At 42.4% G+C, this 62482-nt stretch overlaps 1 protein-coding gene across 1 annotated transcript; it reads left to right on the forward strand.

Annotated features, from left to right (window-relative positions):
* The first annotated feature begins 17433 nt into the window (after positions 1–17433).
* LOC114689579 (ADP-ribosylation factor-like protein 8B) lies at positions 17434–57081 on the forward strand. The gene is given in 8 exon segments (XM_028863866.1): positions 17434–17578; positions 47632–47659; positions 47662–47711; positions 49300–49373; positions 49788–49881; positions 53397–53464; positions 53725–53795; positions 56761–57081. Coding segments are annotated over 8 exon segments (558 nt in total). The 5' UTR covers positions 17434–17455; the 3' UTR covers positions 56811–57081.
* The last annotated feature ends 5401 nt before the right edge of the window (positions 57082–62482 follow it).

The following is a 62482-nucleotide window of genomic DNA, read 5'->3' on the forward strand; positions in this document are numbered from 1 at the left end:
TTTAGACCGTCTGCTGTCCTCAGTTCTAGGAAGGACCTCAAGAACTTGCCATGACAGCTTGAACAGATACAGGCAGTATGCTCCTGCAGCCATTCTGTCTGAAGTTTATGGCCCTTGAAGATATCCAGATAATCCTACTGAGCAGCCTAGATTAATTTCTACTCAGCAAGCCATGGTTCCCCACCAAAAGTCCCACCCAATAGTTTCAAATGTAGTTTCACGCCAAAAGTCTAGACCAATAGTTTCAGAAAATCACCTTGCTCCCATATCCCTTCTACCCAATCCAAGATGCCAAAGCATGTAATTCCGGTTTGTGGTTTTTCCCTGTAAAAACTCTCTACCCCTGGGCTCGCTGCCACTGCCGCATTTCCCTTCATCTGCCCTGCGGTGGCCAGGTTGGAACCTGACAGTAAAAGGACCCTTATGTGCTTGCATCGAATCTGGCTCTTTGGTGGTCTCTGCGGGTTCTGCTAAACGGGCACAACACTGACTTCTGTTTCCCCCCTTTCTCTCAGTCCTGGCCCTCTGCCACAGCATGGCGCCATACCTCCAAGGCAAGCCTTCTTCTTCAGCTAAGAGAAACACCCTCAAAGGTATGCTCAGGGACACATTGTGTCTCCAAATCCAATCGGATTGGTGAAGATCAGTCCTCAAGCCTGGTTTTGGCTTGTTTGTAACAGCAGTGCACAGGATCAAACCCGAGGCTTCCTGCTTCACGCTCTCTGCCAGGGAGCTATTTCTCCAGCTCTCCGACCCTCCAGAGATGATCCTGTTTCGCACATACAGCCTTTTCCATTTCTGAAGTTTTAATTTCATGTTCCTCACCTCCATCCCCTACCCTCCCACCCCCCACCCTGGCTTCCTCTTGAGAATATTTCCCCTCCTTGGTTGAGAGGGATATTGTTTTTCTCTCTCCATCCTCTCTGCTACCTGTCCCATTCATGCAGCTATGGGAGCTTCTGGATTTACCTGCATGCCCTTAAACTTGTTAGAAAGAAATCTGGAGGAAAAGGAGAGCAAGAAGAGCAAGAGAAGGAGATGCTAGGGCCATCACCAACCAGCCACGGGTAAGAGTCAAAGTAAGATATACAGAAGTAAGAAAAGGAAAAAGCACAGAAGCAAAGGTAGATGGATAATTTAAAGTTAAGAAAAGCTGTCAAGAAGCAAGTCAAGCTAAGGCTGGTCCTTTATAATTAAGAATAAGCCTCCACGTGTGATTTTATTTGGGAGCTGAGTGCGGACCCCCAAGAGAGTAAAGAGCAAAAACAAACAACAATAGGAACTGTGAGCCTTTCTGTTCACGGACCTCCTTCCTGGATCATATGTTCCCATCAGGATTCAGGCCACGTCTTAGCAGAGAGAGCCTTAAGATAGATACCAGACTCCTCCTAATCATGATATATAGGCTATGAGCCAGTTCTAATTTAGATTATGAAGATAAACCATCAGTCTGCTACAGACCCAGTGATCATGAGGCAATTCATACAAGTTAGAGAGACACAAGGAATGACACTTTCATTAAAACATTACTAAGTATGCCATAGAAAAGTGTTTTGTTGCTGAAAACAGGTCATCTAGGTTTTCCTGGACCATTTTGTAGTTGAAAAATGCAAATGCCTAGGATAGTCTCTGGCACATAGTAGGTGGTCAATGTTTGTTGAATGAAATCACAACCTCAAAAAAAAAAACTAAGTTTGTTGTTTCAGTATAGCCAAGAAGAAATTAGCAGAAGATATAAAATATCTTTTTTACATGGAATTCCTGCCCCTGGCAATGCTGGGGAACTCAGTGAGAACTTAAAATTATTGGCTTCAACTAGGCATGGTAGTGCAGACCTGTAATCCTAGCCATGAAGGAGGCTGAAGCAGTAGGATTACAAGGTCAGGGTCCTCAAGGACTACAGAATTATTTCAAGTTACATTCCATGAGCAGGCTCAGCAGGTAAAGGCACCTATGAACAAGCTGATGACCGGAGATCAATCCCAACCCCCAAGGGTGGAAGGACAGAACTAACTCCTGAAACCTATGGCATCCATACACACATACACACAACCGCAATAAAATGAACAGTAAAGAGAATTAAAATAAAAAGTGAAAGAAGACTGGGAGTGTGTCTAAGTGGGAGAGCCCTTGCCTAGCCATATGTGGAGGCCTAAGATGAATCCTCAGTAGCACAAAGAAAAATAATGGTTTCAACTTGTAATATTTACCTTTGGAACTAAATGTAATCCACGGATTTGGTAAGCAGTAGTACCCAAAAGATGGAACCAAAAATTAGTATTCCATATTCTCCCAGGTTGGTAATGAGTACTGTTGGGGAATCTTCTCATTGCCTAGCATATGGGAGTACTGAGCTCACCTCTGATATAGTTCTGGATGGCAAGGGATCAGTGGATGAGACAAAGGCCTCATTGGCTTCCTATTGTCAGATTTAGTCTTGGAATTGTGCTAGTTTTGTATTTTCTAGTTCCTTTTCTGAGACTTGGAGAAATTTCCTTAAACATCCATTTCCAGCTGCCTGTGTCTTCTTCTCTCTTTGAAACTATAACAGACAAACTCTCAAAGCAGAACACCTGGGAGAAGCTGGGAGATTCCAGTGCAAGTGTCCAGTTTCATTAAATACTCATACTAAATTCAAAACAAACACCAACATCATCCCCTCTCACCCACACAGTATGGGTGCTGAACCTCAAACCTGCTAGGCAAGTGCTTTACCACTGAGTTACATCACACCCCTTTTAAAATTTCCTTTGAGTCAAGGTCCAAGTGTTAGGGTCCTGGAGAAGTTCCACAAAAGACCACCATCCTTGTATGCAATCAGTAAGAACACTTATTATCTTGAGAAAGCTCCAGCATGCTAGGCCTGCCATCCCACAAGGCAAGATGGCTAAGACCCACTCCCCCTCCCAGAGGAAGTGCGGGCTCCTTTTTAAGTCTAACTAAGGAGAGTGTCCAAGAAGTTAGATTCATCTTATATGATTGGCTTATGCAAATGACAGTCATGTTAGTAACTTCTAATTGGCTAGGGTTAGTTGGGGTTTAGTCAGGGCTACAATTTCCATATTTGAGCACGCCTGGACAAGTCCAGACTTTGTCTTTATTTGGTTATTACCTTAAGCTGTTGATTATGGGGCTGGCTCAGTGGCCAGGGCCTGTTACTTCCTATCTCCCTTTGTCCTGTGTCAGAGACACCAGTGATTGATTGCCCTTTGTTCGTGGTTCTTCTTTAGAAACTGCTTGTTTGGTTCCAAAATCATGGACCAAGTCTTTGTTCTTAATTGAGTGATTAGGACAGGCTGTCATGATATTGCCTGGCCTCTCACTGAGAAGTTGACCACATATCTTTGACCTTGTTCTATAGTCTAGACAACCTTGAACTTTTCTTCCAGGCCTGCACTCAGTAGTAAGTCAATCCACAGACCTGTGCCAGCAGTCCTGACTGCTTTCAATGACTTGTTACCTGTACATTTACTGTAAGCACTATTATTGTTTTTAGAGACAAGATCTCAATATGTATCCCGGCTGGCCTGAAGCTCATATATAGACAAGGCTGGCCTCAAAAAGCACAGAGATTTGCCTGTCTCTGCCTCCCAAGTTCTGGGTTTTAAAGATGTCTTCCGCCATGCCCAGCTATTCTTTATTTGCTGTTGCTGGTTTTGCTTTTGCTAGGATTCGAATTCAAGACTTGCATTATGTGAGGCACCTGTTCGTTCCTAGTTACGTTTTAATGGTTGCATCTCTTTGAAGCTTAGAGACTCTTGTTTAGGGGATGAGCAGATCCTAAACCCTGACAGGAAGTTACTTAACTATTTTCAGTGCAAAACGGTGAGTTTTGATGGCAGACATTTACCTCATTTTAGAAAAAATCAGCACTCAGAAGCTAAGCAGGAGGGGTGTGAGTTTGAGGCCAGTTAGGGATGGCTACGTAGTAACACATAACCATTAAAGGCCTAGTTGTAGTGTGGTGTGTTTACACCTGTAATCCCAGCACTTGGAGGCAGAGGCAGGAGGAATGTCATAAGTTGAAGGCCAAGCCTTGCCCTACATAGTAAGTTCCTGGCCAGCCTGGGCTACCCAGCAAGATCCCCATCTTAAACAATAATCAGAAGTAAAATGAAGCCTGTGGCACATACCTGTAATCTTAGCATTTTGGGAGGTGGAGGCAGGAGGGTCAGGAGTTCAAGCTCATTTCTCTGCTAGTTTGAGGCAAACCTAGGCTTCATGAGACTCTGAAAAAAAAAAAAACAAAATAAATCAGTTAAACTAAATGTGAATAAAACAGGCACATGCAGCCATATACTTACTTATATGTGTATACTACAATGCATGTTTGAATGTATGGAAAAACTATACAGAAAACTGTGGGACCACAGGAAGTTACCTGTCTTCTGAAGGCTCCTGAGAAGCACGTGAAGGTGGCAGGGCATGGACTTAGCACCCACAAGGTCTCCAGCACCAAAAAGAAAAAAGAAAGAAAGGAAAAAGAAAGAAGTGATAGTTGTCAGAGCTACAACGAGTGTCCTGAGTCATACCTACAGCCCCAGAACTCCAACAATAAGGAGGCTGAGATAGGTGATTGCAAGTGTGGGGCCAGCCTGGGCTACCGAGATCCTGTTCAATAAAACTCATACCCCCAAAAGTCCTCTCACTGAAGTCTGTTTCCCCCAAACTCCGTAACTTCTACAAGCAGCCATCAAAATCACAATGAATTCCTTTTCTAAAAGCTGAAAGGCCTATCTCAAAGCTTGTGTTCCGTAACATATTTTTGGCCTAGTGCAACTCGAAGACCTGAAGTTATGAATAATTTCTTCTTTGGACTTTGTTTTTCCCCTGGCACACTTAAGGAACAGACCTCTTGCCGATGCTTGTCATGCCTTGTCAACGCTTTGGCCTTCTTGTGCTGAAAGCTTCCAGCCAGGCTTTGAACTTCACTGGCAGCGTATGAAAATCTCCCTGAGCAACCAACGGACCTTGCAGTGCTTAGATGTGGTCCTTCCTGCGGCCTCTTGGCAGCCTGCAGAAGCCGCTGCAGTGCGCCATGTGGCCACCAGGTGGAGCTAAGCACAGCGGTGCAGGCTGGAGACCTAGGAAGCCACCTCTGGGTTACCATCGTCCTTAGAAAGAAAGCCCCCCCCCCCCGCCCCCCGCCCCCCCGTTTGAAACTTTAACTAGACAATCTGGGAACTCTCTGGTGACATTTCTTCAGGAGCTGGGCCCAAGTACACACACAACTCACTTTTCTTGGCCTGTCTTCTCACTTATCATACGTTGCTTTGCGTTGAATAAAACAAACCGACGCAGGTGTGGGGGCGAACTTCTGTAACTGCAACACTAGGGAGGTGGAGGCGGAAGGATCAGATCATCCTCAGAGAAAGAGCTAGGTGAGTTTGCGGCCAGCCTGGTTACATGGGATCCTGCCCCGTACACTAAAACAAACGGAACCCAAAATACAGCGAATCAGACTGAACCAGGTGGTGCACGCCTTTGATCGCACCCCTGGAGAGAGAGGCAGAATGATGGATCTTAAATTCCTGGCGACCCTGGTTTAAACAATCAGTTCCGGGGTTACACAGCACTATCCTGTCACAGCAGAAAAAGGACAAATCAAAACAAAGGCCAGGGAGTTGCTCCACGGTTCACAGTACCCCATTATTACACAGGGCAGTGCCCCTAAGAGACAACTACAGAGTTCTTTGTCCTCGGGCGCTCATAGTGGGGAGGCTGAGGGAACTGAGGATTTCTCTTGCTGGGATAAAACACCATGACCAAAAGCAGCTTGGAGAGGAAAGGGTTTATTTAATTTACAGCACTGTAGTCCACCATCCAGAGAAGTCAAGGCAGGAAGTCAAGGCAGGGACATGGAGGCAGAGACTGATGGAGAGGCCACGGAGGAATGCTCCCCATGGCTTGCACAGCCTGTTTTTAACAGGACCATCTGCCAAGAGGTGGTATCACCCTCAGTGAGCTGGACCTCCTATATCCAGACACTACCCCACAGACTTGCCTACCGGCCCATCTGATGGAGGCGTTTTCTCAATTAAGATTCCTCTTCCCAGATATTTCTAGGTTTGTGTCAAGTTGATTTAATTAAAAAAAAAAAAACAAGCAAACAACCAGCAACAACAGAAAACACACATCCTAAACTGTCACTGAGAATTGCCCAGGGTGGCTCCCCAGGGACTGTGAAATGTAGGCTTCTTCTTAGAAGGAGGGGGTTACGCTGCTTGCTCATTTTCCTGCTAACAGGCTATTTAGGAGAGACATGGAAAAGGAAGTGCCCCCTATTAAAACCCCGTAGCCTCTGTGAGAACAGTGCCATCAGTGAGCAGCACTCTTAGAGGTGGAGCTGGACTGACTGAGAGTCTGTTGGCTGAGGCTGTCGCCCAGTGAAGGCACCTGCAGAGCATTCTAGAAGCTCTGGGTTGATCTCCAGCTCTGAAATAAAAGAAACCCAAGAACACATTTGACTTAGCTGTCTGTCAGTCCTGAGGGTTTCTAGCTGCTATTGAGGCTGGGAGAGTAAAGTGAGGGTAAAGCATTTAGTAAAGATCGGGAGCAGCAGCAGAACCGAGTTGCAAGCACACCTGCATGACACTGAGTACATGCTTTACCCACCAGACCATACCAGGACCAGTACTCAGATCCACCGAGAAGTAGTATGGGATGAAGAGAAGACTGTGTCCGGTGCCTCTGTGGCACCGTTCCTTCTTTTCTTTGTGTGTGTGTGTGTGTGTGTGATGACTGAACCCAGGACGTTACAGATGTAGGCAAGCATTCTGTCTTTGACCTGTACTCTTAGCTCTGTTTGGTTTTCTAGTGTATTATTTTGTTGTTATGGAGCACAGTCCTCCTGCCTCAGTCAAATCTATTTTTAGTTATATCCTTATGAGAGCAGCTGGTAGAAATTCAGATCCAACAGGGAGTGGAGAGAGAAGAGAGAGAGAGAGAGAGAGAGAGAGAGAGAGAGAGAGAGAGAGAGAGAGAGAGAGAGAGAGAGACTGTCTTAGGGTTTCTATTGCTGTGAAGAGACACCATGACCGTGGCAACTCTTATAAAGGAAAAACATTTAATTGGGGTTGGCTTACAGTTTGGAGATTTAGTCCGTTATTGTCATGCAGGGTAGCATGGCCACACGCAGGCAAGCATGTGCTGGAGAGGGGGCTGAGAGTTTGACATCTTGATCCTAAGGCAGCAGGAGCAATTTGGGCCATAGTGGGCATAGCTTGAGCAGGAGACCTCAAAGCCCACCCCCACAGTGACACGCTTCATCCAGCAAGGCCCACCCAACTCCACAAAGCCAGACTCCTAATAGTGCCACTCTTTATGGGGGCTATTTTTTTTCAAACGACCACCAAGAAAAGAGAGCGAAATTCAGAACAACTTCAGGTCTGGCTGTATTGAGGCATTGTAAAGACAACAGCTGCCGAAGCCGAAGTCCCCTGAACCCTTACCTTCTACAGGGTAATCTCTCAAGGGTTCTTAGTTATATGGATGATGCAATCCCAGCATTTAGTGCCATTAGCTGTTTCTTTACCCACATAAAGACTCAACATATCATAGACTATCAAATTAACATAGACTATCAAATTACATAGACTATCAGATTACACTAAAGTGTAATCTTAAGAGCCAGAGGCCCTTGCTTGAGTGTCTAGTTTGAGCTAGCATCTTTGGCTGCTAGCTGTCTAGTGACCGTCTTTGTCCCCACAGTCTTTAGGTTACAAGTACACCACTGTACAGCTTTAAGTTGGTGCCAGGAATCTGAACTCAGGTCCTTGTGGCTTGCAAAGCAAGCACTTGAGCCCTAAACCACCTCCCTAGCCCTGAAATCATAAGATTTTAGAATAAAAGATCCTTATTTAATCATCTACTCCTAGTGAAGCCTAGAGACAATAATTCACTAAGGTCACATGGCCACTGAGTCTTCCAATGCAAGCCAGGAACTTTGGTCTTTGTCTTACTGTTTGTAGACAGGCTCTCCCTATGCTCTGGCTGGTGTGGAACTCACTATGTAGACCAGGCTGACCTTAAACTTCTAGAGATCTTCTGCCTCTAGGGTTACAGGTGTGTGCCAACATGCACAGCCCAGGTTTAAAAACTTAAAAAAAAAAAAAAGTTTATTTATGTATTTGTGTGTAGGAACATTGCTCTAGTGTGTATGTGGGGGTCAGAGGCAGCTCTTTGGGGAGTCATTCCTCCTTCTACAGTGTGGATCTCGGCTTGCATTACTGGGTAGCAAGTACCTTCACTTGCTGAGCCATTCATTGGCCCAAGATAAGAACTTTTAGATTCAAGGCAAGGCTTTTCTTCCCAAGCAGCAAGCCCTTTGATGCTCTCCACATTCTGAACTGCATCGGGGGTGTGTTTTCTACCTTTTCCATTCTCACAGGAGTCCTCCCTTCCCTTCTCTCCCCTCCCTCTCTTTATCTCCTTCTTGGGCTCCTCTTCCTTTTTTTTTTTTTTTTTTTTTTTTTTTTTTTTTTCTTCAAGACAGGGTTTCTCTGTGTAGCTTTTCGTCTTTCCTGGAACTCACTCTGTAGCCCAGGCTGGCCTTGAACTCACAGAGATCCGCCCTGGCTCTGCCTCCTGAGTGTTGGGATTAAAGGCGTGCGCCACCACCGCCCGGCTCTCTTCCTCCTTCTTGAGACAGAGGATCTCTTCATAGCCCAGGCTGGCCTTGAACTTGTGGTGCTCATCCTGAATTCAGTCTCCTTAGTGCTGGGATGGATGGTTTTTCTTACAGAAAGGCTGACTAGCTCATGCTTCAGAATGATGAGGAACGTGTCTTCCGGGAGCAGTGTGCCCTCCCTGGTTCTTCCCCTTTGCTGAGTGGGAGCTAATGATCTCCCTTACCGAGTCAGTGAGTCAGTCGAGATCTGCTGTCTAGGTCACTCTGTGGCAGAGTGACTGACTTGGTCTAGGGCAGAGGTGTCCTGAGTTTACATGGTGTCACTACAGAGGTCACTAGGCTGCTAATCACACCAACCAGAACCTACATAGCATCTCTGACCCATTCTAGCACCTGGCCAGACGATGGATAATCCCTGAGAACAATGCAAAATGAATAAAAACATAGGTTTGAGAAGTGAGATTTCAGGACCCCACCAGACTGACTTATTTCATTCAAAATGGCCTTTCTTGTTTTGCTTTCTAAATTGTGTGTGTGTGTTTGGTGTATATACCAGTACTTTGTGCATGATTGTGTGTCCACATGTGGGAATATGTGTAGAGGGCAGAGATTGACACTGATTATCATTCTCAACTGCTCATTACTCTGTGTGTGTGTGTGTGTGTGTGTGTGTGTGTGTGTGTCTGTGTATGTATGTGTGTCTATCTGTCTGTCTGTCTCTTTTGGTTTGTTGTTGTGAGACAGGGGCTTTCTATGTAGCCCTGTCCTGGAACTCATTATGTAGACCAGGCTGGCTTTGAACTCACTTGCTGTGGGTGGCACCATCCCTGACAGGTGGGTCTGGGTTGTATAAGAAAGGTAGCTTGAAGGGACACCAGCCATTGGAGCACGTGGCTCTGGCAGGCCTTGCCCTTCTCCCCCATTCCCTCTGCCTTGCTGAAAACCCATTAGATTACATTCCTGAAGCTAGCCACCAAGGTCTAGTCCCTTATTTGTCCACTTCCTCTTCCTGAGGCTGACCACAAGTTCCGGCAATCAGAAACCCTCTTTGGTTCCCCTAACTAACATGTCCAGTTGAAATTAAACACCTCTTCCTAACACAGGGTTTCCCCCTTTACCTTTATAAACTGCCATTTGCCTGTGTGCCATGTCTGTCTCCCCTCTATCCAGAGGCAGTCATTTTTCCCTCTGGGACAAAGACCCCTTCCCCTTGCATTGTCCCTCCCCCTTCTCTCTAGTCTCCTATCTCCTTTACCTCCACATCCTAGCCATTCTAACACAGACTTCCTATTTTTCTCCTTTTAGAAATTACACCTGCAAGGTCATTTGCTGCTGTTTTCTGCCCGAGTCAGAAAGCAGCCACTTTAACTTTTCTTCCCACTTAATAAAGGATCTCTCCGTGAAAACAGGTGTTTGGGTGTGGCTTGTGCCTAGTGCGGTGTCCAGGAGGAAGCCCCCGCCTTTGGGGGGGTCTCCTCACAGCCGAGCAAGCCAGTAGGTTTGCTGCTTCAGTTCCTGCCTCCAGATTCCTGCCCTGAGCTATCGCCTGGCCTGCTACATGAAGGACTCTGTAAGTTTTATTGAAGCGACAGATAAAATAAAACACAAACTCGGACAAGCAAGCACTCTAGCACCGAGCCACAAACCCAGCGGCCACTTTCTCCTAGGAACACTGGCTCCATCTTCGGGATTTGTCTAGATCCAATGTCACAGAACTTCACTATTCTTACACAATGGCCATGTGGCCCTGTCCTTTGCCAGCCAAATCCTATGACCCTGGGAATTCCAGTCTCTGTCTCTAACCTGCCAGTCGGTCAAGGCTCTGAGCACATGACCCTGAATTCCCGTTCAGTCAGCGGCAATGGGGATATGGCTAGAGACACAGCTTCATACTGCTACCTGCAGCAGTCTGAGGAATTCATTTCTGAACCACCACTCAGACGAAACCAGGATTTTTTTTTTTTTTTTTGCTGTAGAAACTTCAGCATGGGATAGAGATGAGATAGTTAGCATAAAGTTAAGCATGTGGGATAAGAGAAGGAGGTGCATAGGAAAATTGTAAGGCACAACTACATGTCAGTGTGTAACAGGCCCCTAGACCTTAGCAGGACTGATGCCCTGTTAGAGGCACCATTCTGACCTTAAACCCCAGCACGTAGGCCCCCAACACCTGTCAAAACAGGAATAAGGACCCAGTCCATCGAAGACCTAGTCCATAGTTCCAGGGAAGTCCCTAAATCTACTAACCTCACTTTTAGGCTCCTGTAGTTCTGCTTTTTGCTAATTGATGTGTGACAACCAGGATGTGGGCTTTGTGCATTAAAGACAAGGGGCTAAGGGCTCAGAGCTGCATGATTCGGGCAAGTTGCCTGTGCAGCCACTGGCCGCAATAATGACTTTCTCTTCGATTTTCAGAGTGTCCATGTGATGGTCTGCTGCCCGACTATTGAACAGTCTTGAATGGAGGAGTGAGGACTAAGAAATAATAGGCATAAAAAAATAGAGACGTAGATGTAACCGAGAAATGGCAGAGACAGAGAATAGCATGGGGAGGGCTCTGAGTCAGTACCACAGCAGTCCTGAGTTTATTTCTCAGGGCCTTTTTACACCCAAAGCAAGGGGGGGGGTGGGGGGGGGCAAAAGACCTCCCCCTCTCAATGACATCATGGTTCAAAGTACAAATAAGTGTAAACACCTCCTTAATTCTCAAGACATCTGGTAACTACGCCTTTGGCAAAACATCCTGTTATTCATCCTTGAAGGGCAAAACAAGCCCAGACTCTCTGACCTTGAGTCAAGATGGAATAAGGTCACACTATGGAGCTTCTGGGGGCTCCACTATGGTCTCTGCTGGGCTTACCTCGAAGTAGTGTGGGCTTTTCAAAGGAAACTTGAAGTTGGGTGTCTGTGGCCCATGCTTATAATCTCAGCACTTGAATCATCTTTGATTACCTACAATTTGACATCATCCTGAGCTACATAAGATGCTGTCTCAAAACAAAACAACACAAAACAAAAACAAAACCTAAAAGTAATACGTTGATCACTTGAGAAAAGCAGTATTAAAATAGTTTAAATTATTTATTCATTTGTTTTTTATGCAGCCCTGGCTGTTTCCCGGAACTCGCTGTAGATGAGATGACTTTGAAATTTGCCTTAATCCCCACGTCTCTGCCTCCCCAGTGCCGAGAGAACAGCATAGTGGCCCGTCCCATTTATTTTTTTTTGTAGCCATCATTTTATCATAAAGATAAAGAGAATTTATGATATTTTTTTTCTTGTAGCCTAGGCTGACTTCATAGTTCAATATGTAGCCAAGCATGGTCTTGAATTTCTAATCTTCCTGTCTCCACTTCAAAAGTGCTGATGTTGCAGACCTTTGCCACCGTGCAGTGGTTGGGAGCAGACCCAGAGCTTAGTGAATGCTAGTCTGATGAGCTACACTTCAGCTCAATGTATTCTCTGTGTGTATGTATGTGTGGTTACATATTTGTGTGCGTGTGTGTGCAGAGGCTGATGGTGGGGTGTCTTCCTTCGTTTCTCTCCATCTTTATTTTGAGACATGGATGCCACTGAACCTGAAGCTTGCTTATTTGGCTAGGCTAGCTGCCCAGGGACCCCTGTTCTCTACCTCCCCAGTTCTGGGGTTACAGACATGTGCTGCAACACCTGGCTTTTATTCAGATGCCGGAACTGAACTCAGGTTCATACTTATCAACTAAGCCATCTCCCCAGACCTATGTTTACAGATAGATATATAAATACACACACATATATGATGCTAGATTCTCCAGTTGAGGAACATTTTTTTCCATTGACTAACAATTATAGAAGTGGAAAGAATTACAGTAAATGTAGATGAAGTATGTTCCTCATTTTAAAATTAGCTTGGAGCCCAGTGTGGTACATGTCTGTAGGCCAAGCTTCGGGAATGAAGGCCAGAGGATCAGAAGTTCAAGGCTGTTCTAGGCTACGGAGTAAGTTTTCAGGTACCTTGGGCTAGATTAGACCCTGTATTAAACGACAATAACAGCAACAACAACAACAACAACAGATTTTAGCTTGAGCTGGGGTGTAGTTATGAGGTAGAGCCATTGTCTACAAGCATGAGGACTTGTGCTTGATATCTAGCACCTCAATATACATAAATAAGAATAAGAGTGGGTTCATATTCTACGTAGTTTCCTAGAATGGAGGCTCCACGAAAGCCAACACACAATTCTTGCAAAGTTAGAGGGCAGGCTACCATTTTCACCACTCCTTAAGCTAATGAAAGAGGCTTCTGAGCCAGTGTGGCGGTTTGAAAGAAAATGGCACCCAAAGGGAGTGGCACTATTAGGAGGTGTGGCCTTGTTGGAGGAAGTGTGTCACTGTGGGGGTGTGCTGTGGAACAATCCCTTTCTACACTATGAATATGTATTACTCTCATTGGTTAATAAAAAGCTGACAGGCCAGTAGCTTGGCAGGAAGTTAGGCGGGAAAGCCAAAACTGAGAATGATGGGAAGAAGGAGAGTGGAGTCAGGAGACGCCAGCCAGTTGCCAAGTAAGCAGGACATGTAGAAAATGAGGTAACAAGCCATGAGCCACATGGCAAAACATAAATAGAAATATGGGTTAATTTAAATGTAAGAGTTAGCTAGTAACAAGCCTGAGCTATTGGCCAAGCATTTATAAATAATATTAAGTCTCTGTGTGGTCATTTGGAAGCAGCTACTGGGATGAGGAGCAGGCAGTCAGGATAGGAAAACTTCTGACTACAGGGGAGGACTTTGAGGTCTCTTTTGCTCAACCTTCCCTCAGTGTGACTGTCAGTTGACTTCCTGTTGTCTGCAAGATGTAGGACTCTCAGCTATTTCTCCAGCACCACTCTGCCTGCATGCTGCCATGCTCCCTGCCATGATGATAATGGACCGAACCTCTGAAACTATAAGTGAGCCCCCTCAATTAAATGTTTTCCTTGTAAGGGTTACTGTGGTCATGGTTATCTCTTCACAGCAATAAAATCCTAACTAAGACAAGCAGCTTCCAACACTGCTTCCATTCTGCCCTCTTGGGGTAGATTTTTAGAGCTGAAGTTCCAGTAGCTGGGTAGCTTAAAAATCACAGAAAGGCACCTCCTAACAGTTCTGGAGGTGAAAAGCCTCAACCAAAATGTCCTCTTTTAGAGGATCGAGGAAGGACATAATTCAACCCATAATGTTCTCCTACAGACGGTTCTCATAGGTCTGCTCCAGTGAACTTTAAAACAAACACATTCTTTTAATATTTGTTGATTGATTTATGCACAGGAGCCATGGTGTGCATATGGAGATGAGAGAACAATGTACTGTAGTCATTTCTTTTCTTCCACCATGTGGGGTCCTGGGACAGAAGCTCAGACTGATGGTTTGGCAGCAATACCCTTATCCACTCCCAGTAAACTTTTAAAATATAAATTGAGCCTGGCAAGATGGTTCGGCTTGTAATGGGCATTGTAGATGGATTTTTTTTTGGGCTATCAGCTCACAAAAAATGACACAGAGACATTATTAATTATGAAAGCTTGTCCTATAGCTTAGGCTTGTCCCACTAGCTCTTAGAACTTAAATTTTACCCATATTTGAAAATCTACACTCTTTCATGTGACTCAGTTACCTTTACTCTGAACTGTACTGCCCATCCTGTTTTTCCTCATCTGGCTGGCAACTCTGCTTTTCTTTTTCCCAGAGCTCTCTCTGTCCAGAGGTCCCTGCTGTACCTCCTGCCTAGCTATTGGCCATTTATCTTTTCATTAAACCAATCACAGTGACACACAGTCTTCACACAGTGTAAAGGAATATTCCACAACAGGCCACTTACTGCCAAGCCTGATGACCTGCGTTTCAACTCTGGAACCCACATGGTGGAAGGAGAGAACCAACTCTGCAACTTGTCCTTTGACCTCTACCTGTGTGCTATAAGTTGAATACACGCCCCACCTACTAAGTACTCTCTTCTCTCTTTCTACACACACACACACACACACACACACACACACACACACACATACACACACACAACACAGTCACTCTCTGGTGCTGCAGAGGTGCCTCAGCAGTTAAGAGCACTTGCACCTCTTCTAGAAGACCCAATGAAGGCCAACAACTGTCTGTAACTCCAGTTCCGGGGATCCACGTCCTCTTCTGGTTTTCTCAGGTACTGCACACACGCGTGTCCAAAGACACACACATGCTGGCAACCCACATGTACACATAAAATAAATATAAAAAATGGAATCGACAGTTACTCTCCTGGCTTCCCATCTTGTATAAAAAATCTAAAGTACGGCCATCATGGCCCTCCTCTGGTCCTTGAATTCTCTATCACCTCTCCGACTCCAGGCTGTACCAGTGTTCTGGACTGTCCAGAGAATAACCTACAGTAACTGCAGTTTTGGTTTTTAAATGAGTGAGTTTATTAAGTATATAGCAAGTAAAAGAATTAATAGCGGGCTGGAGAGATGGCTCAGAGGTTAAGAACAACTGGCTGCTCTCCAGAGGTCCTGAGTTCAATTCCCAGCAACCACATGGTGGCTCACAACCATCTGAAATGAGATCTGGCACCCTCTTCTGGCCTGCAGGCAGAATGCTGTATACATAATACATAAATCTTAAAAAAAAAAAAAAAGAATAAATAGCAAGTAGCAGATGGGTAGGTGACATATCCAATTTTCTGGAGTGGCTGATTGAAAGAGTTAAGAGAGGAAATATCATCAAGTCAGAGGCTCACAAACACAAGCAGAAATCAAATGGGAAGTTGAGGCAGTCAGTTGGAGTTTCTTTAAAAAATGTGTTTTAAATTAAACTATAATTGCATCATTTCTCCTTCCTTTTCTCCCTCTTTTCCATATCCCCTATCTAAAAACTGAAAATAATGTCTTCTTTCACACAACACACCCCAACCACAGTTTCCCCCTTCACTCCCTCCATCAGATGGACTTTCTAATTGAGCTTTCTCTCCACCAATGAGTTGAACTCCTAGCTTCCGGTTCCCCTGCAGGCATCTTTATGTCGTGGACTGGTGGAAATGCTTTCCCTCCTTCCTGACTGTTATGGGGCACGGTGCTTTTATTCTTGGACTGTCTTGCTGTTCTCTTTTCTCTTTGCCATCCCACTCCAGACAAGGGTCTTAAAGAGGACCCTGTGAGATGAACATACTTGGGTCTGGAATGGGGCAGGAGGACAATGCTTCCAGAGCCAGGTTCTCAGTGAGTTTAAGCAGCACATGATAACTCATCAATATAGTGTGGATTATAGCCCGCCATACTGTCTTTCAATGTCCAGACCACTTCACTATCCTTCCCCATTCAGAATCTTTGTTCTTTTTCTTTTCCTGGAATGTGCTTCCACCAAAGGTCAGCCTGGTTCTCTTTCTCACTTCCCTCAAGCCGTTCCACTCAGGGTCACCTGACTTTAAAGCAAGTGAGTCGGCTCCAGTTTCTTCTCTGTTCCTCATCAGTTTTCTTTACAATGTGAAGCATCACATGGTATTTTCTCTTTTGTTAACTGTACATGTTCCCCCCACAGGACTGCAAGCCCCAGGAGGGCAGTGATTTTGCTGTTACTGTTGTTTTGTTGTATTAGAAATGAGTCCTATCTATGTTTTGCACATGTTGGAAAAGAATTTTATCACTGATCTAGACTCACAGCTCAGGGACTCCCTGTCCCCAATTCATAATTCCTGCATTTTTCTTCACACACACACACACACACACACACACACACACACACACACACACACACACACATTTTAGACTAGGTTTCATGTATCCTAGGCTGGCCTCAAACTCAGTATGCAATCTAGGATAACCTTGTACTTCGGATCCCTTTGGCTTTACCTCTCAAGTTCTGGGATGATAGATGTGTGCCACTATACACACTTTATTCAGCCCAGGGAAGGGACCCAGTGTTTCATACATGCCAGGCAAGCACTCTACTACCAAGTGGCCTACATCGCCAACTCAAATTCTGATTTTTTTTTTTAAAGATTCTGTATTTAATTCCTCAGAATATTAACATTTTCCTTCAGAGTACATTGTCAATGAACAATTATAGAAAAATCCAATCAACAACCTAATGAGAACAACTTTTTTTTTTTTTTTTTTTTTTGATTTATCATTATGTGTCTCTGTGTTGTGTGTGTGCATGCAGGAGCCCACAAGGTCAGAAAGCCCTGGCTCAGGATCCCCTAAAGCTCAAGTGACAGGCTGTTGAGGGCGTCAGATGTGGGTGCTGGGTCCTGAACTCAGGCCCTCTGAAAGAGCAGCAGGCACTTTTACCCTGTAATCCGTCACCCCTGTAATCCCACATTTTTTTGCTTGTTGAACTCCTGATCCTCCTGACTTCACCTCCTAATACTGAAATTGACGGCATGCGTCTCGCTGAGGAGACCAATCAGGTGGGAGAGAGAGAGAGAGAAAAAAAAAAAAAAGGTGAATGAATCCACAACGGAAGAGAAAAAGGCACACTACAAAATGAATCGACACCAAAAGCGACCGAAGGCTGTGCCGCGGGGCCGCAACACCAGGGGGAGCTGTCGGCGGCGGGCGCTCGGGATCCAGCGGGCCGCGCCGCTCTTGCCGTGCGCTTCCGAGGCCGCGCTGGGCCAGGCGTGGGGGGGGGGTAGGGCGAGTCATATGACCCGCTGGGCTTCCTGGCTCTGGCCGTCGCAGCCGCCCGCCTGTGTCTGCCCGAGTCGCGCCGGGGGGACCCGCCGAGGAGCCGTTGGCGGGTTCGGGCCGAGAGCCGCTCGTGGGAAGCAGTGTCCGCCGTCGTCCGCACCGTGCCCGCTCGCTGCCGGCCGCCGCCATGCTGGCGCTCATCTCCCGCCTGCTGGACTGGTTCCGCTCGCTCTTCTGGAAGGAGGAGATGGAACTGACGCTCGTGGGGCTGCAGTACTCGGGCAAGACCACCTTCGTCAATGTCATCGCGGTGAGCAGTCGTCTGCGGGCGTCCCGGCCGCCCTCCCGGGCTTGTCACTCCCCGAGGCTTGGGCCGGGCCGGCCCGGGCCGGGCCGTGCGACCTGCCCCTGTGGGCCTCGGCGGTCGTAGCTTGGCGGTCAGCAGCCCGAGGGGCAATGCCACGCTGCGTTTTGGTGGGGGCTGTGGCTTTAACGCGCGGCTTGGAAAGGGTTAACCCGAGCCTGTCACAGTTGAGGCCTTTGGGGCCGTGGAGGCTGAAGGGTTAACTCCAACCTGTCACTTGCTCACCCGGACAGGCTGGTCCGGCCTTCTCCATCCAGAACGTCTGCGGGGGGGGGGGGGGGGAGCTGCTCTGAAGTCTCCACTTGGGACGAAGGAGCCCCATTGTGAAAGCAGGCGACCCGTGTGGGCGCCCCTGTGGAATGCCGGGGGGGAGCCTTGGCGCCTCCAGCCTTTTGTCACTTGTCCATGGAGAGTCGAAAAATCGAGCCGATGCCCAGCTCACTGGTGGAAGCTGTTGGAGAGACTATTCAGTTCCTAGTATTTATTAAGGCAAGGGGGGTAAGGGCGAGGCGAGTTTCTGTTTTCCCAGAGCTGATGGTGTTAAGCGAGTTGATAGATGGAACTGCACTCATCATAAAGTTAACTGTGCTGCAGGGTTTGCTCTTGAGAGAGATTTTTTTCCCTCCCTCCTCGAGAAGGAATTGGTTTGGATTGGGACTTCGGCAGACTGAGGGAAATTGCCTTGAGAACTTAAATATAATGCGGTGGTTAATTCAGGGGGGAGAGTGGTGGCTGAGTTTTCCTCTTTTGATTGGTTGGGAAAGGAATGGGCGTGAATGATTTCTTATTTGTATTTAGAGCCAAGGAGTCACTGCGCAGTCTTAGGGCCGTACTTACAGGGCTGAGCTTTACAATTGTTTCAAAGAGAAGTGGCGACAGTTCTCATGCCTTCGAGAGGATTGTTGCCGTCCTCTCATAGGAGACAGCTGAGCTGTCGGACTGGTTTGGCTACAGGAATAATTCACACATAGTGCCATGGGAGAAACTAGGCAACTTGTGACTCAGTTTGTGTAGCAATAGAGCAACAGGCATGAACAGGATCTGGAGAAAAGAGAGAAGCAGAAACCCAAACTTCTTTTGAAAAAGGCTGAATATAAGTATAAATAAAACTTGTCTGCTTCATGTTTGGCTCCTTCTTTATGTGTCCCCCCCCCACACACACACCATAGGTAGGTGTCTAATACCAAGAGAATACTGTGTCTAGAGAATAGGCGAACAGACTCTAGGGCTGTCTTTTATATTAGAACTTCTCTATTGCCTTCAAGGTGATCATTTTCTGTTAATTTGCCCGTGATAAGAATTGGAGTTTCGCCGGGCGGTGGTGGCGCATGCCTTTAATTCCAGCACTCGGAGGCAGAGGCAGGCGGATCTCTGTGAGTTCGAGGCCAGCCTGGTCTCCAAAGCGAGTTCGAGGAAAGGTGCAAAGCTACACAGAGAAACCCTGTCTCAAAAACCAAAAAAAAAAAAAAAAGTTTCCTTGGAAATCCTGTCTCTTAGACAAGACTGAGTTGGGTGCATGTGGGTGTGTCAGTATGGTCAGTTGTATTTGCTGTGGAGGAGTAGTTAATGCAAGAACCTGCACCAGTGAGTAGAAGTCAAGAGACATACTGCTTATATCATCACTAGACAGTGTAGCTTAATATAACCAGTCTGAACTTTAATGCCACCAAGCCTTGGTTTGAAATCTGGTTCTGCACTTAGCAGCCTTGGGTCCTCTTCAAGTTGACTGCAGTTATCTTATCTATTAATGCAGATAGCAATATATTTCTTAACCTAACTGTTCTAAGGGCTAACTAGGAGGCGTAGGGAAATAGTGGCTTGTTTAATATTTGCAGTGGCTGTACTATCTCATGCAGACAGAAGGAAATACCTTGAGAAAGGACTCAGCAAGACTCATTTCCTTTGATTCGCAGACCAGTGTGGTCTTCAGTTACAGATTTATGGCCTGTGGAATGAAGCACGTGATGCCAACCCTCCTTTTCCATTGGATTCTTTTAACAGTTGTCAAATGGCTGCTATTGAATTTAGTGACCTTCTGTTATTAATCAATATTAGAGTATTATTTTTGAATTATGGTATAGATAGCCTCTTAAAAAATTTCCACAAAAAAGAGAGGCTGTGTTTAACTTAATCATTCCAAATTCTCTCTATATATTAAACATTGCATAATGTCTTACATTATGTGTGTGTGTGTATACAAATATGTATACAAATATAATTATGATCTGTCAATTAAAATGCTAATGTTCTAGAAGCATGGTGATGCTTGTAATTCCAGCACTTAAGAGGCTGAGGTAGGATGATTGCTACAACTTTGAGGGCCAGCTTGGCCTATGTCTACATAACAGGTAACCAGACAGCCAGGGCTACACAGTAAGAACTCCCCCTGCTGGCCCCCTCCCAGAACAAAAATAATTTAGGAAAAGAAGAAAAAAATTTAGACTGTAAATTGGTGATGGGATTTAAAATGCTGAGAAGGGAGGCAGACTCCAGACACTAGCTTAACTTGTGTTTCTTCTTTCATCTGTTCTTGGTTCTTTTGAGGCAGGGTTGCACTTTGTGGCCTAGGCTGTCCTGAACTCACTCTTAAGTAGTCCAGACTGGGCTTGAACACTTGATGGCCCTCCTGCTCAACTCTCCCAGGTGGTGGGATTGTAAACATCTAATTTAAATTTCAGTACATCTAAGAATTTGAGGATGATTTAATTAATGTCACCTAGTTTACAAAGATTGTGAAGCTGAGTTTCTTGCATGCAGGTCTTAGTCCAATCCCAAAAGTTGGACTGTTCAAGAACAGAGATACTCAGTTTCTCTCCTGCTTTTAAATCTTATTAAGAGACACGAGATAAGGTACAGCATATTCTCATTTGTTTTAGATGTTATTGAAAGAAACAGCCCAGACTTTAATTTTCTGGTATGTGTTAGAGATGAAATATATGTCCAATTACTGTGTTAACAGTGGTGTAGTTATTACATAATCAGTCATATGTCCTATATGTGTAATGTAAGGCATTGTTGAGAAATCATTTACTGGGACACTTAGATGGGTCATAGCATAGGTACTAAGAAATATGTAATTGAATTTGCCAAAATATTATAGGGTAGACTTTTGTAAGTATTATGTATTTAAAAAATGGGTAGTTTTATTAAAAAAATTGGTTTATACTTCTACAAATTATGATTAATTGAAAAAGTTAATCCATGGATAAATTTATTACTGCTGAGAATTAAGAAAAGACACTTGGCAAGATTAAGGAAGCCTAAATCTAGTTTTGAGATTTGAGTGTTTTGTTTTGAGATAGGCTTTGGTTGAGGCTCAGGCTGGCCTCAAACTGGGGATCCTTCTCCTTCAGCCTCTGGTGTACTAGTACTACAGGCCTGTAACACTATGTCTTCCTTAGTTGTCTGAGAGTTTGTAGAAACTTTAAGTTGTCTGATTTTACCCCTGTTTTTCCAGTGTGGCTAGGAAAGCCACATAGGTCAAGGGTTCCAATGAAAAAGCTGACAGGTAACTGACATAGAATCAGGGCTCAGGCCAATGTATTTTCTACTTTTCTCATCTCCTCTTTAAATCTGCCTTAGATTAGGACCATGGAGTGGAGAACTGGGAGATCTTGATCCTTTACTAATCTTTTCTAAGGGTGGTGGTGGGGCAGGCCGTTAATCCCAGCACTCAGGAGGCTGAGGCGGTGGATCTCTGAGTTCAAGGCCAGCCTGGTCTGCAGAGTGAATTCAGGGCAGCCAGGACTGTTACATAGAGAAACCCTGCCTCAAAACAAAAAACAAACAAAACAAACAAAACAAAAAAAACAACAAACAAACCCACAACTTTTTTTTGGGACTGGAAAGATGTCTAAGCCATTGCTGCTCTTCCAGAGGACTTGAATACAGTCCAGTGCCCATATCAGGGACTTCACAACTGCCTATAAATCCATCTCCAGGGGACCCATTTCCCACTTCTGGCCTCTGAGAACACTGACTCACAAAACATTATATATTTTAAAAGTGGATAGTGTCATAAAAATTTGTGTATATTCTGCAAATTGTGGTTAATTGAGTTATGTGTGACTGTGACATTGGCACACAGACATACACTTACACACATAATTAAAAAAATCTTTCCCTATATATAAAGTATAGGAATATTTTGATTGCCTGTGCTGATTTCATTTATTGTTTATGTAGTGTTACTAGGGATTAAACCCAGGGGTTTGTACAGTGCTAGATATACTCATCAATCAACTATATCCCTAACCCCCAATCTAGTCATCTTATAGTGACATAAATTAGGAGAAAATGTTTATTTATGGAAGGTAGGGGCTGTGGAAAATCATGGATATTTATACCTAGGCTAGTTAATAATACACATTGCCATTGAGCTACCTTTAACATTTAAAAGCAGAAATAATTTTCGAGTTTTTATTTATAGACAAGGTGACACTGTATCCATGCTGACCTTGACTCCCCTCATAGCCCAGGCTGGCCTCAAACTTGTAATAACTCTTCTGCTTTCTGAGTCTTGGGGTACGAATATATATATTCATACTTGGTTTTAACCTTGAGTTTTGTAACATGGCTTATTTCATTAATTTGGCATAATAATGATAAAACCAGTTAAAAAATGTGCTGTGGCTTAAGTTTAGATGTTTAACAGATCTAAAACTCCACTGTAAGTGGCTAGTCTTCTGTGAGTATGTCTTAGGTTCATAATTAAGGAGCCTGGGGCATGCTGCCATGGAGGAGCTCTTCAGGGTTCTTTACCCCTGTCCATTCTCTCATTATTGTTCTTTGTTATCTAAGAATCTTGAAAACCCCGTGTTCTCATTAAAAATACATTTTAGATGACTGTATTTAGAGTCTGTTTCACCAGTTAATGAACTCCCAAGTTTCTCACAGATTGTCACTGAACACAGAGGCAGAGTGAACTGTGCCTATATATTATATAAATTTTAGTTTTGGAAGTCCTAGAGAGCTTCCGTGATCTTTTTTTTAAAGGAAAATTTATTTATTCATGTGTATGTCTCTGTGTTTGATTATATGCACATATGTGTTTGCTAGTGAGTTTGGGCACTGGGCTTGTTACTGGGGTGCTAGGATCTGAACTCTGTCCTCATGATTACATGCCAAAATACTCTTAGCACCACACCATCTCTTGCAGCCTTGTTCTTGAGGTTAATATAGGCCACTTGGAATTTGAAGGCAGTGTAGAGGTGATACAAAGAAACCACTTGTATTTCCATTATCTGAGATAACTTAAGCAGTGTTTCAAAGCATTTCTGTCTTATATTTTTCAAATGTGTGGTCCAAATCCCTTTTAGAAATTTTGTAGTGGGTAGGCAAGATTGCTCAGCCATCAAACTTGAGTTCCATCCCTGGGACCCATATAGTAGAAGGAGAGACCCAGTCTTAAGTTTCCCTTTGAATTCCACAAGGGACACTGGCACTTGCTCCTCATCTCTCAGTAGACAAAGTTTTATTGTGATAACTCTTAAAAACTGTTTAAAAACTGTACTGTTATTTTATAATGATGCTGATATTTTTCTGTATTTAAACTTTTTTTTTCAGTAGTAAGATAAGTATGATATATAAAAATCAAGCTATAGGGAATGAAGAGATGACTCAAATGTTAAGAGAGTGTACTGCTCTTGCAGAAGACCCAAGTTCAGTTCTCAGCATCAGGCAGTTCACAGCTGCTTGTAACTCTAGTTTAATCTGATGCCTCTTGCCTCCTGGGGCACTTTGACTCTTATGGTACATACCCACACACAGTGTATATACGTGAACAGAATTAAATTAAAAGAATTTTTAAAGCAGGCTATAGGGCTTGAATATGGTCCTATCATTGACTGTTGCTGAAATGCTCCAGGGCTACAGGGTCCATCACCAGCATTCACTAGAACCAGGCAAGAAAAGGCTAGTTTGTTACAGAATAATTTGACATTTTTAGCATGTAAAACCCACTTTTGCATTTGCTGCAGGAGGACAAGGAGTAGCATCTCTCATATCCTGGAGGCCACTGCCTACCTCACCACCTCCAGTGACTGCCACAAGTACACTCATGGCCCTGTGTACCTGTAGATGCTTTCACAAACACTGCACTGTTGATAAGATTGCATTGGGCACACTTCAGGCTTGCAGGAGGCCCACCATCAGGGAAAGGCACAGCAGTGATAGGAAGTGATTCTCCTGTACAGGAGGAGTGCAGGGCCAGAATGTAGCAGAGTAGCCCACTGTAGCTAAACTTTTTAAGGCTTCACAGTTTCTATATTTGATCATCTCCTCATCACTGGACATGCATGGTTTCTAGGGTTTTGCTATTTTACCTCGATCTGACCTGCATTTCTAAAGGAATGAGTTCCCTAGTTGGCACTGGATCAGAAGATTTGAACACACTTCCATTGTGTGGCCAAATTACATTCTAGAAAGTGTGTGCTAATGCTGAGCTCTTCTGAGTAGATGCACCTCTAGATAGAGATGGACATCAGCAGAACACTGCCTCCTTTGCTGTGTTGTGTGTAAGGCAAACAGCTCTTGCACTGGCAGCATTTAAAAACTGCTTTACCATTTCTTAGTGTTCTGTGCTGAGCACCTTTTAAGGAGTACCTTTTTATGTGTCAGTAGCTGCCAGCACTGGGACTCCGAGGCAGCTTTTTTTCTTCATCTTTTATTTGAATCTTACAGGCAGTCTGTGTAAGTACAGCCCGTACTCTTAGCTTTCTCATGGTTTGCTGTACAGTCCTTGTGTATCACATGTTCCAGGTTTCTGGTGTTTTCATGCATCCTTATTTAACTTTGTCCTGTTGTAGTAGTGGGATGCTGCTTGCCTCTGCCTTCTTCCTTACAATCATTTTTTTTCTGACTCAGAGTTCAAGGAAATTTTCTAGTTATATTGTCTTTTGACGCTATAGCACATGATTTTTATTTTTTAAATTGTAACTTGGGGCTGTTGAGATGGCTCAGCAGGCCAAGGTGCTTGCTGCTAAGCTGAACCTACCTGCATTCAGTCTTCAGGACTCACATGGTGGAGAGAGAACAAACCTGCAAGGTGTCCTCTGACTTCCACAATGCTCTCAATGTGGTTAAGAAATTGCTTGCACATCGTTTGTAATTGTAAGTTAATTTATATCCTTGAAGGTCACATTTAAGAAAAACTGGAGGAAAATATTAACCTATTTGCCTACTGTTCCAGATTAAAAAAAAATGAGGCATTTAATTTTTCTAAGAGGTGACAATTAGTGGCTTCAGAGTCCAAACCACAAGCCTTATGTTCCGAGTGGTGTGTGTGTGTGTGTGTGTGTGTGTGTGTGTGTGTGTGTATACATATATATGTATGTATATGTTACTCTGTTTTTTAAATTAGATACTGGCTCTTGTAGTTGAATCCATTTTCATAGTTTATCTAGTTTAATACACCAGTATGATTTTACTTTTTGTTATTATATTATTTCTTCTCTGTATATATTGTGTGCATGGTGTGGAGGTCAAAGGACAGCCTGTGGGAGCTAGTGATCTTCTCCTTTGACCTTGTGCATCCTGGGGGTCAGACTGGTCTTTAGGTTTAGTGGCAAATACTTTTACCTGCTGAGCCATTTTGCAGCCCTTGAATGATATTCGTATATCTGGAAAAAAAACTTTAAGTCGTAAAAATTAATAGAGCTTTAGGGGTTACTTAGCAATCACCAAGGACGTAGCTCATTGATAGAGCTTGACATGCTGGCTATACAGACTGTTTCAGTCCCCAGTACTGTGAAACAATGTGCCTATAAATATATTTCTAGAATAATACTGGCAAAATAATTGTGGGTTCCAGGTATCTAAGCAGTAACATTTTTGCTCAGAAATTGACTCTTCTAACTGGGTTAGAAAGGAAATCACGTGTTTGCAGAATGATGCTAAAAATACTTTTGTACCAATTTACTTAGTAATAGTAATGTTAATTTAGCATGCACAAAAATAGTGTTACTATGAGAATATCTTTTGAGGCTAAATTTATTAGCATATGAGTTTGATGTGGTTGAGTTCATTTGAACTATGTTTAAGTGACTGTAGGCCTTTAGAAGGATAGAGGTTAAGAACTGAGAGCCAGCTACACTCCCTAGAAGTCTTGATTTCTGCTGTGCTATTGTTTCAAGCAGTTTGTCCTCTTGTGCTTGTTTGCTTTCTATTGCTGTGATAAGCACCATGACCAAAAGCAACATGGGGGAAGGAAGGGTTTATTTACTCTTACACTTTGAGGTAACGGTTCGTCAGTCACTAAGGGAGTCAGGGCGGGAACTGAAGCAGAAGCTGTGGAAGAATGTGACTTACAGGTTGTTTCCCCTAGTTTGCTCAGCTTGCTTTCTTATAGCCAGGAGCACCTGCCCAGGGGTGACATCACCCACAGTGGGTATACATGTAGGTACAGAATAACAGGAAGAAAAGCCAAGTATAAGGGGATGAGGAAGGACTGAATGAAACAATGGATACAAGTTAAAAAAATACATATCTATATAGCTAATTATTTTCTAGTGTTAATTCTGTTGTGGATTTCTTTGGGAGTTGCTGGTAGGTAAATGAAAAAATATTCTATACTGAAAGTGTAAATTTTAATGTAAAGCTTCATTAGCGTCTGTTTTGAATGCCAATTCTAATTGTATATAAGTTTTATTAGGTTGTATAGACTTGGGGTCTGGTTAATTTTGGTGTGTGATGCTTTTGTTTATTTGCAATTTTTTTAAATAATAAAATTTATAAAAATAAGAAAGTGCCTTAGTCATACCCATAAGGCCATCCTGATGGGGATGATTCCTCAGTCGAGGTTCCCTGTTTGTGTTGTTGGCAAAAAACTAACCAGCACACCCCTGAGTACCTGCTTCCTCCAGAGTGTCAGAGTTAGTGTGTCTAAAACCCTTTGAGCAGTGGGCACGTGGAAAGAGTCTATTTTAGTTACTCCTGTGTCACTGTGGCTGCAATACCTCATCTTACAGGAATAGTTCTTTAATCTGGCTTATGACTTCAGGGGCTTCAGTCAGTGTTCACTCGTCCCCATGCTCTTTCGGCAGAACATCAAAGTGGCAAGACTATGTGGCTTAGCCTATTACTAACTTAAAAAAATCACATTTGTTTATGTACATATTGTGTGTGTGCATGATGCTTGTGTTCTTCCACCAATATATTTTTTCATTTATCTACCACTGATTCCCCAAAAAATCCATAACAGAATTAACATTAGAAAAACAATATAAAATATGGTATATATATGTATATATATATAGATATAAATCAAAACTGGACAGTAGTAAGGTTAGCTGACTTGTTTGTAATCTCACCTCTTGTATATATACACATAGCATACATGCATACATACATACTTGGGTCCGTCAAACTCAACTTGTCAAGCTTGGTGGTAATGCTTTTTATCCACTAAGCCATCTCACCTGCCCTATTACTAACTTCTTGGCATTGGAAGCAGAAAGATGAAACAGAAGGGGGTCAGGGATACTATATATATATCCCTTGAGGACTCGCCTGTCATGACTTTCCTCCAACCAGGTGCTCCCTCCTACTTTTGACCTGCTTTTCATAATACTGTCATACTATGAATTCATCCAGGGGAGTAGTCTCTCAGTGTGGTGGCTCATGCTTGAAGTCCAGCATTCAGGAGGCTGAGGAAGGAGTTACAGGCTGGCCTCAGCTACCTAGTTCTAGGTTAGTCTGGGTTATAGAATGAATCCCCCATCTTAAAAAACCTGAACTATGGCAGGGCAGGATGGAGCCAGGTAGGAAATTCAAGAAAGATAGAGAGATTATAACACGAATCTAAAAAGTTCTTATTAATAAAAAAAACAAAAACAAAAACCCGGAGCCAGATATTGGGGTGAAAGCTGAAAGATCAGAGAAACAGTTCAAGCCAGCCACATTCTTACCTCTATGAAATCCTCAGCCTCAAGAGCGAGACCTCCTGTTTACTCAAGCCTTACATACCTTTCTGGATCTTACTTCCTAGTGCTGGGATTAAAGGCGTGTTTGCTTCCCAAATACTTGGTAGCAAAGGCGCTGAGATCTCAAGTGTTGGGATTAAAGGTGTGTACCCCCGCCTGGCTCTGTCTCAGTGTGGCCTTGAACTCATAGAGATCCAAATGGATCTCTGCCTCCCTAGTGCTAGGAATAAAAGTGTGTGCCACCACTACGTGACTTCTATGTCTAATTTAGTAGCTGGCTCTGTCCTCTGATCATTTGGCAAGCTTTATTGGGTGCACAATATATCACCACAGAGAGAAGAAAGGTGGAGTCAAAGGAGATGCTCTGAGACGCTACCAGGAGAAGCAGGATGTGAGAGAACAGGTAATGGGCATGAAGCCATGTGGCAATACAAAGATTAATAGGAATGGATTGAGTTAAGTTGTAAGAGCTAGGTAATAATGAGCCTAAGCCATAGACCAAACGGTTTGTAATAAAAAACAAAACAAAACAACAACAAAAACCTGAACTAAACAAAATGAACCTGAAACATAGCCATCATAGCTGTGTGTATCCCAAGAGGTGTGCTTTACTGATCTTCTAGGTACTTCTCAGTCTAGTCAAGCTGACAAGATTAACCATACAGTCTATTACTACACTACTGTAATCTGCTCACCTCAAGAGCGAGGACTTTCTTTTACTGACACTACCTCTAAGTGCCCAGAACAGTGCTAATATGGTACATACTCGGGTGCTAAGCCATGTTCCCCACCCAGTAAACCAGTAGTATCCAAAATATAAAATTAAGCAAAAACTGTATTTATGAACTTACATTAGTATTCCAGTACTCAACGTATAAAATTGTTAAGAAGTACGAGTTTTATTTATGTCTGGTATACTGCTTACACCTTTAATCCAGTGCTCCTAGGCAGAGGTAGGCAGATTTCTGTGAGTTCTGGGTCTGTGTAGTGGGTTCTAGGCCAGCCAGGGCTACCAATGAAACCATGTGTCTTAGGATTTCTATTGCTGTGAAGAGACACTGTGACCGACAGCTACTCTTTTAAAGGGAAAACATTTTAATTGGGGTGGCTTCTGTTTTTCAGAGGTTCAGTCCATTATCATCATGGTGGGATATGGTGGCGTGAGGCAGATATGGTGCTGGAGAAGAAGCTGATAGTTCTGACATCTTGCAGGCAACAGGAACTGGTCTGAGACACTGGACGGTATCGTTGAGCATATATGAGGGCTCCAAAGCCTGCCTCTACAGTGACACACTTCCTTCAACAAGGACAGACCTCCTACCATTTTTCTTTTGAACACCACACAGTGCCTTAGAAAACAAAAAGAATGGGGGAAAGCATGAAAACGGGGTCTGGAGCCAGTAGTTTGGGATCTGAATATTACTGTGGCCAGATCTCATCCGAGGAAGTATATCTCTTGACTTTTCTTTTCTTCCTTCTGTGAAGTGAGATGAGTCTTTAAACTGTTTCATAGTCATGAGGATTAAATGAGCAACTGCTTAGCATACTGCTAGTTAGTGCATATTCAATAAATGGTCACTTCTTAAGGGTTGGTGGTTAGTGTTTAAGCTCAGTTCCTGTCCAAATTTCACTCGATTATATTTTAAGGATTGATAGCTTTTGTTTAGGGAAGCCTCTTTTTGCTTAGTTCTCGGGAAATTTTTGACTGTGTTAGAATTTAATCACTGAGACAGACAGATGAAAAGATCTTTAGCCCTAGATTAACCAGTAATCTTCCACCTCCTTACAAACGTGGAGAGCAAACTCAGGACCTTGTGTGTGCTAGGCAAGTACTCTTCCATTGAGCTAAATTCTCAGCCTCATTTTCGTTTTTTAACTAGATTGATATATGGAGTAGAGTGCATTTAAGCAGGCTTGGCAGTGCATGCTAAATAAATAGCTCTCCAGAAGCTGAGGCAGTAGGGTTGCAAGTTTGAAAAATGACTGTGCATACAAATATGAAAGCGACATTATATAGTCTTACTTGAAAGTCCATCTAGGCATACCTGTCCAGAGCTCTTGCATTCTGGAGGGAGGGACCATTGTGGGGCCAGGTTCTTTCCTTTCTATGGGCTTTGTCTCCTTTCATCTTGTGCCATAAAGTGCAAACCTCAAAAGACACTGTTTCCTCAAAGAGACACTGATGTTTCCTAGCCAGCATATAACAGTGGAACCCTTAGTGGTTAATTTTTGTTCTGAGCCTATGAGTTCTAAGGTAACGATTCATATCATATCATTCTTGAGTCTCAGTAAACATCAAAAACTGAACAGTAGTAAGGTTAGTTGACTTTTTATAATCCCACCTCTTGTAAACAGTAGGGCAAGGGACAGGACACCTGTATTTCCAACCCATGTTGAACAAGAATATGTGATGACCATCTTCACCATGTGAGAAGAGAACTGAGAGTAGCTTCATCAATGACTGCTCCCTAAACTGTCACATGTGTCTTTCAATGCCAGCAGCTGGAAGCTAAGACAAGAGGATTGTGAGTTTGATGCCAGTCTGAAGCAGTTTTTTATTTGTTTGCTTTGTGAGACAAGGTCCTATCAAATTGCATGTTTGTTGTATGCTTACTTTTAGTTTTCTTGTTACATACGAGGCCACTGTTATTGGCTCTTGACTATGTTAGCCTTCCTAGGAACACTTGCAGATTTGGATATTTCTTTTGGCAAGCTTTGGAAGAATGTCTAAGATTTGCAGGTGAAAATTATCAAGATGTATGTAAGGGAGAAAGACAGTAGAGTCTTTGTAAGTGTGACTGTGGTCCTGACAGAACAAGACACCAACGTACTGAGCCATTTTCTTTCCTGTTGGGTTGTTTATTTATTTGTTTATTTTCTTGTTGTTGTTTTTTTTTTTTTTTTTTCCGAGACAGGGTTTCTCTGTGTAGCTTTGCGCCTTTTCTGGAACTCACTCTGTAGACCAGATCTCGAACTCAGAGATCCGCCTGCTCGTGCTCCCAAGTGCTGGATTAAAGGCATGTGCACCACTGCCCGGCTCTATTTGCTTATTTTCATTGTGTTTATTTACTTTATGTGTATGGGGCTTTGTGTACATGTATGTCTGGGCACCATGTGCATACCTGGCATTCATGGAGGTCTGAAGAGGGCATTGAGTCACCTGGGACTGGAGTTATAGATGGTTGTGATCTCCCATGTGGATGCTAGGGATTAAGCCTAGGTCCTCTGGAGGAGCAGCTGGTATTCTTAACCACTGTGCCATCTCTCTAGCTATTATTTTTCTTTGCCTTCAGTACTTTGGTCTGTTTTTGCTCCTTTTTCTCGTAGATAACATTGCTTACACACCCAGGTCCTAGATCTGTGAAGCTTGCCTCAACTCTTCATATAGGCAAAGATAATTATGCCTTGCTTTGTTTTTATGTTACTTGTTCAAAATTGGAGTTATTTGTGGTAATTACCTGCACACCTGTCTCTGCTTGCACCTTATACTCTCTTGTATGTATGCCTTGAATATAACACTGGGCATGACTCTGTAGGTACATTGTAATTACTGACTTAATACAGTGAAGCAGTATAGGGTAATATGTAAATATTTATTTTTAATTTTTGGGTACCTTTTTGAGGCAGCTTCTCACTATATAGCCCAAGCTAGCCTGGAACTTGTTACGTAGCTCTGGCAGGCCTCATTTGTCACAGCATTATCCTTTTGCTTCTGCCTCCCAAGAGCAAGGATTACATGATCTACCATGCTGGCACTAGTTTCTGATTCTTGTTGAAAGTTTTTTTTTTGGTCATTGTCAGAGAGAAAAACTAAAGTATTGGTGAAATTATTAAGGCCACTCCACGTAGTTAAAAGGGAGGTTTATTTAGTGGTGTAACTTACAAATGAAGGGATAGGTAGGTCGCAGGGTCTGGGAAAGACGTAGCACAGTCTAGCGGTGTTTTCTGGAGAACTCTGCTCTGTCTACTTCCAGCATCCAGTGTCCAGGGTCCGGGAACCAAGAGAGGCGGTGCACCCGGATCTCAGGTCTTCAGGGTCTTCTCTTGGCCTGCCTTGTAGGAGTGACAGTTACTGAAGCCTCAATGGGGATTGGAGCTTCCAGATCAAAGCTGGAATGGCTACCACTACACTAAAGTGATGTTCCTTTGCCATAACTCACTATATATGTGTTAGGCCCTTCTGCTGAACAATTTGCTCATCTCTCTGGTTTGTTTTCTTGTTGACAAATTTTGGTTATCATTACTAGCTCAGGCTTTGTAGATGAAGTTGCAGTGGCTTTAAGTTGATGCTCTTTTGTCAATGTTGAATGTAGAATGCCAGCAGCTTCATCCCTTTACAACCTCAAATGGCTACCGAGTACACTTTGTTATTGTTCTGTAATAGTGTGTTTTAAATGTGCAATGGCTTCCTGGGCTCATGTATTTGAATACTTGGTCCCCAGCTGGTGGCACTGTGGGTTGAAGTTGTGAAACTTTTAGGAGATGGGGCCTCACTGGAGGAAGAGGATCACTGGTGGGGCAAGCCATTTCTGCTTCCTGATTTGTCCAGATGTGGGCAGGCTTTGGCCCTTACAATTGGCTTCTGCCACTATGCCAGCTGTCACCTACCTCCATCACCCTGTCTTCAAACCACGAGCCAATAAAACTCTGCTCATCTCTCCTAAGTTGCTTCTTGTCAGGCTTTTGTCATTTTGTCATGGTGATGACCGTCACTACTCCAGTAAGCTAACACTGACATGACTCTTCTTTGCATGGGAACAAATAACCTTGAAGTGTTTAAGGCATTATACTTAAGTGTAGCATAACTTTAAGGTTTCTAAAATTGAGATTTGCACTTAATGGTTGTATTTGTGACCTTGATATCAAATTTCCTTTTCTGTAAAATGAGGTCAATGAAATGAATGATATACTGGCATTATCATTACTATTACTATTATTGAGGTTACTATTATTAACATGTGCTACTGGGGATTGAACTCAGGGCCTCATGCATACTAAGCAAGCATGCTACCCTGAGCTGCATCCACAGCCCACCATCATTACTATTTTTTATGAATAGTATCCATCAACAATAAGTATTTGGCTAATTATAATGATGCTCCCTCCTTCCTTCCCTCCTCCCTCCTCCCTCCCTCCTCCTCCCTTCCTCCTCCTTCCTCTCCTTCCTTCCTCCTTCCTTCCTTTTCTTCCTTCTTCCTTCTCTGCCTGCCCGTCTGTCATCCGTCTGCCTGCCTGCCTACCTACCTACCCCTACTACCACACACACACACACACACACACACACACACACACACAACACACACACATATATATGTATGTTATTTTGAGGCAGGGATTCTCTGTGTAGCCCTGGCTGTCTTGGAACTCCCTCTGTAGACAAGCTGGCCTTGAACTCACAGAGATCCATCTGTTTCTGTCTCCCAAGTGCTAGGACTAAAGGTGTGTGCACACCTCACTGCCCAAGTATTTAATTTTGAAATTTTGGAGACAAGATTTTATCTTGGTAGCACAGGCTGGCCATAAACTGGTGATCTTCCTGGCTCCTCTTCCTGAGTGCTGAGACTGTAGTGTATGTGCTATCACTAACTTGAACAATGATACCATATATCTTGATAAAGAAATCAGATGTGTCCTAAGAACTTTCTATGTTTACTCCACATCACAATCTTCATGAATTGCTGGTCTTGCTTTGCCAGCACTATACTGCTTGATGATAGTAAATGGGTTATAGACAGCTACTGAATAAATAATGATGCTAGTATCTAGAAAGCACTCCTCTTTGGAATCTGTGCCACATGCTATGACTCAGTATTTCATTTAAGAGCAGAGTTTCACTGTAAAACAACGCTGATTGGACTGGCAGCTAGTACTTACTGTTTCTTTTTTTTTTTTTTTTTTTTTTTTGGTTTTTCGAGACAGGGGTTTCTCTGTGTAGCTTTGCGCCTTTTTCCTGGAACTCACTTGGTAGCCCAGGCTGGCCTCGAACTCACAGAGATCCTCCTGCCTCTGCCTCCCGAGTGCTGGATTAAAGGCGTGCGCCACCACCGCCCGGCAACTTACTGTTTCTTGAGGAACACCCAGAGATAGAGTGAAGAGAAGCTATTGAAAGAGAACCTGTGTCATCTGTGGTGGTTTCTGTGCCCTTGAGAGAGAGAGAGACTGATTGTGAGTATGGAAATGTCCTACTGATGCCTTAAACAAATAGCTGTGGTGGTTTGAATAAGAGTACCCCCTATAGGCTCATCTATTTGAATGCTTAGTTCCAGTTGGTGGAACTATTTGGGAAGGATTTGGAGATGTAGTCTTATTGGAGGAGGTGTGTCACTGGAGATGGCTTCGAGGTTTCAAGAGCCCATGCCATTCCCAGTTAGCTCTCTCTCTGCCTTGAGCTTATGGATCAGAGTGATCAGATGTAAGCTCTGAGCTATGGCACCTACTGTAGCATGCTCCTCACCGTAATGGTCATAGACTCACCCTCTAGCCATGAGCTCCAAATTAAATGCTTTCTTTTATAAGTTGCTTTAGGTCATGGTGTTTTGTCACAGCAATAGAAAAGTAATTAAGACAATAACTGAAAGGTTTGCAGTTTAAAGTACTTTTGGGGAATTAGAATGTGTTCAGTATTTTCAAAATAGTATCGTTAGTACTGGTGAGATAATTCAGCGGACAAACTTCCGAGTTTAATCCCACAACCAACATACAATGGAAGAGAACCCACTCCTCAAAGCTATCCTCTTACCTCCATTTGTGCACTGGGGCATGTATGTCCCCCAATAATAACAATAATTTAAAACCCTCAATTTTCACTAAATGATGCATGGTGGGTGCACACCCATGAGTCCCAGTACCATGGAAGTTGAGCAGAAGAACCAGGAGTCAAGGCTAAAACTACATGAAACCTGGTCTCAAAAAAACAGAAAGAGAAAAAAAATAAATTGGCAGAGTTCAGCTTGCATTTCAAGGTAAAACATTTAACATCAAATTGGTCTCATCCTGTTTCCAGGGAAATAAACTCTGCTGCTTGAAATTTGCGAACAACCCATTAGTGGCTATTTAGGTCTGCAATTAAGCAAATGTGAGAAACATGGGAAGTCACCCACAAACGGGTCTCCCCAGGTTACTGTTAATCCTCATTGATTCCTACTGTACTTGGGCATTTTACAGTTCAGGATGAGGGCTAAGATGGCTTCTGTACAGTAAAGTACTTTGCCACATAAGCCTGAGTTCAGATGTGAAGCATATGGAGAGATGGAGAGGAGGATCCCTGGAGCTTGCTGGGCTGCCAACCAGTCAAGCCAGGTATCTAGCTCCAGTGAGAGACCTGCCTCAAAAAAAAAAATAATAAGATGGAGAATGATTGAGGAAGACATCTAATGCCATCCACTGGCCTACAACTCTTAGGTTCCTTCTGTTTCTTAAGTGCTGGGATTATAGGCATCCATCACCATGCCTGACTGTCAAGCACCATGATCATGTGGACAGCTCTCTATTCTGTTCAATATGCCATTTGCATTTTTATTTTTATTTCTGGTGCTAGGTATCAGATCCAGGGGCTTCTTGAGGTTAAGGTAAGTCTGCCAGAGAACCACATCTGCGGCCTACCGTTAGCACTTTGAGTAACAGTCCTTCTGGCCTCTCGCATTGTACTCCTTTGGTATTGGGTATTAAGTGCATGCTAAGAAGGCGTTCTGTCTCTGGACTTCAACCCCTGAGTGATACTCTAAAGTATGACAAAAAAAATACGCTAATCCTAATCTGGGATGGATTACTTCCTTTTGCTGCTTCAGGATTCTGTGTCCTTGTCTTTTAGATGGTTTGATGGTATATATATCTTGGTGTAGGTTTCTTTGTGTTCACACTGCTTAGAGTTATCTGGAATTTCCATATTTTGTTGGTCAGCTTGTAGTGTGTCACACATCCATTGGATCTCATTCACTTTTTTGAACATTTTTTTGAGGATATAATATTATTACATATATTTATAAGATAATTATAAAACTTCTCCCTTCCTCTTACTCTCTCCAAACTTCCCATGTACCCTTTCTTGCTCTCTTTCAAATTCATGGCCTCTTTTTGTCATTAATTGTTACATGCATAAATGTATATATACATATATCTTCCTAAATATAGCCTGCTTAGTTTGTATAATGTTACTTTGTATATGTATTTTTCAGAACTGACTATTTGGTATTGAATAACCAGTTGATGTGCTGTTCCTGGGGAAGACTATTTCTCCCACTCTTAGTTGCCTGTTGTTCTTTGTAGCTAAAGTTTTCCTGTGTCCTGTCCGGTTCGGCAGCACTCAGACTTAAGTAAACACACAAAGGCTTATATTAACTAAAGCTGCGTGGTCATTAGCTCAGGCGTACCACTGACTAGCTCTTACACTTAAAACTCAGCCCATTTCTGTTAATCTGTATGTTGCCACATTTTCTGTGGCTTTACTTGTTTGCCATTACATGTTGCTCCCTGGGATCTCCTGACTTAGCCTTTCCTCTTCCAGAATTCTTCTTGTCTGCTTATCCTGCCTATACTTCCTGCCTGGCTACTGGCCAGTCAGCTTTGTATCTATCAACCAACAGAGCAACACACATTCACAGCATAAAGAATGTCATTCCACAGCAGTTCTTTGTATAGTGTTGAGACCTTTGTGAGCTTTCCCCATCCACTTTGGTATTTTGGCTGTTGTTCTTCAGCATGTTGTTCTTCATGTTTAGGCAGTCATGTTGGTGAGACTTTATGTATATAAATTATTATGAGACTCCAGATTTTGTTTAAACTTGTGGAGAAAGCCAGGCATGGCCAAACATCCTCATAATCCAATATTCTAAAGGCTGAGTCAGGAGGGTCACCAGAAATTTAAGGCCAGTACCAGGCTATCCGTGACTACCATATACAGACCCTGTCTCAAAAGACAAAACTAAAACAAAATCTTAGGAAGAAGAGTGGTTTGTTGTGTTTGACTTTGCTTTAAAAGGGACTTGTCTGAGAATTCAGGCCAAGAAGATGTGCCTTCTGTGATCTGTCTTGATAATGTTAGTTCAGATTTCAAAGACTGCATTGTGCTGGTTGGATCATTTCTGTCCTTACTCCACTCTGGGAGTCACATGGGAACCCAAGTGCTGCTTTGCTGGATGGACACTTCACTTCTTAGAGCCATGTTTAGGGTAGCATCTGTGTGTCACTGCTTGGGGAAAAACTGTGGAGGTCTGGGGTCTGCCCCACCCCACCCTGTCCCTGTTTGCAGATCATCGGGTTGTAGTTTTAGCTTTAGTCTCTACTTTACTGTATTTTCCTCAACTCAGTCTGTTCTAGAGGCCAGATGATGAGAAGAGAGGGAAACTCAACATGGGTGTCCTCCCATGGAAGTCCTCTCACACTGGGGAATTTTCCTCACTTCTCTTAGTAAGTTTAAGTTTGGTGTGAGGGGGAAATGTCAGTAGTATTTTGTGCAGCTCCTTAGCACTTGTTGGACTGTGGTTTTCTGTTCTGTTAGGATTTCCTCCTCTCTGGCTGTCAGGGCATCTATATACAGCTTCCAGTCCTGGTTTTGTCTGGGCCACTCTCAGGACTGAGGGCAAACATATTCTGGGGCATTACCTCACTTGTGTGCTAAACCCCTTCACCATGGACCCCGTCCTCACACCAGGCATGACTTTTTAAGGAGCCCTTTTCTGCTTAGACCTGCTGCTGTCTGTGTCTGGCACCTAGGCTGCCTGAGTCCACCTGGACTGGCCAGAAACAAATAGCACAGCTGGGGAGCAGTGCCAGAGGGCTTGTGCTTTGAGGTCTGGTTTCCTTGTCTAGGTTGCCAACTGGGACTCACTTTTGAGAGACCTCAGAAGCTCCTGTGCATCCAGTCTGGGGCAGTGGTTCTCAGCATTTGGGTAGCAACCCTTCACAGGGCCGCCTAAGACCATCGGAACACACAGATACTTACATTAAGATTTATACTTTTTTTTTTTTTTAAAGACAGGTTTCTCTGTGTAGTTTTGGTAGCTGTCGCTGGATCTCACTCTGTAGACCAGGCTGGCCTTGAACTCACAGAGTGCTGGGATTAAAGGTGTGCGCCACCACTGCCCGGCTTACATTAAGATTTATAGCAGTAGCAAAGTTAGTTTATGAAGTAGCAATAAAAATAACTTTATGGTTGGAGATCACTACAACAAGAGGAATTGTATTACAGGGTCACAGCATTAGGAAGGTTGAGAACCACTGCTCTAACGGTTTTAGGTCCAAGTGGAAGGAATAGGCCAACACTACTCATACATAGACCCTGTGTGACATGTGTGGTAGCAAATAAGGATGCTTATGCTGTACCAGCTTTTATTAAAAATTCTGTGTGTGCTTTAATCCATTTCATTTTTAAGCAACCCTGGGATAGAGACTGATTTTGATTAAAGGAAAATAAGGCTTTATAAAATTAAGGGACATATAAGGAGTCATAGCTAGGCTAATGGTAAGGTCCGGTATAATCTTGTTAACAATGACTATGAAAAATTCATTTTAATGTTTAGTAAGGTTAAAATTTTGCAGTGTAGGGGCTTAAGAGATGGCTCAGTGGTTGGGAGTGCAAGCTGTTCTTGCAGGGACCTGAGTTTGATTTCTAGCACCCTCATTGGGTATCTCACAGCTGCCTGTGACTCTAGCTCCTGGGGATCAGACACCTCTGTCCTCAAAGGACATTGATGGTCACATGCATGCACCCCTACACAGACAGATAACTAAAAAGAAATTCTTAAGAGAAAAGAGTTGCAGTGTATTCTGAAGCCTTTCTTTTCATAAGCTTTTGTTGTGTATTTTAGACTAAAAGACTTGTGTTACAAACATAGTCTGTTGATCTCTATCACTGGGATACCTCTGATGACTACCCTGTAAAGCTCTAGTTGATACTTAGAAGATGACTTGGAATTTTGACAGGTTTTTTTTTTTTTCTTTTCATAATAATACCTTGTTTTTTTGGGGGCGGGGGGTTTCGAGACAGGGTTTCTCTATGTAGCTTTGCGCCTTTCCTGGAACTCACTTGTAGCCCAGGCTGGCCTCGAACTCACAGAGATCCGCCTGCCTCTGCCTCCTAAGTGCTAGGATTAAAGGTGTGCACCACCACCGCCCGGCTGGAAGACATTTTGTGTGCTAGTGTCTGTCTTGGCTAGGGTTTCTATTACTGTGAAAAGACACCATGACCACGGCAACTCTTATAAGGAAAACATTTAATTGTGGTGACTCCCTTACAGTTTCAGAGGTTCAGTCCATTTTCATCATGGCGGGGAGCATGGTAGCATGCAGCCAGATGTGGTGCTGGCTACATCTTCACTTGCAGGCAACAAGAAGTTGACTAAGACACTGGGCGATATCCTGAGCATAGGACACCTCAAAACCCGACCCCACAGGGGCACACTTCTAACAAGCCTGTACCCACTCCAACAAAGCCATACCTCCTAATAGTGCCACTCCCTATGAGATTATGGGGCCAATTACATTCAAACTATCACAATGTTCTTTGGAATAGTGAAGGAAATTTGAATCTGATTTGTAGTCATTTATCTATTTCTGAAGTAACTTATGGTTGAGTGTAAACATAGAGTTTGCTCTGCTCTTTATAGGCAAAAGGTGTTGTGGCAAAGCTATACTTTTGTGTTCTAAATCTAGATGCAGTTATTAGAAGACATTGTAAGGTGCTGGGAATTGAACCCAGGTCATTTGTAAGAGCAGCAAGTACTTTATAAACAGATGAGCCATCTCTCTAGCACCCCCTTCCCCATTAAAAAATCTTAAAAATTTTTGTACAAGCATGGATGTTTTGCCTGAGTGTGTGTTTGTGTACTACTTGCATGCACTGTCCACAGAGACCTGGAGAGGGTGTTGGATTCTCTGGAACTGGAGTTAAAGATGGTTGTGAGCTGCCATGTGGTGATGGAAACTGAAACCTGGGTCCTCTGCAAGAGCAACAAGTGCTCTTTAACCATTGAGCTATCAATCCAACCCCTTCAGTAATTTTATTTTGTTTGTTTATGTGTATGGGTATTCTTCCTGCATGTATATCTGTTCACCATGTGTGTGCCTGGAGTCCAGAAGAGGTGTCAGATTTCCTGGAACTGGAGTTACAATGGTTATGAGCTGACAGATAGGTGCTGGGAGATCCTCTGGAAGAGCAGCCAGTGCTCTTTACTGCTGAGCCCACCTCTCCAGCCCTATTTATTTATTTTTGGTGCATTGGGAATTGAATTCAAGCCATACTGCTGTACCAGGAGCTGTTTGATCCTATCAGATCAATCTCTCAGAGTGCTGGCATCTTAGCTATGTGTTACCATTCACAGGTAGGGTATTCTTCCCTTTCTTTCCCTTCCTCTTCTCCCCCTTTGGCCATACTTGAATGGCCTACACCTAACTATGGTGGTATTGTGTTCCCCAAAATATTGTGTACTCTAATAAATTTATCTGGGGTCAGAGAACAGACAGCCACTAAATACAAAGGCTAGAAAATGGTGGCACTCACACCTTTAATCCTAGCATTCTAGAGATAGAAATCCCTCTGGATCTCTGTGAGTTCAAGGCCACATTGGAAATAGCCAAGCATGGTGACACACACCTTTAATCCCAGAAAGCCAGCCTTTAATCCCAGGGAGTGGTGGTAGAAAGCAGAAAGATATATAAGGCGTGAGGACCAGAAACTAGAAGCTTTTGGCTGGTTAAACATTTGGCTGGTTAAGCATTCAGGCTTTTGAGCAGTAATTCAGCTGAGACCCATTCCGGATGAGGACTCAGAGGCCTCCAGTCTGAGGAGACAAGACCAGATGAGGATCCGGCGAGGTGAGATAGTTGTGGCTTGTTCTGTCTCTCTGATTACCAGCATGGACCCCAATAACTGGCCTCAGGTTTTGATTTTATTAATAAGAACCTTTAAGATTCATGCTACACCTAACCCCCTCAGTGAGATTTGTTGTTGTGTTGGGAAGTCCCTTAACACAAGAACATCAACTCATAGTCCATAGATTGTGTGTGAGAAGTTAGCCAAGTGTATGTTTGTTGAGAAAGCTTTCTGTGCTGCCTGCCTGCTGACCACCATCATTGATGGAACCGTCTGAGTACCTTGTTCAAGGTGATCGTGTGCTAGTTGTCATTTTCATGATTGACATATCCTACTTAGTTCATCTGGCCTGTGTCAGGATCTCTCCCTTTTCAAGGCTGTTACTCTGTTGTGTGTACCACATTTTGTTTGCTCATTTCCTCATGCACTTGTGGGTCTGTCTACCTCTCTTGGTATTTTAAGTGCTGCTGCTGGTGATCATGAGTCTACAAAATCTCTTAGACTCCTTGCTTTTTTTTTAGTTCCTTTGGGTTTGTATCCAGAAGCATAGTTGCTGGTCGTATGGAGTATTAATCCACTTTTGGTGACAATATTAAAAGATCTGGGGTTTCAGGAGATTTGGTTTGTCCTGCAGCTGAAGAAAGCCCAGTGACAGGAGGAGAAAATGCTTTCTTAGTAAAATGCCAGTATGCTGGAAGATGGGAGGTTAACGCCTGTCACTGTCTTCACTGCTGCCACCCAAACCGGGTTTCTAAAGCATCTCGTGTGAGTATGTTACTTCAGGCTCAGGTGACCACTAGGGCAGTTCGTTCATCTCCATCCATGTTCAGTTCTGGAACATGGGTTGTGAGTTCTTAGCTCAGTCCAGAGCATCAGAGGCATCCTGTGCTTGTGAATTGAAGAAAACATGATTATTCAGAGGTTTGTGTGAGGGCTGTGCATCTGGTTTCTGTCCCTGCTGGTTTCTGCTTTGTATTGACAGTTGCCTCCTATTTGTGACTGGGTGTGTGGCCAGGGAATGAGTGGCTGGTACATGGGGAGTGGGTCAGTGCTTTCTGTTTTCTTACTTTCTTGCCAGGGACCAAACCTAGTCCTTTACAAAACTGGGCGAATGCTCTTTACTAAGTGGTATCTTCAGTGCTAGGTCCTTTTTCACGTTGTTAACAATTTACTGGTCAATTTACATACCATAAAGTTCATCAATTTTAGATGTACAAGTCAGTGATTTCAACAAATTGTCTGAGTTGCACAACTGTGACATCCATATCTCTCTAACATTTTCTTACCTCAGTAAGATCTCGTATGTCACTTCATTCCTAGTCCCTGTTTCAGATAACCAGTAGTCTACTTTCTTTCCCCTTTCTGGATGTTTTGTAAAGATGAAGTCATAATATATATGGTCTTTTGTGTTTGGCTTTGGTTTTCTTTTTCAGAAAGGATTTCACTGTGTAGCCCAGGTAGTCTTAGACTCATGATCTTCCTGCCTGAGTTACCTGAGTCCTGGATGACAGGCCTCTTGCACCATCAGTACACTTCAAGTTACAGTTAGTCATTCAGAGAGGAAGAAGGAAACTGGGAGAAAACATCAGTACACTTCAAGTTACAGTTAGTCATTCAGAGAGGAAGAAGGAAACTGGGAGAAAAACAGTAATACCCTAAATTGAAAAAAACAAGGGGGAAGGTTAGAAAAGTAAAAATGAGCCCCCTTTTCCAGCCACCTTTAATTCAGGCTATAGCTTTAGCTTTATAGAGAAAAAGATGACAATTTAACCCAGAGCTTTCAGGTGCTCACAGGCATATACCTACTTTAGGCTTGGCTCTGGGAAGAACCTCCTGGCAGCTGGCATCACAGTGGGATGAGCATTTTTAAGAGGAAATGATCACACTGCAAGGCAGGAAACCAGAAAGGACTCAGGGTCAGGCTTCAGCACTTGTAGTGCTGTCTCTCTCAGCTCTGGCATGTGAGTGACCACTGTCTTCTCCCAGGCTCTATCCTAATGACCAGCAACACCCTCTAGACCCACATTGTAAGGGACCCACTGTGGCCACAGTGGGACCAAACTTGCAGCGTGAATCATGGCAGCAAGTTAAGGCGTATCCAAGTGTAGCATGTGGGAGTGCTATTGTTCCTTTTGAGGATCCCCACCCTGTTTCTTCATGGCAGCTGTGTAACACGGTCTTCTACCCGTCGCACACAGCAAAGGTTTTGGTATCTTTACATCCTTGTCAATACTCTTCTTTTTCTGAGACAGGATCTCCCTATGTAACTCAGACTGTGGACTTGCACTTTTGATCCTCCTGTCTCAGCTTTCTGGGATTACAGGTTTATGCCATCAAGCCTAGTAACATTTATTTTCTGAATTTTTTTGGTTTGTTTTTTGTTTTTTGAGACAGGGTTTCTCTGTGTAGCTTTGGTGGCCTGTCCTGTATCTCGCTCTGTAGACCAGGCTGGCCTAGAACTCAAAGAGATCTGCCTGCCTCTGCCTCCCGAGTGCTGGGATTAAAGGCGTGCACCACCACTGCCCGGCTTTATTTTCTGAATTTTAAATTTTTTATCTTCTTAGTAGCTGTCTTAGTGTGTGTGTGATAGTACCTCTGTGATTTGGATTTGCATTTCCCTAATGAATAGTGATGTGAAACATGTTTTTTGTGCTTCTGTGTATGTGGCATGTCACGGCTATGCCATTTTGATAGCACTAGGTTTTGTTGCCCTTCTTGAGATAAGGGATCATTATGTAGCTCTGGCTACTAACTGTAGACCAGGCTAGCCTTGAACTCAAAGATCCATATGCCTCTGCCTCTTAAGTGCTGGGATTAAAGGTTTATGCCACCATGACTCAGCTAGCACTCGATTTTTTTTTTAAATGTATATCTCATGTGGGCTGGATGTAGTGTTTCATGACTGTAATTCCAGCTTTTTGGAATGGCAGAGACAGGAGTATTGGCATAAGTTCAGCCTGGGCTACTTGGTAAGACTGTTTCAAGCAAACAATTATTGTGTATGCAAGTTCTGAGAATAATTTTTAATTATAATTGAAAAATAGTGACTTCAGTTACTGTTAACATTTTCCTAACTGGATCAACCAAAACACTACTGAATAGGAAAAGAAAATACTTGCCTGTGTTTAGCATAGGAAATTAATTTGTAAAAATGAAGTTTTGTCCCCATCAAAATACCAACACAATTCTTCACAGACCTGGAGAGAATAATACTCAACTTCATATGGAAAAACAAAAACCCAGGATAGCCAAAAGAATCCTGTACAATAAAACAGCCTCTGGAGGCATCACAATCCCGACTTCAAGCTCTACTATAGAGCTACAGTAATAAAAACAGCTTGGTATTGGCATAAAACCGACATGTGGACCAATGGAATCGAATTGAAGACCCTGACATTAACCCACACACCTATGGACATATAATTTTTTGACAAAGAAGCCAAAAGTGTACAATGGAAAAAAGAAAGCATCTTCAACAAATGGTGCTGGCATAACTGGATATCAACGTGTAGAAGGCTGCAAATAGATCCATATCTGTCACTGTGCACAAAACTTAAGTCCAAGTGGATCAAAGACCTCAACATAAAATCCAGCTACTCTGAACCTGCTAGAAGAGAAAGTAGGAAGTAGTCTTGAACGCATTGGCATAGGAGATCACTTCCTAAATATAACACCAGTAGCACAGACACTGAGACAAACAATCAATCAATGGAACCTCTTGAAACTGAGAAGCTTTTTGTAGAGCAAAGGATATGGTCAACAAGGCAAAGCGAACAGCCTACAGAATGGGAAAAGATCTTCACCAACCCACATGTGACAGAGGACTGATATCCAGAATATATAAGGAACTCAAGAAATTAGACATCAAAACGACCAACAGTCCAATTGAGAAACGGGCTTTAGAACTAAACAGAGAATTCTCAACAGAGGAAACTCAAATGGCTGAAAGACATTTAAGGAATTGGTCAACATCCCTAATCATCAGGGAAATGCAAATCAAAACAACTCTGAGATACCAACTTATGTCTGTCAGAATGGCTAAGATAAAAAACACTGAAGACACTCTATGCTGGAGAGGATGTAGAACTTGGGGAACTTTCCTCCACTGCTGGTGGGAATGCAAGCTTGTACAACCACTTTGGAAATCAATATGGCGCTTTCTTAGAAAAATTGGGAATCAATCTCCCCCAAGATCCAGCTATACCACTCCTGGCATATACCCAAGAAATGCTCAATCATACCACAAGAGCACTTGCTCAGCTATGTTCATATCAGCATTGTTTGTAATAGCCAAAACCTGGAAACAACCTAGATACCCTTCAACTGAAGAATGGATAAATAAATTGTGGTCACATATACACAATGGAATACTACTCAGCAGAGAAAAAACAATGACATCATGAAGGTTTGCAGGCAAATGGATGGATCTAGAAAAAAAATCATCCTGAGTGAGGTAACCCAGACTCAGAAAGACAAATATGGTATGTACTTCACTCATAGGAGATGCTAGATGTGGAACAAGGATGACTGGACTGCTACTCACATCACATCACCAGTGAGGCTACCTGGAAAACGGACCTCAAGAAAGACACGGAGAAATGGATGAGATCTACATGAACAGGCCTGGACATGAGTGGGACCAATGAAGGGTGACGGTTGAGGAAAGAGAGTGGGAGATCCTAGCTGGATCAAGAAAAGAGAGGGAGAACAAGGAATAGGAAACCATGGTAAATGAAGACCACATGAGAAGGGGAGAAAGCAGAGAGCTAGGGAGGCCCACGGAGATCACAAGATAACCCCGCAAAAGACTACTGGCAATGGTCGAGAGACGGCCGGGACTGACCTACTCTGGTGATGGGATGGCCAAACACCCTGATAGTTGTGCATAAACTCCATCCAAGGACTGAGGAATCTGGATGCAGACATCCACAAGCTGGGCCCCTGGTGGAGCGCTGGGAGTCTAATTAGTGAGAAAGAGGAGGGTTTATCTGAGTGAGAATTGTTGAAGCCAAGGTTGGATAAAGCACAGGGACAAATAACCAAATGAATGGAAGCACATGAACTATGAACCAAAGGCTGAGGGGCCCCCAACTGGGTCAGGCCTCTGAATGGGTGAGACAGTCATTTGGCTTGATCTGTTTGGGAGGCAGCTGGGCGGTGGTGCCGGTCCTGGGCTCATTGCATGAGTTGGCTGTTTGAATCCTGGGACTTATGCAGGGATGCTTGGCTCGGTCTGGGAGGGGGGGACTGGACCTGCCTGGACTGAGTCTATCAGGTCGATCCCTGTCCTCGGGGGAGACCTTGATCTGGAGGAGGTGGGAATGGGGGGTGGGCTGGGGGAGGGGGAGGAGGCGGGAGAGCATGGGAATCTGTGGCTATTATGTGGAACTGAATGGTGTTGTAAATAAAAAAAAAAATAAAAAATAAATAAATTTTAAAAAAATGAAGTTCTGTGTGCTGAGACTTAAAACTACAGAATGCATGTGTGGGTAACATAAGGTCACAGTACAACAATTATCCATGGTGTTAGGCCTTGGGAGAAAATAAGAATCTTATTTGTTTGACTGGTCTTTTGGAAATAGTCCTGTTTGTTTAACTAGCACATTGTTGACCTCAGAAGTCAGTCAGTTCAACTGAGAAATGCTGATAGTTGGTAAAGTGTCTAGAATATAAACTTAGTATTAACCATGTTCAGTAGGATGTATTTCACAATAGCATCAGCGGATGTGGTGTGAAATGTGAGATTCTTGAATAATGTGACACTGTACTGAAAGCTGGTGAAGATTCAAATAATTGAGTGGATAAATCAGGTGCCTCTGTGGAGTGACTTGATAGCCAGTAATACTGAATGTTGTTGACAAAGGGTAGCTATATATTCTGGCTGATGTGTTAACGAAGTTATTAATTTCTAAGTTTTATTTGGAATGTGGGAGATAAATCAAGACAATTTGAAAGCATTCTAAATTCTTGATCTTTGATACATTGTAATATTTAGTATAACACAAACCTATTGTTTATTCAAAAATACCTAGAGTAATGGGAAACATTGAGGACCCGGCTGTATAGTTTTCTGTGTATGGTATTTAGCATGTCATTTCTAATTGGGAAGGGTGGATTTAAGAGCAATGTGATACAATGGTTATTGGTTGTTCAGTTGGAAATAGAAACTTTCTAAAAGTACATAATCAAATTGCAAAAAGAGGAACATTATTTTAAGTGTTACATTTATTTATGTGTTTAGTGTTCGCATGCCTGTGGCATGTGTGTTCAGATAACTTGCAGAAGTCAGCTCTTTCCCCACCATTTGGGCCCAGTGACTGAACTCAGTCACCAAACTTGGTTAGCACCTTGTATCCACTGAGACATTTTGCTGGCTCTGGATGATGATTGTGAATATAAAATATTACTAAAATACTATCATAAACATCTAATTTTAGTCTTAACATAGCCACTAAAGTTAAAAGCTAAAAAGAGAACCAAGTTGATTCATAAAATAAAGTTTTATATTACAGTATATTTTATAAACCTTATTTAGAAACACATTCAAACTGCTTATCAGTAGTTTTCTTCCTCAGAACTATTCGGGGTGTTGTTTCAGAATTAAATTTTAACATTTGTTGCCAAAGAAATTTAACCACTGAAGTTAAAACTGCTTTAAAAGTTCTGTTATATTAAAATTGTTATGTATATTTATTGTAAGTGATGTATACTACAACACATATCCAGAGGATGTTCTTGTTTGTTTGTTTGTTTGCTTTGCTTTGCTTTGAGCCAGGTCTGAGTTGTATTGAATTCTGTAAGTCCCTTTCTGTGGTCTGTTACCAGTTGACCCTCTTGACCCCTGACACTCCTTTGTCCTCTTCCTCCACAGGATTCCCCAACTCCACCTAATGTTTGGCTGTGAGTCTCTGCTTATATGTTACAGTTGTGTAGCTTGGTCCTCTTGGGGGACTCTAACCTCGGGAACAAGGGCTGTCTCCCGACTCTATTACTGGCTTTTGGGACCCTTGCCTTGCCTAGCCTTACTGCAACTTGATAGGCCATGTTTTATTGATACACATAGGAGACTTGCCCTTTTCTGGATGGAGATGGAAGAGGAGGGGATTGGGGGATGGGTGAGGGGAGGCTGTGGCCGGATGTAAAATAAATAGATAAATAATAATAATAAAAAAAGAAAAGTAGGTACAAATGCAAGGTTGATACTAGAAGCATATGATGTTATGGCTCTTTATTATTGATTAACCTAACTTGAAATGTTTTATTTTGTTTAGTCAGGTCAATTCAGTGAAGATATGATACCACGGTGGGCTTCAACATGAGGAAAGTAACTAAAGGTAACGTCACATAAAAGGTACGTTGGCTTCTATGCATGTGTGTGTTTATGTATTCATGCATGTATGTGTTTATGTATGTATGCATGCATACATGTATGTATTGCCCTGTCCCTCCCTTTATACTTGATTTAAATTGTAATCGAAGAATTTTCTGTTCCTTGGGTTTTACCTGCTGTTTATAATTCCCAAGTAATGGTTGGATATTGGTGAAATTATTAAGGCCACTCCACGTAGTTAAAGGGAGGTTTATTTAGGGGCGTAACTTACAAATGAAGGGATAGGTAGGTTGCAGGTTCTGGGAAAGACGCAGTGCAGTCCGGCGGTGTTCTCTGGAGAACTCTGTTCGGTCTACTTCCAGCGTCCAAGGTCCAGGAAACAAGAGCATCGGTGCATCCGGATCTCAGGTCTTCAAGGTCCCTCTCGCCCCCGCCTTGTAGGCGTGACAGTTACCGAAGCCTCAGTGGGGGTTGGAACTTCCAGATCAAGGTTGGAATGGCTACCCACTACAGTTGGATTGTTCGAAAAGACTGCAAATCAGTTATTTATGTTTTATGATGATAGGTTAAAGTGTTTAAGAGTTGAATGTAGTTAAGTGTCCATAAAAGTCAACTTACCACATGGGTTAGTAGAAGTAACATTTGATATCTTAAGAATTCCAAAATATAACAGTTTGAGCAGTGTTGTATATTGAAAGGTGGTAATTACTTCCAATAATGTCATCCTAGTATATTTATGGTAGCAAATATCATAATCCAGTTTTTTTCTTTCTTCATTTTTAAGCCTAAAGTTGAAACTAAAATAGGAAAGTGTAACTCATTTTTATCATAATTTCTTATTAGTTCCTGGACTATAGGAATGTTAGGGGATTTAATCTTTTCTTGTCACTCTGGTTTTCCTTCTGTAATTCCTGCAAGTTTAAACCTCCAGCCTGAACCATGTGAACATTTTACCCAGTTCTTGTTGACAGATCTGCTTGTTAAGTTCTTTTTTCGCCTTTTCTGATGACACTCATCATTTTGCAGCTCTGTCTGTGTGTGTGTGTGTGTGTGTGTGTGTGTCTGTGTGTGTGTCTATGCATTTTTACCAGTGTCAGTGCTTCAGTTGGAAACTACTTTAAAGAAGCCCACAACTGAGGAGTTGTATGTGGCCATATGCAGTACAGTGCTTATTGAGCAGGTAAAACAGTGAGATTATTATGGAGAACTCCAAGGGAAGGAATGCTGATTCTATTATTTACAGAATAATTTAAAAAGATACACTTAAAGTTTAAGAGATCCTGAGCTATTGCATGTTTTTGTAGATGTTAAAGTTGTTATTATCTTAAAGTTGCATATAACCATGATTAGAAATGTATTGGGTAATAGTTATTTATCATGTTGCCAAATTTAACCAAGTCATTGCTCAAGCAGAATTTTAGATCTATCATTCATATATTTAGAGTTGAGAAGGGGCCCCAAGATTTCTCAGATTGAATTTGGATTCGAGGTTTTAGGAGTACTCTGGTTCTGTAACATTTGACCTGTCTTTCTGACTTCTCCACTTCTGGTAGTACCTTCATTAGTACTTGAAATGCCCTTATTAAGAATTGCCTTGTTTTGATTCAAGATCTGGGACATAGGAGGACAACCCCGGTTCCGGAGCATGTGGGAGCGGTATTGCAGAGGAGTCAATGCTATTGTGTAAGTTGGTGGTGAGATTTTTTTTTTTTTTCTTTTGGTCTATTAGATTAGTCTTGAAAGAAAAAAAAAATTGCTTTTTAATACTTCCAAAGGTAGACTTAATAATTATCTCAGACAGTAATTGTCTTTCTTAGCTAATATCTCAGTATTAACATGGGATTATTTAAAATCATAGAATAAGAGATTTATTGATTTCTTTATTCAGCTGAGTGCTCTTCAGTATGTTTTCCAAAGTATAACATGTATTAATTAGTCTCTGAATAATGTAGTTAAAAGTATTCATGCTGAATGTAAGACTTAATTTCTTTTGATTAGCACTTTTAGTATTGTAAATATTAAGAAAATTTAAAGTCTATAATCCTAGTTCATTGAGAGTCATAGAGATGGCATGTTGAGATCGCTTTGTTTTTTAAGTTACATGATAGATGCTGCAGATCGTGAAAAAATAGAAGCCTCTCGAAATGAGCTCCATAATCTTCTAGATAAACCACAGTTACAAGGAATTCCAGTAAGTTTGGAGAATCTGATATTTTATATTTGCAATTATATATTTAACATTGAACTAATCTTGGTATTCCTAGAGATTGATTTTAGGATTTCCAATACCCCACAAGTGCAGAGATCTGAAGATTTCAAGATTTTTTTCTTTTTTTTTGTTTTTTGAGATTAAGCTTTATGATGTAGCCTGGGATGGCCTGGAACTTGTGGTCCTGTTGCCTCAGCCTCCCAAGTGTTGGGATAATGAGTCTGCCACCATACCTGGCTTCTCAGGTCCTTTGTGGAAATGGTGTAGTATTTGCATGCAAACTACACAATTCTTCCATGTAGTTTGAATATTTAGATTACTAATAGTATTGAATACAGCAGAAGCGCTGTGTAATAGTTGTTGACTATACTGTTTTAGAGAAAGATGGCAAAGGGAATCTACATTTTCAGTGATGTTACAGCACCCCCCCCATTTTTTGCTTACTTTTTTTTTTTTTTTGAGATAGATTACACACTATAGCCCAGGCTAGCCTGCATCTTAGTATATAGATAGCCCATGCTGGCCTCAAACTGGACATCCTTCCACCTCAGTTCCCGAGCACTAGAATTTAAGTTCTGTCTCCTGCCTGGCTTCCCATGTGCTTTTAATGTGCAGTTGGTTGGACATGGGCGTGGAGCCTGTGGGTCTAGAGGGTGCTAATTATATTTGAAATTTACTATGTCTTCTTTTTTAAGGGTTAAGAGTACTTTGAGCTGGGCGATGGTGGCACAGGCCTTTAATCCAGCACTCGGGAGGCAGAGGCAGGTGGATCTCTGTGAGTTTGAGGCTATCTTGGGCTCCAGAGTGAATTCCAGGAAAGCTACACAGAGAAAACCCTGTCTCGAAGGGGGGAAAAAAGAGTACTTTGGCTTCAACATTGTGAAATTGAGAAATTGAACTTATCTTCCTGACCTTTCTCTACTACTTGTGGTATTTCCTCATTGAATGAATTAGTTGAAATACTTTTGTTAAGAATTGTTTGACTCATCTAGCTGTGGTTACTTATGCCTATAATCCCATGCTTGGGAGCCTGAGGTAGGAGGATTGCTGAGAGTTCCAGACCAGCCTGGAAAAATCCTGTGTTGATTTAAAGATCTGGTGTGTGGGAGAATAGTCCCAGTTCTTAAAACTGGAATCACCTTTGCCCAGTGTCTGCTGGAACCTGGATACCGTATTGTCTATAGATGCCTTAACTAGATAGTCACCAAACTATGTAGAAAGAGCAGTGCTCTGTTCTGGGGATGGAATGATGGGCAGAAGTTGCTAGAAACACTGCATGCTGGGGGAAAGATACATTTGGGAAAACAAACAAACAAACAAACATTTAACAGTACAGCTCTGGTGATCAGTGTCAAGACAGGTGCAGAAGTCCTTAAGAATTGCAAAGATTGCTGGGCAGTGGTGGCGCACGCCTTTAATTCCAGCACTTGGGAGGCAGAGGCAGGTGGATCTCTGTGAGTTCGAGGCCAGCCTGGTCTACAAAGTGAGTTCCAGGACAGCCAGGACTGTTATACAGAGAAACTGTATCTCATCCATCATCCCCCCCCCCCCGGAAAAAAAAAAAGATTTGTGTAGTTCAAGGTGAAGGAAGAAAGTTCTCTGAGTCAGTGAAGTATGACTGGAGGTCTGAAGAATGTGGGAATGTGAAGGAGGTGATGGTTGGTAGGGAAGAGTTCCAGGCCCTTTGGTGGTAGGAAGCAGTGTCCAGAACACAGAGCCTTGGGAATGGCTGGGTGAGTGACATGCTGAGCTGTAGCTGGCATTAGAGCCACATTTACAAGATTGTGTGGATAGTCTTTGATATGTTTTAAGTAAGTGCCCTGTCTGTCACAGCTACTTTTGATTCTTTTTCTTTCTTCTTTCTTTTTTTTTTTTTTTTTTTTGCTGTGTTTTTGTCAGTTCTTTTGAAAATTTCAGTGTGTGTGGTGTTGTGTGTGTGTGTGTGTGTGTGTGTGTGTGTGTGTGTGTGTATGTGTATGTGTCTTTTTAGAAACGACCTCACTGTGTATATAACCAGGCTGGCCTCTCAGTGAATGATCTGTCTGCCTCTGCCTCCATAGTGCTATAATTAAAGGCATGAGCTACCATACCTGGTCCTCATACAATGTGGTGGTGGGGTTTTTTTTTTTTTTTTTTTTTTTTTGTTGTTGTTTTTCTCTTTTGCTCTTCTGCTCTTTTGGAGGCCCACCACTCAGCTCCCAAATAAATACATGGCGTCTTGTTCTTTCTTATGAATGCCCAGACTTAGCTTGGCTTGTTTCTAGCCAACTTTTCTTAACTTAAATTATCCCATCTAACTTTTACCTCTGGCTTTTATCTTTATCTGTTTCTGTATACCTTTCTTTTTATGGCTTGCTGTGTAGCTGGATGGCCGACCCCTGATGTCCTCCTCTCCTTTTCTTGTTCATCGATCTTTCTCCCCATATTTCTCCTCCTATTTATTCTGTCTGCCAGTCCTGCCTAGCCTTCCATTCAGCTCTTTCTTAGACCAGTCAGGTGTTTTAGACAGGCAAAGTAACACAGCTTCACAGAGTTAAACAAATGCAACATAAAAGAATGCAACACGTCTTTTCAGCATTAAACTAATGTTCCACAATATAAACAAATGTAACACATCTTCAAATAATATTCCAGAACAACAATGTATTTTGTTTGTATTCCCATCCACTCCTCCCCAGTCCATCCTTACCCAACTTGTGTCCCTTTAAAAATGATTTTTATGATCAACTGAGTTCAGTTATGTTGCTGTATTCTCATGGATGTGGGACCATTGGAGTGTGGTCAATTTGCCAGGGGCCACACCTTTAAAGAGAGCTGACTCTCCCTCCTCCAGAAGCCATTAGCTGTACTAGTCCTTAAAACCTGTGTGTGTGTGTGTGGGGGAGATCAGTTATCTTCATATTTGCATTTAATTGACACAGATAAACCCTTAGCTGTGAAGTTTTTTTTTTTTTTTTTTGTTTTTAAGTTTCTGGCTATCCTGGAACTAAATATGTAGACAAGACTAGCCTCAAACTCACAGAGACACACCTCCCTCACCCTCACCTGCAACTGTGAAGATATTTACATTTTGGTTATGGCTTTCTAGGTAATTTCAGAATGTACATCATAGCCTTAGAATTATTTATGTAGTGCTGGAGATTAAGCATTGGACATGCATGTGTGTCATGACTTGTGTTTGGAGGTCAGAGGATTCCATAACTACCACGTGGGTCCTAGGGTCGAACTCAAGTCATCAGCCTTTCTGCACTGAGCCATCTCTCAGCTTCTAGAGTATCTAGGCTGCTTTTATGGTAGGAGTTATGCAATACCAGGATAAATTCATAAATGAGATTGGCTACCAGTCACTCAAATCTGTTTTGTTTGTATTTCTCAAGTGTGCTTTACAGTTAAGGTGTATGTTAACATGAAAGTCTTTTGGAAATCTTTAGACTACAATATGCTTCTGTGATCTTTTTGTACATAAGATTTACCCATAATATCTTTTCTTTTTAAAGGTACTAGTACTTGGAAACAAGAGAGATCTTCCAAATGCCTTGGATGAGAAACAGCTAATTGAAAAAATGTAGGTCCTAAGAAGAGTAATGTTGAGAAGCTTGTTGGTAAATTATAGTTTGTCCTCCGTTTTGTAAGCATAATTACATTATTCAGTAATGATCATACCCTGTTCTTAGATGGATAACCTGGGCCAACCAGAGAAGTAAATCTCTGAAATTTTGTTAGTGGGAAAATACTCTTTTTCATAGTAATAAAAATAAGTGAAACTGAGTAAAGAGTGGTATGACAGCTGCCATCATTTTTTTTTTAACCAATTCTTTTCCTTAGGAACCTGTCTGCTATTCAGGATAGAGAGATTTGCTGCTATTCAATTTCTTGCAAAGAAAAGGACAATATAGGTAAGAAATGGCTGCTGATTTTTCAAGAAATTTGGGGAAGGACTCCATGTTTTTTCCTGTGCTGTAGTGAGTGGGGACTTTGTTAGGTGTTTTTTTTTGTTTTTTCCTAATGTACTTCATATTTTAACTGAGGATTGTTACCTTAGGAGACATGTGGCAATATATTGAGACATTTTTTTTGGTTCTCATAACTGGAAGAGGGTAGAGACACAGATCTAAACATCTTTCAGTCTCTCTAGCAAGAATTAACACAGAATGTTAGTAGAAGCAGGCAGAGCTGCTCTTCACTGTAGTTTTTAGGATGTTGTGCTGTCTTTAAACCTATTACTTCTTTAAATATTCTTTTATGTTTTCTAAGTTAGAAATGGGAAACTTTGGGAGGAAAAATAATCTTTTATTACTGTCAAGAACTAGCCAGATAATTTTCTAAAGGAACAACAACAAAAAGGTCAGCTGGTCATGGTGGTGGAAACCTATTGCCCTGGCTTTTGGAAGCTGAGGCAGGAGGATTGCTGTGAGTTTGAGGTTTGCCTGGGCTACATGGTGAATGCTAGGGCAGCTCTGACTTGGTAGCAGGACCCTGTCTCAAAAAGAGGGGTGGGGATGGGGAGATGAGGAAGTCAGTTCAGTCTTGGGTTCATTTATTCAAAGCTACAAGGGGTTCAGCAGTGGTGTGAGAACTGACTAGTGTTTGAGGCTGCTCAATGGCTCACTAGGGTGCACTAATAGTGTGTAATTCAGTGCTTCATGTGCAGCGTTACTGAGGCTAAGGAAACCACTATCCTTACTTTAGATTCAACTGAGCATTAATGAGTTAATGAACTGCTTCAAAAAGTATTTGAGTGCACATGGTTTTCCTGTGTTTTTACTGTTCTGTTCATGTGGCAGGGCAAGTGTCTTAATCTGAGGAAGGTGTCTGGAACCACACGAGGAGAGTGTTTATTCCTGACTCTAGAGAATCTCTCTTCCTTCTATATTTTTGTCTAGTCTTGAGGACTCACTTGTCTTTGGGATTTTAGCTTCTGTCTAATGACTGGAGGAAAGAAAGGTTTTTTCTTTTTTTTTTTTTTTTGGGTTTTTTTTTGAGACAGGGTTCTCTGTGTAGCTTTTGCGCCTTTCCTGGAGCTCACTTGGTAGCCCAGGCTGCCTCGAACTCACAGAGATCCGCCTGGCTCTGCCTCGCGAGTGCTGGGATTAAAGGCGTGCGCCACCACGCCCGGCGGTTTTTTTCTTTTAAGTTTCTTAAATATGAAAATGCTGTCATTTTACTTTAGGCTTACTTTCCCCCTCTGATTTCACACTAGTGTAATAAAAGATGTAGAAGACTTGCTTCAGCAGTTTATTAAATCATTGTTTTCTCAGCTGTGAATAGTCACTTTTGCTCAGCTCCTGGCCCTAGTGTGTACTTGATATGTGTGGTCTACAATTTCTCTAATGTGTTTTAGTTGGGAAATTGGAAGACTGAATTTACAGTTATCTTTCAAGCTTGGAGGATAGAGTGTTACATGTAGTGGATTCTCACATAGCTTGCAGGTAGTTAGTACATTTTAAAGAACTCAGGACAGTAATTCAGTGCTCTGACTTAGCTGCCTTCTCAGTCTGTGGACTTTTTCCTGGTCTCTCCTCAGCTGCTGGAGCTTTGACTGTATGTTGATTCCTTGTTAGTTGCTTCTCCTCTTCAGATCTTTAGAATAGAATGTCTGATGTCAGATCCTCTAGATGTGAGTCACTTGGAAAGCAGACCAGTTATGTCTGGGCATGGTGGCACATATCTTCATTACTGGCGCTTAGGAGGCAGAGGCAGGCAGGTCTCTGAATTGGAGGCTAGCCAGTCCTGCCAATTGTGCCTCTTGCTAGCTTCTCTGTATCCTGTGTTTGGATGCTCCAGTTTTTCATCCCTTCCTGTCCAGTGACCTCAGTCAGTCTGCATACTGCAGCCTCCAAGTTGTTCTCTTGTAACTTGCTGACTTGCTAAAGTAAGTTACTATAGCTTCCCTAGTTCAGATTCTCCAGTAAGTTCCTGGTAACTGGAGAATAAAGTTTCTTACGTGTTAGCACCACTTTATTTATTGATACAACTCAGATACTTGTGCTCCCTAGGAGACATTGTTTTAAAATAATTTTTAGAGCAAAAGAAGTGGGTTTCATTATGACAATGGCATGCATGAAAGTCATACTTTGTTCACATTCCTTCCTCTCTTTTATCCCTCCCTATTCCTGCTGGGCTCACCCTTCCCCAGGGAGTTCCCCTACCTCTGCTTTTATGGTTTGCGTGCGTGCGTGCGTGCGTGCGTGCGTGCGTGCATACGTGTGCATGTGACGTGCAGATGCTGTAATTTTGTTCTTTATGTTTGAATAAAATCCCTAGAGACATTTTGGTTCTCATAGTAGGGCTGGCACAGAGTTAGTTGTTAAGGCCATGGGTGTCATAAACCATTCTGTGAGGCACAGGAAAGGTTCACCTCATGAAGTGAGAATTATTCAGCTCAAGGATAACAAGGACAAGGTTATAAAGCTGTGGTCTAGGGTTCACAGTGAGTGACAACCCCATTTTTTCTTGTGCCTTAGCCACATCTTAGCAGCCCCCCATGTTCTGCAGTGGGACATGCCTTCTGAGACTTGTTGCTTTGTGGTTTCTTGTTTGCCAGTCTCTGTGTAACATCAAAGCCCAAATGTTAGTTACTTTTATTTTTATTATTATAGTTACACATTTCTTTGAGGTCAGAGAGTCCTTTCATGTCTTTGCCTTCCTGGCAGTTTGTGTTTAGCTCCCAATCTGACAGGCAGTAAGTATAAGGTACCAAGTTCATGTTCAGGATCTGGTAGTTGCTCACATTGCCCTCTTGAAGCTCTGGTGATGGAGTTCAAATGAGGAAGAGACCTAGCACCTTGAACATTTTAAGTATTGTCTGTGTGTTTAGTTTTGTAATGCTGATTTCTTAACTCTCACTTTCCCTGCCTTTAGATATCACACTTCAGTGGCTTATTCAACACTCAAAATCCCGAAGAAGCTGAGACATCCTCTGACGTCTTCCAGTCCTTCTTGGCTATAATCCTACAACTACTGTCCGTTCCTCTGAAGTACTTCCCAGAACATGGTCCTTCCTAAACCCAAGAAATTGCCTTTCTCAGAGTTTATTTCTCATGTGCACTGCTGAAGATGTATATTCTTATCCTTCATAACAAATCAGCTGGAGTTGTCATGATATAAGTCAGCACACACTAAAAGGCTTCACACACTTGTCTAGTGTGTAGAGGCATCTTTCCTTTTTCTTTTTTAAAAAACACCTACATTTTGACCATCTTAAATTAAGAAAATTGCATATTACCATTCTGGTCTTTCTGGGCCAGATTTTTGTATTGGTTTTCAGTAAATGTCTACCTATTTCATTAGAGTCCAGTAGCTTATACTGGTACTGACTTGATGCAGCATGGAATTCCTAGTGCCACACACAGTATTTAGAAAACCTTCAAGCCTGACTCATGTGGGATATGAACATATAATGTTTATCCCATCGCACACATGCATGTGAAATGTAGACTTACACCGTAGGAATAATTGGTCTGCCAAGAGTTAGCAGAGGCACCAGGTCAGCGCGGTGGGTTCCTTACACTGGAGACTTCTACCTGGTAAATTTTAAACATTCTGCTTTCGGAGTGTCCTTTGTCACCAGATAGCATTTGGGGAGATGGGAAGAGTTATAGCATGCTCTTTTGTATCTGTCCAGATCATTAGTTTTCTTCCCCCTTTTAACACACTTTTTTAAAGGGATGGGAATTGAAGATTTTTTCAAAAGCTTTCATGAATTTAAGAGCATTCCAGCTAGTGTAATAAAACCCGTTAAGAGTGTCTGACTTTGTGTGAACACACGTCTGTTCTTTGTCTCCAGTCACCCACCCTGTGCTGCCGCATGACATCCTTAACTCCTGACTTTTTATATCAGTCATGAAGTTGACTTTCAGCACAAAGGTACTTAGAAACAAATCTTAGTTTTCTTACCAATGTAAGGTTTGGCACTCTTTTCACTGGTGCCACTAGACTTCTTGATTGTGACAACTCTAGACCTGCCTGCTTAATCTAATCATGCGCAACGTCTACAGGTTGTTTAATGATCAGCCCGCGCAGAGGACTGAGGAACCAATGCTCTTTATTGTTTGCTTCTATGATACAGAGCTGTAAAAAACTCACAGTGAACATATTTTGTAGCTTAGTGACCTCCACCTACATAAAGGGACATGTTACTACTGGTTCACTGGTAAATTGTTACTCATGCCGATGTAATGATAAACCCTGTGGTTACACCTGCTTATGTGTTGCCTCACACTATGTGTGACTTGTCTCTTCTGTTAAGCAGCACTTAAGTCGACAGTACATATTCAGATGTGTTGAGTGTAGTCAACAGTAAGTTCTTTTAATGAATACCATTTTAAGTTATAGACTGCCACGGCCTTAAAATATTCTGTACAAATAACTGCACTGTGTTGCACAGACACTACTTGTTTTCTCCATTCACATTTTCAGTGAGTAGAATCTGGCTTTACAGTTCTCTTTTTATTCATGAAGCATGTTGCACTCTTCCCAGAGGATGGGATGGGTGGTTTGAATGAAGGGATATTTAAACTTGCTCATGTAGCCCAACACGAGTAATGGTTACTGTGAACCATTTCAAAGAATGTGGTGACTTGCTTGTGCCTAAAAGGAGGGATTGGAACCAGAATGTGTAACTAAGCGGGGACTGCATAGGTTTTTGTTAATTGACCTATAGCTAAACTTTAATGTGTTTGTGTGTCTTTTCATTGCTTTCCAGCATTTCAGGACATCTAAAGCTACTACCAACATTTTCCTGTGCATAACCTCTGCATGTGAAAACCTAACAGTTATTGAACTTTGTAAATACGTAAATTTTTTTATTTAGGTGTGGATGCATTTTTCGTCTGTTTACTTCTCAGCTTTATTCAATAAACTTGCATTTTGAGGGTTGCATTGACAGTTTTACCTTAAAATGTGCATCCTGATGAAAGGTGCAGATCTTGGGAATGGAGTGGAAAGATAATTACTTGAAAAGGGCTCCACAGACCATGTGCTGGAAAGAAGTTGTCATCTCAGCTGTCAAGGGTTGGGCCAGTGGGATGAACTGGGAATAAACTTTTACAGTATCTACGCAGTTGGTACTATGGTTCCCTCCTTTCTCTCTTGCTGGGAAAGGATTCTATTACTGGTAAACTGTAGTGGCACTTGGTGGGTGGGCACTGAGGATTGAGCCTCACCAATGCTAGGCAGGCGCTCTGATGCCACCGAGCCAATTCCCTCTCTCCTCTACCCTAGATCGAGGACTTTTAGGTGTTAGGGCTAGTAAAGAATTTTATTACCCAGTTTATTTAAAAATTTACACTACCAGGAATTGAATGTAGGCTCTTGCATGTTATAGGAAAGCCCTCCACCTCTGAGCTACATCCCAGCTTTTTTTTTTTTTTTTTAAATCCAAGCCCTAATTAAGAAACTGAAATCCTAAGACCTGTCTACTTCTGAATGCAAATATTTCTCAGACATGCTGGGATGGCTTAATGGGTGAAGCACTTGCCTCCTCAACTGAAGATGGGATCCCTAGCAGTAGATGTTTGGCCTGTGCGGTAGCTTACCTGTAATCCCAGGACTCGAGAGGAGGGGTGCATCAATGTGTCCCGCTAGACTAGCTGAGTCAGTGAGGTCTGGGTCTGTCTGAGAGACTCTGCCTCACTAAGGTAGGAAATGCTTGAGGAAGATACCCGACATAAACCTCTGGGCTCCCCAGTGTACACACTTCCACACTCCTGCACATGAGAATATACATACACAGTCATGCAAGCCAGAAATAAAAATGTTGATTTTTCAACAGAGCCCCGCTTTTAGAGTAAGGTGTTTGGTCCATGTTGCTAACACGTTACCATCTGAACTGTAATATATATATTTTATGAGAGCCATTGTAGAAATGGTTTTAGTAAGTTAGGCTGTCTCTCTGCAATCTGTCATTCTGTATTACTCACTGGGTGTGTGATTTGGCATTTCTATCACAAGAGTTTACTATTTTGTGAAACTGGTAGTAGCAAGGAATGTGGGTCTGGATGGGGCTGGGGAAGACGGAATTCAAAGTACACATTTAGCTTAGTTCCAAAATTGAGAGCTTATTACCTTAAAGCGTTTTTTGTTTGTTTTGAGACAGGTTTGCTTTGTAGCCCAGGCTGGACTCAAACTCATGACCCTCCTTCTTCACCTCTTGAGTGCTGGAATGATGGGTATGTGGCTAAAATAACAGACTTCTAAAATTAATGTTTTTGACTATGATATGTAAATTGGGTGTTTTGAACCATGGGTACTTTAGTGTACTTTATTTTTTACTGAGAAAGTGATTTCCTTTTGCATCTACAGTTGAATCAGGTTGATTTGTAATTATAGCCTCTCAGAAACCCTGGAGGGAGGAAGCTGAAATGAGGTATGGAAGGTACCAATCTGTAACACCTTGTTACAGGCCAAGTGCTTTACTCTGAAAATGTGCCACTGTGGGGAAACATCGTTTGTTGTTTAAAATTTTTACATTTTATCGAAAACTGAATATCCTTCCTCCAACAGTGCACACTTGAGTCAGGAGACTTGGGAAGAAAAATGGTCATGCAAATAGTAGTAGCCTTATAGACTTCCTCTAAGTTTGCTGTTCTACAAGTTGGCAGCCCACAGCAGTGTTTCCTGTTGGTAAATACCCTCCACAGATTTCTTTTTAAAACTGAGCTATTAATAAAAGTGGTGTCCTTGTCATTCATGCTTCCTGGGTGTTCTTAGGGAAATAGTCACTGACATTCTAGATAGAATGCAATATCAGAAGTCATCCATTACACCATTTCATTAACAAGGTCTCCCTTGCAGGATAATTCCATTTTAAAATAGAATTACCACACTTAGGTGTAATGTAGATTCCCAGCAGGAATCAGGAAGGAAGAAAGATACCCCAGCCTCATTTTGCTGGGTCTTACAGGTCATGTGTTGGGAAAAGGAAGGGATGTGGGAAGAGCTATCAGTTTAACATGTTAATGTAGCCTGATGATGAAAAAAGAATGTCAGGTTGGCAACTTTGGAGAATGCCTTTTTTTTTTTTTTTTTTTTTTTTTGGTCATTAATTGGTGTATCCTTGTGAGCTCCTGAAGTCCTGGCTTTCCAGTCTAGCTAATGAGGATTTGTAACCCAGCTTCTTACATTGATTCTGGCAGATTAGAGATCTGAATAGTAGCTAGAACAGACACACAAATGCCCACTTGCCCTAGTGACTGTTAGTGTTTTATGCGCCATCTACTTGAAAATATAGAAATGTTTACTTCCCCCTCCCTACTCTGTTTTAAACATATAGTGAAGTGCTAGTCATCACAGTTTACAGAATGATGCACAACTTAGATTTGAAGCAAGTGCTGTTAAAACATACAGGCTTATGTTTGGAAAAGCATTTATAGTTGCAGGTGTTTTTACTCTGTATCCATCGAGGAAACACGTATGCCTACTAAGAATTTTGGACTAAGCTGTTTAGAACTAACATATAATACTTCATAGCTGTTGTAAGCTCAGCATGAGTTTATTTCAGTTTATTTTCAGAAACCTGGAACACTTAGAAAATACTTCCTTTCAAACTAAGGGAGGGGGAGGGAGCCAAGCAGACCTCTGCCTTTGCTTTTGACATGAGACAGAGAATGCCAGTCTTATTGTATATCCCTCTCCTTCTTTTGTGGTCTGCCCTCAGTTGTTACACAATATGCCCCACACAATGGTTATTTTTGTTTCTGTGTTTTGTAACTTCATTCTATCCTCATTCTGCAAAGGAGAAATTTAAATTGCTTTTGTCTGTCATACCACTTGCCACAGTTCAAAAAAGACAACATTAAGGTGATTTCCCTTTGTGCAGTTATAGATAATAAAAAAGAAGCTGGAGTATGTGGTACACAAATAATGTCAGTTCTTCATGGGGAGGTGCCACATTTGGATGAGCAGTGAAAGCTGGCTGAGAGAAAGGAAGTTCACTACCTTTGTTTATTTTGGGGACAGTGGACTCACTACCCTACTCTGGGTAGTCTTAGTCCTTTGCCTTAGCATCCTGAGTAGGACGTTAGGCATGTGTTGCTGTGCCTGATTACCCCCCCCATCCCACATTACATATTTTTTTAATAAGTTAACTTTTTTTTTTTGAACATGGTCTCAACTATGTAGCCCTGACTTCCTGATAACCAAGATCAGCCTGCTTGGAACTCACAGGAATATCTGCCTGCCTATTAACTCCCAAGTGCTGGATTAAAGTGTGAGCCTCCACAGCTGCTGAATAAGTTAACTTTTAATAGGTAAAATCACTTTTTCCACAAGACATTATCTTGTCCTACCCACATAAAGGAGACCTCTGTGTGATAACATACCAGTTTCTATTTATTTATTTCTTTATACAAAATAAAATCTCATTAACAGGCTAGCTGTGAATATATAGCACTGTTGCAAGTGTTTCATGTGAAGTGTGTGAGATGTTGGGGTAAGTACTGTTCTGTTCTTAAAATGGGGGATTTTTTTGCAGCTGAGGAAAAGGTGCAGAAACTAACTTAGCAAGGTTACTGAGCAAGGGTTCTGACTGGATTCTCAGCTGTCTCTCCTTGGGAGCTCTACAGTAAAGCTGGTCTTAAAATGA

Source organism: Peromyscus leucopus, unplaced genomic scaffold (assembly GCF_004664715.2).
Source record: "Peromyscus leucopus breed LL Stock unplaced genomic scaffold, UCI_PerLeu_2.1 scaffold_133, whole genome shotgun sequence".
Classification (NCBI taxonomy): Eukaryota; Metazoa; Chordata; class Mammalia; order Rodentia; family Cricetidae; genus Peromyscus; species Peromyscus leucopus.